The sequence below is a fragment of the Brachyhypopomus gauderio genome, chromosome 18 (assembly GCF_052324685.1).
Source record: "Brachyhypopomus gauderio isolate BG-103 chromosome 18, BGAUD_0.2, whole genome shotgun sequence".
Lineage (NCBI taxonomy): Eukaryota > Metazoa > Chordata > Actinopteri > Gymnotiformes > Hypopomidae > Brachyhypopomus > Brachyhypopomus gauderio.
In genome coordinates this window covers 3,084,144-3,138,659 of record NC_135228.1, presented here as the reverse complement: position 1 = coordinate 3,138,659, position 54,516 = coordinate 3,084,144, and the positions used below count along the sequence as shown (strand labels likewise).

General features: G+C 43.9%; 1 protein-coding gene across 5 annotated transcripts; it reads right to left on the bottom strand.

Annotated features, from left to right (window-relative positions):
- Positions 1–25,179: 25,179 nt before the first annotated feature.
- On the bottom strand, positions 25,180–50,492 carry LOC143481748 (NACHT, LRR and PYD domains-containing protein 3-like). 5 transcript variants are annotated; one of them, XM_076979882.1, is made up of 11 exons: positions 50,275–50,491; positions 41,645–41,724; positions 41,256–41,437; positions 40,920–41,036; positions 36,953–38,770; positions 35,510–35,686; positions 34,287–34,463; positions 33,653–33,829; positions 32,090–32,266; positions 26,973–27,149; positions 25,183–26,157 (listed from the first exon to the last, which is right to left on the bottom strand). In XM_076979882.1, exons 3-11 carry the CDS (start codon positions 41,303–41,305, stop codon positions 26,151–26,153), a joined length of 2,877 nt encoding a protein of 958 aa, XP_076835997.1. In that variant the 5' UTR covers positions 41,306–41,437; positions 41,645–41,724; positions 50,275–50,491; the 3' UTR covers positions 25,183–26,150. The 5 variants fall into 5 exon arrangements, with proteins under 5 accessions (XP_076835998.1, XP_076835999.1, XP_076835997.1 ...); XM_076979883.1 differs by lacking the exon at positions 26,973–27,149 and having other exon boundaries at positions 25,180–26,157; XM_076979880.1 differs by lacking the exons at positions 25,183–26,157; positions 26,973–27,149 and adding an exon at positions 29,690–31,539 and having other exon boundaries at positions 50,275–50,492.
- Positions 50,493–54,516: the final 4,024 nt, after the last annotated feature.

The window sequence follows — 54,516 nt, the reverse complement described above, 5'->3', positions numbered from 1 at the left end:
GTGTTTCACTAAATGAGTGTAAGGCAGAGAATGTGCATAAGGTTTAGCTCACCAGGTCAATAGATAGGCTACATGGGTTAGTTGTTTCAAAAATTGTACTATAAGGACCACTTTTTGTGTCTTAGTAGCTGCAAAAAGCTGTAATGGATGAGATCAGAGCCACTCTGGTTGACCATGTGGTCCAGCATGCACTGGATTTCTGGAGTTAAAAGGTCCAACATTATCTGAGCTGCTACATACTGTTCATACAAAACCAAAACCCCTTGTATTTTACTTTATGGTGTAAATGTACTGAATACGCAGAAATAACCTCAATATTTGTGAATATTCATGTATATATACAAACTAAACACTCAAACACATGGTAGTAGTGTTTTCCTTTTGTCATTTCAGTGTGTAGTCACATATATGAAAGACTAATCATCATTTTAAGAGTTTTGGTTGAAGTGTGTGCTTTTTCCAAAAGTGTGAGATATTTTGCCTGTTGTATGTGTAGCATTGGCTGCTGTGTGTTAAGTTTGGACAAACGTTTCAGAAATTGGGTCTTAGCATCTGCAAAAAACTGTAAACAGTTATTGATAGCTGTTCTAACCAATAGGTTTTAACTATTGAACTATTGAATATTTTGAACATTGCATGCTACCGAATGAGGGAGGTTTGGGTCACCTTCGGGTAAAGGAACCAGACAAGGGAGGAAAGGAGAAAACCAATATGTTCCAGACGGGTAAAATGTTTCCCCAGGGAAGAAGGAGACTTAGGCTATGTGGTGCTTTAGTCAAATGTACTGATGATTGGCATATGACTTATCTGTCTGAGCTTGTGTCTCTGAATGGTGTTTATTTGTGTACATGACTAGTCCTTCAAACATATATAAGGACTGGCAAAATGTTCAATAAAGTAGAGTGCTTCGGTGAAGTAACAAATTTGAGTCCGTGTGTTGCTTTCACTGACACTCTGCAAGCACTTGTAACTATTCTTACTTGACGACTGTCTCTGTCTCACCCCTGTCTGCATTGTTTTGTCTAATCTCTCATCTACTGATAACGAACCCTTGGAACTATTCACTCAAAATCTTCTGACGTGGTTGCCTAAGATCTGGATCAGGTGGGTGTCAGGGTGTCAGGTCTGAGCATTCCTAGATGAACATTCTTCTGGAAAGTGGATTGGTTGTCGTGGGCCAGTTAAATGACCCCCAAGGTCTTTCGATCTGACCCCCTTAGACTGTTATCTTTGGGGTCATCTGAAGGCAACTGTCTATGCTGTGAAGATACGAGATTTGCAGCACCTGAAACTATGGATACTGGAAGCCTGTGCTAACATTTCTTCTGTGGTGTTGCTATCAGTGTGTGAAGAGTGGGAGAATAGGGTTGCCTTGACATTCCAACACAATGGGCAGCACTTTGAACACATTTTATAAGTGGTCAGAAACTTGTAAATACCTTATGAAAGAATAAAGTTAAAACCAAGCACACACATCTTGAAAAGTTTCCCCCCTTGAATATATTAATGGGACACAAACAGGAAGTTAATATAACCAACCATTCCCATTTTATTACATACATATAAATGGCCATCCTTGTATTTACAGATACCCAGGATGAGACATCAGATATCCTGTGTCAAACTATTAGGGATTGTCTCACACACACACACACACACACACACACACACACACACACACACACACACACACACACACTCACACACGTAATTACTTCCCTCCTCTCTTTGACGTACACTTTCACTGTATTGATACACAAACACTCATTTTACTGCATAAACATATTGCATATGGTCGCAGGCATGTGTGCACGTCTGTGTATCTGTACTAAATTGAGGAGTTTTTCTCCTTCTCTCTACAGTCACTTTGAATCGCCAGTGTATATGAAAGGTGCGTTATAAATAAACTTGCAATAAACTGCCTTGCATTACAGTCTATAGCAGGGGTGCTCATTACGTCGATCGACCGGTCGATCGCGAAGGAAGTGTCGGTCGATCGCGAAGGAATGTGCGTAGATCGCGTCACATAAAATAGTAGTAGATGAATCGCACATCTGCACTGACGGTTGTATTTTGATTGACATTCACGGTAGCCAATCTGCAATCCACTCAACAAATTACGTTTGCCCGCCACCCCGGTAGATCTTTCTGACTTGGTCATCTTATAAGTAGCTCGCAAGCTGAAAACTGTGGGCACCCCTGGTCTATAGTATTCTCTGTAAATTGAAAGCTTTGCCTTTGGGCTCAGCTCTCTCATCACTACGTTCTGGTACAGCGTCTGCAGTTCAGACGCATTCAGATCCGACTGTCCTGGGAACGCCTCAGTATCTCCCCAGAAGAGCTAGAAGAGGTGGCTGGGGAGAGGGAAACCTGGTCCTCCTAGACTACTGCCCCATGAGACCTGGAAAAACAGATGTTAATGGATGAATAGATTAATTGTCAGTAACTCAATTGAGTTTCTCCAGTGTACAGTGTGGATCCTCCAGTCGAGCAGAGAACTGCTTCACTCCTGAGTCTCGTGGTTTATTTTAGTACAGATTCAGCTCTCTCAGGTGTGATGAGGGGTTTGACCTCAGAGCTGAACACAGAGCAGCACAGCCTTCCTCTAGAATACTGCAGACCCACAGCCTGCAAAGGGAAGGATCAAAACTCCTCACAGAGTAAACACGTGTCCTCACACATGCAAGCACACAAACAACTGTCTCTCCCATCCACAAACACAACAAGGCCAACACATGAAGTGTGTGGCACTACTCTTCACTAAACAGCCCAACATGTTGTGTGTCGGTTAGACAGAAAGAGAGCAAGTGTAAAATAATGATAATGACAAACTTGAATGATCCCACGAGTGGGAAATTCAGTTTCCCCAGGACCCCGGTGTAAAGCACCGAGAACCTAGAGTGGCCACACTTCAAGGCGCCGCCGTACAGATTACGGAGAAACAGAGAGATAAACATCAGGAGGAGACAAAAAAAAAATATGACTACAGATTATTCTCACAAACAGGACAACAGTCTGTGTGCATGCAAAAAATCCCCATAGCACATACAGCATTGATAACACAGACAGTAAGCAGTGAGAGGCGTGATTCATTCAGAGAGGGAGGGGGGAGCCAGAGGCCTGGCACACAGTTTTTGTGTCAAAGTTTGCAGTGGAAGGCGAGAGCCATCTCTGACAGTCTCTGTGTGGGGGTAGGAGCAGGTAACCAAGACAATGTAGAGTGTGTGTGTTTGTGTGTGTGTTTGTGTTAGTGATGGAGAGAGAAAGAGAGATAGCATGTGTGACTGGAAAAGACAGACACATGTGAGTGTAGGTATAACCGATTAATACTTTGGGTGTGTGTGTGTGTGTGTATGTCAGCAGACAGGAGAAAAACTGAGAGGAGAAAAACCAAGATTCTGACAGTTCCAATCTTCAGGTCTAGACACGACTCACCTATTTAGTCAAGCCATCAGTTAATATTCTACATGTGAAGGTGTGGAGCCCCTGTCAGGGGCCCCAGTCATTGAGTCTTCTGCTAATCTGAGATGTTGATGCTGTCATCCAGCCATGTCATGCATTCGCTCTAGTTGTGATAATGACTTGGGTGTAAAGCATCAGTGAGCCCTTTAGTTATGCTGCTATAGATAAGACTGCCGGAGCCACATGATAATCACTGGCATGTGTGATATAAATATAGTTGTTTAAATTGATGTTCACATACTTAACCTGTATTTTATTTCCTGGTTACCTGCTTCTACCAAGGACAATTCCATTCAAATACCTAGGGAATGGTCTGGCTTGCCAGTGGATGTGCTGATGCCGTGGTTGGATGTTCCTTTGCCGCAAGGGGACGCGTTGATGCCGACTCCTACCAAAGGTTCACCATCTGCATTAAAGAGACTGTGGCTACTTGGACTGGAATTAGAACTATGACTATAGAAATACATTTGGACTATAAATATGGACTTCTGCTAGTGGGCCACCCAATGGAGGATGGGTTCCCCTTTGAGTCTTTAGGGACCCATGGAATTGTAAAGCTGCTTTGTGACAACATGTGTTGTAAAAAACGCTATAAAAATAATTTTTACTTTCACTTTGTACTGCCCCTATGGTTGTCTGTACCGCCCCTATGGTTGTCTGCACTGCTCCTATGGTTGTCTGTGATGAAGAATTCCTGATATGCCCAAGACAACTGAGTGTATAAAATGCACCTATGGTTACAGTTAAAATTTCCACAACACATCAATAACAGCACATTAATCCAGAGGAGGTGTAAAGGAAGATGAGTGTTACAGAGGGGGAGTAAAGGGAGATGAGTGTTAGAGAGGGGTGTCAAAAGTCAAAGTTACATTTATTTATATAGTGCTTTTTTTACAAAACACGTTGTCCCAAAGCAGCTTTACAATCGTATGGGTCCAGATCACTAGTGAGTAAGCCAGAGGCGACAGTGGCAAGGAAAAACTCCCTATGATGGTGGGGAATAGGAAGAAACCTTGGGAGGACCAAGACTCAAAAGGGAACCCATCCTCCATTGGGCGGCCCACTAGCAGAAGTCCATATTTATAGTTCAAATAGTTATAGTTCTAATTCCAGGCTGAGTAGTCACAGTCCCTTCGGTGCAGATAGTGAGCCTCAGGTAGGAGTTGCCATCAACACGTCCTCCTGTGGCATCGGAAGATCCACTGCCAAGCCAGACCATCTGCTAGGTGCTTGTATGGAATTGTCTTTGGTAGAAGCATGTAACTTATGTAGGGTTTCACCTACTAGTCCTTTAAATTAGATATAATTTGTTAATCAGTCTCATTCATTTAGAATCAGTCTCATATTCTAATACCAGAACCACAACATTTATTTATCAACTAAGGGTAATTAATGGTTTGGTATCTGAAGGATTTAATTGTGAATTTGGCAACAACCACTTTTGCCCCCTTTGCCAAAAAAGAAAGACCCTCGAGCACATACTCAGTTGCTACCCAAAAGCTCTGGGGGAAGGTGCTCAAGACCATCACAGAGAGCATCTGTGGTGCTATCAGCATCTGCCGGAGGTCCAAGCATGTGAAGAATACCATCAACTTCAGGCCCACAGCAAAACCAGGGCAAGAATTCAAATGATCCTAGGAATCCTTGAGGCCAGGTTCCAGTGCCTGAAGGGGCTCAGAGTAACCCCTGATAGGGCGTGTCACATAATAATGGCATATGTGGTATTACACAACATTGCAACCATCCAGGAAGAGCGACAGCCTACCATCTTTGACATGCCCACAGATGAGGAACCTTACAGTACATGCATGTGGGTGACAACAGAGATGGTGGAGTTGTCAGAGACTCCATCTGCAATCACTGCTTTCCACATTAAATCATGCACCACCACCACCCACCCCACCATCCACCCTGTAACCTTTTAATATACATTACAGTCAAATTCACTGTTATGTTTCATTATTTCATTTTTCCTGTAAATAAATATATTTTAGAATATATTTTAAGAATAAGATATAGTTATGTACAGCCATACCACTTTGTACAATATTCTTATACTTCATTTTATCTGATGCCATGTGTGTTTCACACCACTCAGATTAGACCTGGAATTAGTAAGTGTTCAATTAAAAAAATATTTAAAAACTCAATACAGTATTATAAAGGTGGAGTAAATAATAATATAATCGCACCCTTCTGCTAAATATAAAAATATCATTTTCACTCACGCATTAACTCTGTTGGCAATTTTTTGACATGCTGACTACCTTTTTCTAGCAGCTACCGCAGTATTACATTTACGTTTAATAATATCTAAATATTCTGCATACGCAGTCATTAATACTTCAAGCTACAGTGGTGTGAAATACAATGCTCGGCTGATTTTTGCGTTTAAGTCCATGATAAATCCTATTTATCTGCGTTCCATTAAGAATGCCTTTCATAGTTATGCGTGAACGCGCTTCTGTCTGGGTCAACCTACTCAGAGTTGAGCGACCCTGATTAATTTAACTCCGATCAGCTGTTTTGGAACCGAAAACTCTGAGTATGTCAGATCGGGGTAAGACAACTCAGAGTTCAGGGTTAAGTTTAGAGTTTGTTAACCCCGCTTTCTGGAATACCCCCCTGATCGGCAGTTGGTTGTGAGGTGTGAATCGCTCCTTGTTTACCTGTGTAAACTATATAATGCACGACACACGATTGAGCCGAAACTCAGCCCGATCGCAAAAATAGTCGCACGAGTAAAAAGTCGGCTGAAAATGGGCCAAAAATCGCACTGTGTACGCCCAGCTTAACCGCTGGTCATAATTATTTGAACTGTAGACTTAACTAAGCTTTCTGTTAAGACAGTCTGGATGTTTCTGTGTTCAACTTTGTTTAGATAATACGCTTCAAGATTTGTACATATCATTAATTATTAATTATGCCAGCGCCATTACACTTTGTTCTGACCACACTAGAACAGACGGACGGACGGACACACACACACACACACACACACACACACACACACTTTATTGATCCCAGAGGGAAGTTCTTGACATCCAGTAGCGGATAGAGAAAGTACACAGAGTTATAAAGGAAGGTACGGTAGAAATATACAATAAGATATAAAGTATAAAAATAAAGTTAAATGATAAAAAGTATAGACTTTTAGTGTGTCTATTAGGCCTGTGTTGAAAAAATCGATTTTCCGATTCAGAATCGATTCGCATATGATGATCTGATAATCGATTCGTACGTCCAAAGAACGATTTTTTAGTGAACTTTTACCCCCGCCTCGTCACTGAATTCACGCAGGCGTGCCCGGTCTAACTAACTGTAAAACAACATGGCGTCGGACAGTGACGGTAACGACAATAGTCAAATCGCCAATCTAAAAGTTAGTCCATGTTAGTCCATGTCACTGACAGTTTACCCAGTGTTTTTACAGTTTAAAAAAGTTTTTAAATGTTCTTGTAACGTTGGGCGCAAGGCGATGGACGAGACAGAATCCTTTGCACTTTCCAAATCGTTACGTTTATTACATTTACCGAAGCGCAGACAGCGCACATAAAACACGTTTACATAGAACATGTGTGACTCAATCAACGACGAGCACAGGACGCTGCGCGAACACACATTAAATAGACAAACCACACAAACCCCACGTGATGACGAGACGAGCCACAGGTGAGATGGATTATCACAAGACGCACCCGCACCCACGGAGATACACAGACGATTAGACGCAGAGGAACACACGCCCAAAAGGAGGGGTCGGGGATCGTAACGTGACAGTTCTGTTCTTATATTCGCACTTTAAATAAAAATACACGTTTACATTTTATACTTTCAGTTTATTAAGTGTAAGCACTTTAAAAAAATGCATTTGGTAGCAACAGCTTTTGGGTGAATTCTTAATTATTTCAATCATAATAATAATGCACTGGTTAGTGTCCCAATAGGAGTCCACTGTTGCAGATATAGACACCTCAAAGATGTCCTCTGTTTATTGTCCTGGATTACCTTTCTTGAAGGTAGATTTATGATTACCCTTTTCACCAGTCTTCCAGCCATCAGTAACTACCAACTACCAGTAACTATTTGCTGATTAATATCGATATAATACTAGTTTTAACATGTTGCTTCTGTACAGTCAGGAAACAGCTCAAATACATCTTTAATAACACTAAACCCCGAATTGGATCGAATCGAATCGAATCGATTAAATCGGATTAAATCAAAATAAATAGATTCTTAATCTTCAGAATCGGATTGATTCTTGGAATTTGAATCAATACCCAGCCCTAGTGTCTATGTAAGGAGGGAGTGCAGTTAGCTACTGAGTAGGACAACAGTGTAAACCGGTTGCTGTGCAAATTGCGATGACTTATGTCAGCCATACATACACTTTAAAAAAGTATGAAGGTATATAAGAAAAAATAAATAAAAGAAAAAATTAGCAGTGCAATTTTGCCAGATGTAAACATTGTACTTTAAGAGGATGTTTACGTAATGTAAATGAATATTGCAGAATAGTGCAGGATATGGTAAAATAGTAAAAAATTAAAACAAGTAAAAATAATAAGAATAAAAGTAGGGTAACCAGGATGTTTCAGCAGAGATGGGGGTATGCCCATTAGAGTGACCGGAGTAAAAGTGTCACAGAGTTCTGCTGTGCTGAGAGGAGACTTATGGCCTGGGGACAAAAGACTTCCTGAGTCTGTCGGTGGAGCAGGACTGGGACAGCAGTCTGCTGCTGAATGAGCTCCTCTGCTGGGTGGCAGTGTAGAGGATGGTGAACATTGTCCATGATGTTCAGCAGCTTGTTGAGGGCTCTCCTCAGTGGTGTTAGGAGCTCCAGCTCTAATCCCAGCACAGAACCAGCTTTCCTCACCAGCCTGTCGATACGTCCAGCATCCCTCTTGCTGATGCTGCCTCCCCAACACACTACAGCATAGAAGAGGACGTTGGCTGCCACAGACTGGTAGAACATCAGCAGGAGCTTCTGGCAGATACAGAAGAAATGAGGTGTCAAGAGAGTCCTTGATAAGGCAAGATCACTCAGAGCTCTTTCGCAAGTCTTCCGTTGCAACACAAAGGCTGTTGGATGAGTGTTATTCTTGTAAATGACTGTCTCATGCACTGGTCATGCACGTTCAACATAATTTTGCGACTCCTCAAAGTGAAAAACACAAACATGGGATGGGACTGCTTACTCCCTAGTGAGTAGAAAAGGTTAAAATCATTGCATGAACTACTGCTGCCTTTTGCAGAACATACTCAAACCCTTCAGAGTGACACCATGTCCATGTCCCTGGTGGTCCCTGCACTTTTTGATCTGCTCAACCACCTTTCCAACTTTGAAGAGAACACTAGTATTGTTAACCTTTTAAATCCTGTAAAGCGCTTTGTGACAACATGTGTTGTGAAAAGCGCTATACAAATAAACTTTGATTTGATTTGACTAGTCATCAAGACCTTGCCACTCTTACAAAGAAAATGAAAGGAAGTATGAACCAGCGTTTTGCTTGGATATTGGATCCAACTGCTGAAAAGTTCTCACCACTTGTAGCAGCTGCCTGCTTTGTTAACTGTACTGTGAAACCTTTGTTGATGTGGCTGATGAAAATATACAAGAACTACTGAAACAAGCAGAGGAGTATGTGATTCAGTTCACACACTCACAACATGAGGATCAGTTCAAAGATGATGCAGAGGAGAACTGCAGAGGAAGCAGAAGAAACACCATCCACATCAAAGCAGCCAGTCTTCAGGTTTTTTTCAAAATGGCAAAGTCCTTAAAGAGGATCTCCACAAGCAGCATGAAGCAGCAGATCTGAAAGTATAAGGAAGAGTTTTCACAACCCATCACTTGTGACACACAAATAGAATTTTGGTTGGAAAAAAGTGACAAATTTTATTACAGCCTAAAACCTTTTGTATAAGACCTATTGGTTATGCCAGCTTCTCAAGCTTTTGCAGAGAGGGTATTCAGTGTTACAGGAGACCTCATCAGAGGCCAGGGCAATAGAGCAAGGGTAACATTAGCTGAAGTGCTTTCATTAAAATAAAATGAACCAAATAAATATTTTTTCACGGTTCACATTGATAGCAAAAATAAGCAACTACTTGCAAGATACTATTTTGGGTTTTACTGCCATAGCTGAGAGAGCAGACAGCTCCATGCAATAATGGTTCTGCTGTTGTTGCTCGTCTGCGGGCGATTTCTGTTGAGGCCGCGTTTGGGATTCTTGTTTTGCCTACGTTTCTCCTTGGAGGTATGTTAATTTGCTTTCCCTTGGCGTTGAAGTGCAAGTTAGTTGTCACTTGCTAATGTTAGCTTTTTGTACTGTGTTCTAGTGATGGGAAGATGATACCTCAGGAAGTGTATTGACACACTACACAAACTGTGTTGACACTGTGTTGGTCACTCAATAGTGACCCCTGCAGTAGTTATAATATCATTGCAGGTAAACAAAATGAGAATAAGTTGGAAAAGCATCCTGAAAACACAACTTGTGAAATATTTAATCGATTTTTGTTTACTTAAAATATAATCTCACTATTTTATAACTTCATTTGCTCAATTTGTTTGCTGAGTTCAGAAGAGTCCAAAATTTGCTTAAAACCTTGTGTAAATGTTAAACTAACTGTAAAATATAGGAAATTCATCTAATAAAATTCAGCTAAAATGTGGAACTTATGTATGGATTTTCATTAATGAAAGTGTAATATAAATAAAAAAACAATGACAAGAAAATGCATCCTAGACAGTGGAAAACTTCCTGGTTTGATCCATTATCCATGAGGGCAAAAATACAAAATTCAAAAGCAACAGCAACAAACCCACGACATGGCGATACAGTTTGTTTCTTTATAAACACAATTTGGCGCGGCACATCCAAACGATACATTTCCTGTATCGGTCACATGATTTATGTTTAAAGCAATACACGCACCAATACACAGTGCTGCCAACTTAGCGACTTTGTCACTATATTTAGCGACTTTTTAGACCCTCTAGAGACTTTTTGTAGTAAAAAGCGACTAGTGACAAATCTACTAACTACATTTTGGCTACCCCTGATCTTCGACGAAAGTCGCGTCTATGTCATATAAACCTGTTGAAACCCTACGTTGATCGCCACCAGCCAGATAGTTTGACCCAACCTGAGGCCTCTGTGATATCTACTATGCCTATCGCTTGTGGCTGCCAATGTACCTCCAAGTGAGTATATACCTGAGCAAGATGACTTGCGAATAGGTCGTAATTGTGTGCTCTGTGCTCGCCTCCCAAATTCCTTAGCCTTACAAACCCTGCCACAGAAAGTAGCACACCTTCCTACAGAAGCTCATACTGATGTGATCTTGCTGATCCACACCTATTCTAGTTTGTTCTCTGATGTTCCCACTCTGTGGTGTTTTAGTAGTAGGTAATTTTTAGTCATGAGCAATCAGACAGGACAACGCTGAACTCAACCGTACTCTTTATTCTCCAACCGTCCACTCCAACCGTCAACTGTCATTCCATTTTCTAGAGACGCGAGCGCCCTCTGCTGGTAAGTACGTCATAAGTCTCAAGACACAACATTTTCCCCTTTTCTTTAAGAAATGTCTTCCCTTAAGAGTTAAATGAATTTAACTGATTAAATTAAGAAAAAAACATTGTATCCTTAAACATCTTAATTTGTAAACATTGTAAACACTGCAAGGTAATATACATGTCTGACCCTAGGTAAGTATCATTACAGTTAACACTAGCAAGACTGAAATTTCAGGATCTCCAGGACATCACCCCTCCTTCTTGCTAGCAATTAGCCATCCTTTTATTATGCAAATGCGGAGCACTGAGGCAGCAGGTCAAACACTAATATGGCTAAAAGTACGAGGAGTTTCGCAGGCAAACCGCGCAGACCCTCGCTCTCCTTTCCACAGAAAACCAGCTTATCTGTATATCACAGCTTCAAGAAGCAATTCGAAAGTTACAACCCGTGAAACTATCTTTTTTTTATAGCGCGAAGGTAATTATTCCTATGATGAATAGGAATTAATCTTTTGGTTTGAATCTCGCTAAACATTCTAACTGAAATAAATCTTCGCGATAAAGAATAAACGTTGTATTTGTAGTAGGCGTACGTGCTGTGCGATTTTCACAAGGCAAACCAGACACTGACTAGCCAATTTTATGTGTTTCATACGCATTGTATGCTTACTTCATCGCACTAAAGAATAAACTACAATAATGTGCTCGTTGTAGGCATACGTGTTGTGCGATTTTCACAAGGCAAACCAGACACTGACTAGCCCATTTTATGTGTTTCAAAAACATTTCATGCTTACTTCTTCGCACTAAAGAATAAACGTTGTATTTGTAGTAGGCATACGTGTTGTGTGATTTTCACAAGGCAAACCAGACAATGACTAGCCCATTTTATATGTGTTTCATACGTATTTTACGCTTCCTTTGAAGCGCCGACCCCGCGCTGAACATTCTAACTGAAATAAATCTTCGCGCTAAAGAATAAACGTTGTACTTGTAGTAGGCGTATGTGCTAGAAGTTATTTGTTTTATACTATCCAAGTATTATCTAAAATTAAGTAAAAATCGAAATCAATCAGTACAAATTATATATATTCTATCCGTATCTAGATATTTAGACAGAATCAAACATTGTATGCATGTTATTTCTGCAATTCGTCCGTTACGAAACAGCACTAATTTACAGGTAGAGAATATATATAATTTGCACTGCTACATAGACAGGAAATGCCACAAAATAATCTCTGAAATATCATAAAAATTATATATATTCTATCTGTATATAGATATCTAGAGAAAGTCAAATATAGGCATTGTAGCCTACATGTTATTTATGTTGTTCTGCTTTTATGAAACAGCACTACTTATATAAAAATTCTAGCCATATCAATTTTGTTTTTCCACCTAATTCCAGATAATTACAGAACAATTAAATTAAATTTTAACTCAGAGACTGACTGATTATCCATTCATCTATACATCTATTCATCCATCAGATATAAAGAAATGGAAATGCGCAAGTATCGGTTAGTGATTAGCGGGTATCGATACGCATGTCATTAGCGCCTTTGCATCAGCCGCCGTGAAGGTTCACAATTTACACTTGTTGAAGATGGGTGGGGTGTGGTCTTCTCCAAGCTGGGATAAAAACGGACACACAAACACAGGTGAGTCATTTCATATATTTTTCTTGTTCTGCGAGGAAGACACGGACACTACGATGGCACACAAGAGGATTTACACTCCTTTGCAAGCTTTGGCTCTTCTGAACGCAATGGATGACTATGATTCCGACGGAGGAGAGGAACTTTGTTTTAGTGCTGAAGACTCCGATCTGGCACTTTCAACTGGCGCAGATACGAGTGGACAATCGGATGAAGAAAACCGTAGCCCTCCACGAAAGAAGCGTTCTGTTGCTAAGGATGTCAGTAAGCCTGCAACGAACATAAACGCAAAAGATGGAACCGCTTGGGAAAAGACTGATGTTGTAAGAAGTCTTGGACACGGCAGCACCACTTTTACGTTCAGTGAGACCGCAGGACCTACAGAGCATGCCAAGGTAATGTAAAAAACTCTTTTCGTAGATGTATACAAGAAAAGTACAGAGGTGAATTTTGCCAGCTATATTTCCTCTTTTGTATAGATGAAACTGTAGTGCATGTTGTAGTGTAGTGCATAGGAAAAAACATTGAATTGAATTTGGCCAGCTATATTTCCTCTTTGTTATATTTTATAAATATATTTATATTATATTTCCTCTTTTTTTTTACATATAAGTAATGTTATCACGGATGTACATAGGAAAAAGCATTGAACTGAATTTGGCCAGCTATATTTCCTCTTTGTTATATTTTATAAATATATTTATATTATATTTCCTCTTCTTTTTTTACATATAAGTAATGTTATCACGGATGGCCAACTATATTTCCTCTTTTGTAGATGTAAAGATGAAAAAAAATAATTATTTTATATTTCCTATTTTTTTACATACAAGTGATATGATTTTTATTTTACTTCTACAGCGCAGAATCACAAGCAGGTTGCAGAGCTTTCTGTGTTTGATCGACATAGAGATGCTGAGGACAATCACACACTGCACGGTCCATGAAGCCCACAGAGCGGATCAGAGCTGGAACCTGTCTGTCAGCGAGTTGATGGCTTTCATCGCAGTGCTTTTTCTGCGGGCAATACTCTGCCCGGTTGGAGCGGTGGCCGATTGTTGGTCTAAGAAATACGCTGTGCCTGCAATCAAGGACACGATGTCGCGTGACCGCTACAAAGAAATCATGCGGTACTTGCGCTTCGATGACAAGGACACCCGTGCGGAACGTGTAAAGAGCGACAGATTTGCTGCAATCTCGGACATCTGGCAATGTTTTGTACGTAACTGCACTCTGTGTTACACGCCAGGACAACACATCACCGTTGATGAGCAGCTCTTTCCAACCAAGGTCCGCTGTCCTTTCCTGCAATACATCGCTACAAAACCTGACAAGTTTGGCATAAAGTTTTGGATTGCTGCTGATTTGAAGACCAAGTATATGTGCAATGCTCTTCCATATTTGGGAAAGGACCCCAGTCGTCCCAAGGGAGAAAGACTGTCAGAGAATGTCGTCATGAAACTCATGGAACCATATCTGGACAAGGGCAGAACCGTCACCACTGACAACTACTTCACATCCCTGTCTCTGGCCAACAGACTGCTTGCATGCAACACAGCTCTGCTTGGGACAATCAACAAGATCAGAAGAGAAATTCCTCCTCCAGCAAAAAACACCAAGGGACGTGAGGAATTCTCCACACATGTGTACACATCAGGAAGTGCCATACTGACAGCGTATGCTCCAAAAAAAAAACAAGGCAGTCTGCATTCTCAGCACAATGCACAAACAAGTCACGATCTCTGAAGGCCGCAAAAGGAAACCAAACACGATCACGGACTACAACAGCATGAAGGTATGCGTATATGATGATAAATAATGTCACATTATTGAATTTTTATGTCATATATGTCAGACAAAATGATTATAATGTTTATAATGTAACATAACCTTTTTATGTTTCTTCTTTGCAGTGCGGTGTGGATATCATGGACCAGAAGGTGCGTGGGTATACGGTCCGCGCAGGAACACGCAGGTGGCCTGTTGCAGTGTTCTACAACATGCTGGACTTGGCAGCGATGAATGCACATGTTTTGTATACGACATGCACGAGGTCCACGGAGAGCAGAAGAGACTTTTTACATGCTCTTGCTGAGGAACTTCGGCGTCGATTCTTACAGGAAAAGACAATGGCGAAAAAGCAACGACCTCCACCTGCTCCTGGAAAGACGACGCAGTGCCAGGTGCAGATACACTGCAACAGGAATCACAGCTCGGAGCGGTGTGCTGTGTGCGCCAAGTACACCTGTCGAAAATGTAGAAAGGATGGGCCATGGATATGTAGCAACTGTTAGCTTGCGGGATGCTCAAAGCGCACTTGGCTGTATTTCAAATAAGATTTCTATTTTTCTAATAAAAATATTGTTGTTCTGCATCACACATTTGTTTTACCCTGTCATTGCTAAGGCAAGAATATCTTTATTGTTGTTATTACTGGGTGGGGTGTGTGTGTGTGTGTGTGTGTATAAAACATTTACAACGGTTCTATTACCGGCATTATTTCTGTAAATCGCGTATATACTCAAATTCTAACACAATGTGCAAGTATGTTACATTACAAAAAATATAGGTACACAGATTGACTGGTATCTTACAAGTTTGTAGTGGATTCAAAATGTATATATGTTTACTCTGCAGCACGATTCTGTGAATTTGCCATCGCACTACACGTACCGCCAACGCATTGTTTATTCTTTAGTGTAAGCATAAAAAACATATGAAACACATACAAAATCACATAACACGTATGCTTACTACAAATGGATTGTTTATTCTTCTTGAAGCTGTGATATACAGATGAACTGGCCAGGCTGAATTTCCTTGGAAATGGAGCGGTGGTCGGCGCTTTTGCCTTGTGAAAATCGCACAACACGTATGCCTACTACATGCACATTATTGTAGTTTATTCTTTAGTGCGATGAAGTAAGCATAAAATGCGAATGAAACATATAAAACTGGCTAGTCTGTGTCTGGTGTGCTTTGAGAAAATTGCACAGCACGTATGCCTAATACAAAAACAACGCGAGGATTTATTTCACTTAGAATGTTTAGCGCGATTCAAACCAAAGGATTCATTCCTATTCAGCATATGAATAATTATCTTCGCGCTATAAAGAAATATAGATTGTAACGTTTGAATTGCTTCTTGAAGCTGTGATATACAGATGAACTGCCCAGGCTGAATTTCCTTGGAAAGGAGAGCGGTGGTCGGCGCTTGACACTCATAAAATGGGCTAGTCATTGTCTGGTTTGCCTTGTGAAAATCGCACAACACGTATGCCTACAACGAGCACATTATTGTAGTTTATTCTTTAGTGCGATGAAGTAAGCATAAAATGCGAATGAAACATATAAAACTGGCTAGTCTGTGTCTGGTTTGCCTTGAGAAAATTGCACAGCACGTACGCCTAATACAAAAACAACGCGAGGATTTATTTCACTTAGAATGTTTAGCGCGATTCAAACCAAAGGATTCATTCCTATTCAGCATATGAATAATTATCTTCGCGCTATAAAGAAAGATAGATTGTAACTTTTGAATTGCTTCTTGGAGCTGTGATATACAGATGCACTGGCCGGGCTGAATTTCCTTGCAAAGGAGAGCGGGGGTCGGCGCTTCAAACACGCACATATCTTTAGCAAGACAAAGGGCACTAATCTCTTCACAGCGGGGAAGTGGGCTACTCGGCGGCTGATTTTCCTTGCGACTTTTTTCGTAGCGTTGGCCTTCCCAGTGTTAAGACATTGCATGAATCAAGTAAGTATTATTACACAGTATTTTACTCCTTCACCTCACAAAGTCTGAAAGCCAGGCTGGTAGGTTACGAACCCTGAGGCTCCGCCTCGGACCTGGGTTTTGTGCTTGCACCTGTGTGCACTCAGGAAAGGTGAGATTGTCCATACAGTCCATGTTATTGCTCTCTCTGGTGCACGCCAGAGCTTGCTTTGGGAAGTGAGCCAGCTTTGACGCATTCCATTTCCGGCCGTCACTCAGAAGGTAAGTACTAGGTCCAACCCTCCGAATGACTGTACGAGGCTCTGTGAACTTAGATGAGCCTTTGTATACGTGCTCAGGTCTCCTGACACGTACTGTATCGTTCACCTGGAAGTTTGGCACTTTAGCTCCTCTTTTGTTGTCAGTGTATGTTTTGCTTTTAAGCTGTTTTCTTTTCACAGTCTCTTTGACTTGTGTGTGTTGTGCGGTGTTGTGTGACACAGGGAGAGTGTTGAGTTTGGTGCGCATTTTCCTGTGGCGCAGCAACTCGAATGGTGTAGCTCCAGTAGTGGCGTGTGGAGTGGCTCTGTATATCTGCAGGAAGTCTGTCACAGCTTGTTTTCAGGGCTTGAATAATTTGTCTGCGGTTTGTAAACATTACTTCAGCACTCGATTGAATCTTTCAATGGCTCCATTTGCTCTTGGGTAGTAGACACTGGAGCGCAGATGTTTGATGTCTCTCTCTTTCAGGAAGTTGGCAAACTCATGGGAAGTGAACTGGCATCCATTGTCAGAAACCAGGCAGGTAGGGTTCCCTTCACGACTGAAGACTGTTGCCAGGAAGCGTGTAATCACCTCTCTTGTGACTGAGGAGGTGAATGCTACTTCTGGCCACTTACTGTAGTAGTCAGTGAGGGTGATGGCGTAACAACGGTCCCATGTGGCACGTTCAAAGGGACCTGTGATGTCAATGGCCACCTTTTCCCATGGTCCGTCAGGTAATTCCACTGGAGTAAGCGGTGTAGGCGCAGTTTTCACTGTCTTGTCATTGTACTGGCAGGGAACACAGGAAGCAATTTTGGACTCCACGAATTTGTCCATCTGTGGTCACCAATATAATTCACGCAATCTTTGCTTGGTGCGCACCACTCCCTGGTGCCCCTCGTGTGCCAAGTCGACCACTTTGGACCGAAGTGATGTTGGCACGATCAGGTGATGAGTGCCTCGCATGATGAGTGAATCTTCCACGGCCAGCTCGTCTCTTGTGTTGAAGTATGCAGTCAGTTCAGGCGTCACGTTCTTTCTGCATTTCGGCCAGCCTTACTGTATCTGCTGTCGTAGGAGAGTCAGCTCCGGGCAGGTTTCACATGCAGCTGTGAACTCGGGCAGAGACATGGCAGGTAAGCAGTCCCGAAAGACAGTAGCCACGACATCTGGTTCCAGGTCGGCATCTTCAGTGACAGGCAACGGTAGGCGGGACAAGCAATCGGCAGTCACATTCTGTGTCCCAGGGCGGCAAGCAATGTCATATGAAAAGCAAAGCAGACGTGCCGACCACCGTGCCACACGCAGTCCAGCACGGCCTGTGCCCTTGGAAGTCAGCAAGGTTGTCAGGGCTTGGTGGTCTGTGCGGAGTGTGAAGTGATGTCCCCACAGGTATGTTCTCCACCTTTCTACTGCCCAAACACATGCCAGAGCCTCTCGTTCTACAGTGGAGTACTTTCTTTCAGCAGGTGAGAGTGTGCGAGATGCAAATGCTACTACTCTCTCTGTGTTGTCTGCATGTAACTGGGTAAGTACACCCCCCAGCCCATAATCAGAAGCATCAGTGGTAACGAATGTATGGAGTGAAGGGTCATAGAGGGCAAGTGCAGGGCTCTCAACTATCAGTCTCTTAATCTCAGTGAAACTGTGTTCGGCCTCAGCAGTCCAGTTAAACTGCTGTTCTGTAGACTCCCTAAGTGTGACCCGCAGTGGTTCAATTATAGTACAAAAATCAGGGATGAATTTGCTGTACCATGATGCTAGGCCTAAGAAAGATCGTAAGGAGGGTATGTCATGTGGAGCAGGTGCATTGGGTATGGCTTTGATCTGATCTTGGTCTGGCTGCAGACCATCTTTGGAGATGGTGTGACCTAAGAAGCGTAAGGAAGTTTGGTTGAACTTACATTTCTGCATGTTCAGATTCAGTCCAGCTTTATTAAGGGCATAGAGTACCCTGCGCAGATTGTTGTCGTGCTGCTGTTGAGCGGCCCCATAACAGATCAAATCATCCAGGTAGGCCTGCACACCTGGAAGGCCAGCAAGTATGATTGACATCATTTTCTGAAAACACAATGGAGCAGAAGCAAGGCCGAAAAGGGACATGGCAAAAACGAAAAAGTCCCTCGTGTGTGATAAAGGCAGTGATGTCACGGCTGTCTGGATGCAGCATCATCTGGTGGTAAGCAGAGGCCAGGTCAATGGTAGAGAACACCGTGGCTCCTCTCAGTTCAGAGAACAGCTCATCCATGTGGGGCAGCGGGTAGCAGTTAGTGATGATGGCTTTGTTCGGCTCTCTGAGGTCCATGCACATCCGCAGCTTTCCTCCATCCTTTTTCTTGGTCACAACGATTAGAGAGACCCAGGAAGATGCATCGATGCGTTCGATAACGCCCTTTTCCTGTAAATTTTTCAGCTCATCAGACACAGCCTGTCTGACAGAGAATGGAAGCCATGGGAGTCGTTGTTGCACTGGCACAGCCCCTGGTTTGAGTTGGATTTTGTGCACAAACGCCTTTGCGCAACCTATCTCCTGTACGTGCATTGCAGGTCAAGCAGGTGTATGTGTATCAGCACAAGAGCTTCCAGGGTGAGTTGAGACAACCTTGGTGCCCGCAATGCGTAGGTGGAGTGCGGCCACTAGATCAAGTCCCAGCAGAGCAGTGCCTGTTTTTACTACAATGAATGTGCCTGAGGTAGAACGGCCATCATGTGTAACTGTGGCTTCCATGCAGCCTGTCACAGGGATCCTTTCCTTCGAATATGTGAACAGGTTCACTGTAGACTCCTGTAGTTTGTAGGTGGGGAAATGGGTCAGGTATAAGCACTCAGGAATTATTGAAACTGAAGAGCCCGTATCTACAATCAGCTCTATGTCGTGAGAGTGTCCCTCAGTGTCAACCTGGACCGTGCACAGAATCTTGTCTTGGGCAGCAGCGGTATATGTCATGTAGAGCACCGTAATTTCGTTCATAACCACCTCGCGTACATGGCGTTGAGCAGATCGGCACACTTTAGAAAAATGTCCCACTTTCCCACATGAGTTACATGTGGATTTGGCAGCAGGGCATGAACGGTTGTTTGCAAGATGGCTAGTAGACCCACAGCGATAGCAGGAGCGGCCATCCGCCCTCGGCTGGGCAGCAGCAGCTGCAGGAGTGTTTGCGCCATTACTGTTAGTTCTGAGCCCTTTGTTGTTTTGGCAATTATTTTTCAGCTGCCTGTGTATAGCTCTAACTGACGCAGAGGTATTAGCGTTAGCATGTAGCATATACATGGGCCGTTATATATATATATATATATATATATATATATATATATATATATATATATATATATATATATATATATATATAATCTTGGGCCGTTACTATTCAACCTATATATGCTTCCGTTACCACACATCATTAATAAACATGGTATTAGTTATCATCAATATGCAGATGACACTCAACTTTATATTTCGCTAGAACCTAAAGCCCTAAAATCAATTTGCTCACTGTTTGACTGCATAGATGATATACAGACATGGATGTCTGACAATTTTCTGCAGTTAAATAAACAGAAGACAGAGGTTCTTGTTCTTGGCAGTGATTCACAAAGGAATGATGTCCAGACTTATTTAAATCAAATGAATCTGAAAGCCAGACAATGTGTTAAGAACCTGGGCGTCACCTTTGATAATGAGCTCAGCTTCAAATCACACATCATGACTACATGCAAGACAGCTTACTTTCATCTTCGGAACATCGCTAAGGTCCGAGATATGCTCTCTCCTGCTGACAGTGAAAAACTTGTCCATGCATTTATCACATCAAGGCTAGATTATTGTAACGCTGTTCTATCTGCTCTTCCAAAGAGCTCTATTTCGCACCTACAGCGAGTTCAGAACGCGGCTGCAAGGGTTCTGACCCGCAGGAGAAAGAGAGATCATATTACACCTGCACTCCACTCACTGCACTGGTTACCTGTCAGCTTTAGAATAGATTTTAAGGTTCTAGTCATGGTTTTTAAATGTCTTCATGGTCTTGCCCCTCTTTACCTAAGTGAAATGATGGTTAGATATGTTCCAGTCAGGTCCCTCAGGTCTTCAAACAGTAATCTACTGGTGATTCCTAAAAGCCGATTAAAGATTGGCGAGGGTGCTTTTAGCCACTATGGCCCAAAGCTCTGGAATTCTCTTCCTGAAGAGCTCAGAGGCATTTCATCCTTGCATAGTTTTAAGAGCAGTCTCAAAACATTCCTGTTTAGATCCGCTTTTAGTTAAGAAACTCTATCTTAATAGTTTTATCTTATTTACTTTACTTTTTATTATCTTACTTACTTCACTTTTTACTTTTTATGTTATTTTAATATTTTTATCTTTAATTTCTTTTAACATTTTCTTTTTGTCTTTTTTTGTCTTTGTCTTATCTCCTTTTAATGTTTCTTTTATTTATACTGTAAAGCACTTTGAGTTACATGTATGTATGAAAGGTGCTATACAAATAAAGATTATTATTATTATTATTATTATATAGCCTGTAGCACCGCCGTCCGACAGCACACCAGCATTCCGTAGTCCACTTTCGACTTGTAAAGCTAAGGTGAGAGCTTTCTCAAAAGTGAGGTCAGATTCAAGCAAAAGTCTATCTCTGATGCGGGCGTTGGCAACTCGCTCGATAAACTGGTCACGAAGCATTTGGTCTACCATTGTGCAGAACTCACACTGAGAAGCTAACTCTCGTAGTGCGGCCACATACTGGTTAATCGACTCATCAGGTCGCTGTGCTCTCTGGCGGAATTTATGACGTTCCGCGATCACATTTACTTTAGGCACAAAGTGTTGTTTCAAAGCATCAACTGCGGATTCATAAGTAGTACCTGTAGTCGGCAATGAATAGAAGATACGTTGTCCCTCTGTCCCTAGTGCGTGGAGAAGAACGGCGCACTTTTGCGCATCTGGCCAGTCGTCCCCCGTAGCGCCGATGACTAGCATGTAGTTGTCGAACATTTTCATCCATATTTGTAAGGGAATTGCAGGCTCACCAGGGCAAGGCAGGAACGGAGCAGGTAAGGGTACATTAACTGACATCCTCGTCGCCAAAAAATGTGGTGTTTTAGTAGTAGGTAATTTTTTGTCACGAGCAATCAGACAGGACAACGCTGAACTCAACCGTACTCTTTATTCTCCAACTGTCCACTCCAACCGTCAACTGTCATTCCAATTTCTAGAGGCGCGAGCGCCCTCTACTGGTACGTACGTCATAAGTCTCAAGACACAACACACTCGCACGCCTGTGCTGCAACACGACATACTCATAGATTCTCCTGCCCCTATTAGGCAGCACCCATATGGAGTAAATCCACAGAAGTGCTCCCTGTTGAGAAAAGAGACTGACTATCTTTTAGAACATGGATTGGCTGTACCTAGTATTAGTCCGTGGTGTTATCCATGTCTGTTGGTGCCCAAGCCCGATGGTACTTTTCGGTCATGCACAGATTATCGTAAGGTTAATGTAGTCACCGTCCCAGACTCTTATTCAATGCCCACGATGGAGGACTGTATAGACCGCATAGGTTCTGATGGATTTGTCTCTAAACTTGATTTATTGAAGGGGTATTGGCAAGTCCCGTTTTCAACTCGCGCTTCAGAAATCTCTGCCTTTGCTACACCTGACCAATTTCTACAGTACAGTGGTACCTTGACATACGAGCTGCTCCACATACAAGTATTACGAGTTATGAGCCACGACGCGAGAGAAATTTCTGTTCGACATCCGAGCTCAAATTCGGGATACGAGCCGAGCTACCGCTAGTTGGCGCATCGGTCGTGTCAGTGTTTAGAGCAAGTGTATATTTTAATCTGAACTTTTTGTGTGCATCATGGGTCCCAAATAAGTATCCGCAAGTGGAAATGCCGTTAAGAAGAAGAAGAGGATGATATCCATAGAAACGAAGCAGGAGATAATTAATTTACACGATAAAGGAACTCGTGTCATTGAACTTGCAAGGATGTTCGACCGCAGTACGTCCACCAATTGTTAAAGCAGCGAAAGGTGCGACGATATTTTCCCAACTTAGGACGTCTGTTCATGAAGAGCAGGGTTGCCAACTCTCATGCAATGAACGTGAGACACACGCATTTGACACGCCATTCATCCGATTTCTCACGCTGAAAAAATCTAGTTTATTTATCTATGATCTACATCTATGATTCAATGAGTTACTAGTTTGCTCTGGCACCAACAGCTGGTGATTGATCGATCGCGATATAATAGTTAATTGTCCATTTTATACTTCCCCGGTCAACATTTGACACAAACTGCATTGAGTGCAGACATCAAGGCAGCGGACGAGTTTATTACACATTTCCTGGTTGAAAAAGAAGGCTACGTCTCGCAGCAAATATTTAACTGCGATGAGACCGGCCTGTTCTGGCAAAAAAAATCATTATTTACTTTATTGTTTATTTATACGTGTTGTATGTACATTGATTTAAAACATGTCTTTTCATAATTTAAGCTAACTTTGGGACTTTTTTGAGGGCTGGAACCAATTAGAATTATTTACATTCATTCATATGGGGAAAATTCGTTCGAGATATGAGTTGTTCTACTTACGAGCTCAGGTCTGGAACGAATTAAACTTGTATGCCGAGGTACCACTGTATACAGTTATGCCTTTTGGTCTTAGAAATGCCCCGTCCATGTTTCAACGCTTAATGGTTCCTAGGAATGGCTGGCTAATTCTGCTGTTTCTGTCCAGGCTTTTCTGATGTTGTGGCACCCATGTCAAATTTGTTGTGCAAAAATGTTCCTTTTGTCTGGTCCCTTGCCTGTCAGACATCCTTTGAGGCTGTGAAGTCCTTACTGATAAGTGCACCTGTGCTTGCCGAACCAGATTACGACCGACCAATTAAATTGGAGGTTGATGCTAGTGGTACTGGCATTGGTGCTGTGTTGGTGCAAGAGGACATGTTTGGAGTGGATCATCCTACATGTTACTTTTCTCATAAGTTCAACAAACACCAACTAGTGTATAGTACCATTGAGAGAGAAGCCCTAGCCCTTCTCTTAGCCCTTCAGCATTTTGGGGTTTATCTCGGTGGCAGTGCTCACCCACTCATCAGTGTTTACCGACCATAATTCATTGGTTTTTCTGCAGCGCATGGCCAATGCAAACCAAAGGCTAAAGCGTTGGTCTCTCATTATCCAAGGTTTTAATATCCGGATTGTGCACAAAAGACAATGTGGTGGCTGATGCCCTGTCCAGGTGCTGAGTGTGTGTTTGTTATTATTTGAAGTTCACACATGGGGGGGTGATGATATGACCCAGTCTTTTTATGTGTTCGAGGGAAGCCACAATGCTTTAGTGAGGCAGTCCAGTCCATGTTCCGCTCCAGGAATCCCTGATGTCCCTGGGAACATCAAGTGATGACTCCGCCCTCTGCCTCCTGGTATAAAAGGAGGAAATGGGAGGATCCCCGGTTGTAATCCAGCTTTGCCAACCTTGTGTTAGAGTTTGTGGAATTTATGATATTGATATACTGTGTATGACCTTGTGGATTTGGATTTGGATTTGCATGCCCCTTGAATATGATTGTATAGAGTTTTATATATAGGTATATATATATAAGTATATTGGTGGTTTGTGTGTGCACACGGTGAGTAGGAAGTGGCTGCCATTTTGTTTGGGTTGTGGGTTTGTATTTGTTTTGTATATAGGGAGTCAGAGTAGTGTTGTCTTTTAATTCACCTTGTTAGTATAGTTATGTCTGTTTATTTTTAGTATGGATTTGTTAGTTATTTTGGCCTGGGTCACGTTTGTACCGATGTGCACTTTGTATTGTAAATATATTCTGTTTGTGTATATTTGTAAATACACCATACTTTATATTTATTTGAACCACTGTGTCATCCATATTCCACCCCTTCACACCCCTGTTACGGCCTAGAGCCCCCATACTCAAACATCTATTTCTGGCCCCCCATAAATGGCCCCTTGAGTCATTGAAAAAAAAATGTGGCCCCTCATCATTTCTATTTCAGTACCCCTGGCCTAGAGCCTAGATAGGTCATAATTGTACGTGTTAATATCATGCAGAAATGTGTGTGTGCTAGAATTAATTTAATTTGATTGCTAAGTAATTAAGATGTTCATACCATGCTTGTGTGTGTGTGTGTGTGTGTGCAGCAGGGGGGTGTGGGGTGCAGAGAGAGTTATTGACTGTATGCGAGTGTCATGCAGTACAACCAGGAGGACCACAACACCCAGAACCCCATGCAACATCTGCCTCGGCCCTCCTCCTCTCCACACACACACACACATACACACATACACACACACAAATCAAAGTACATCAATAACTCCCTCCAGTTTCTTCAGTGTACATTGTGGATCCTCCAGTAGAGCGGAGAGCTGCTTCACTCCTGAGTCTCCTGGTTTATTGTGGTTCAGATTCAGCTCTCTCAGGTGTGATGAGGGGTTTGACCTCAGTAGCCTAGGTGAACACACCTCGTCTTCGTATTCTCGACTCCCTCGCAACCGTTACACTGACTACAGCTTAGGCAATGCAACATCTTTATTTAACACATTTCATACACAGTGGAAATTCATAGTGTTTTATACAAAAAATAAAACAAATCTATCATCTTGTGAAAGTTGTAGCGATGTACTTAACTACAGAATAAAAGCATTAAAATACATTTTATTACATAAAAATACATATTTAAATAACAAAATGCAATAACACAATCAATAGTTTAAATGAAGATATGATATAGGTATATGTGAGATTTCCAGTAAGTAATCTGAAGTATTACATCCACTGATTCTCCTGTTCAAAGATGGGGAGTTTTGCGAAGTGTATTTTTATGGGATCAAATAGCGCTACATCACAGACTTCCTTAACATACTGGAAGTTTAAAGTCTATAAGTAACATTAACAAAACACATTATTTAAAGTCACTTAGTGTACAACATGCACACAATTTACACATTTTCTACGGAGAAACAAGAAATCCATTAGAATGAAAGTAAACATTCCCAGATGTTTCCTGAATAATAGTAATTCAAATGAGGGGCCCATAGTATTGTGTTCAGTGCAGAAAATGCAAATGAATGATTGGGTCTTAATACTGTACACTGTGAAAAACGAATTTACCTGTTTTAATGTAACATCTGAGTGAACCTGTCAAACCAGAAATTTGCCATTACAAGTGCCTATAATAATCAAAAGACAGGGTCCAAGGTCATTGTACATTGATCGAAGTGAAGTCAATACGAAACCTAACAACAACCGTAAGTAAAATTTCTTAGTCACAGATTGAAAGCAATTCAACTTATTAAAGATGGTATCCCCATCACATTGTTGAGCTTTATATACGCTAATTTAGGGAAACTATGAAACTGTATATTTAATTCTGTAATAAACCTTTGTTTTACATTCATAGATTTAATGTAGAATCATGTGTGTGTGTGTGTGTGTGTGTGTGTCTTTGGTTGTCCTCTTCTGTGTGAGACTCAGCAGTGTGTTGTCAGGTCAGATACTGTAGGAATACGACAAAGTGATCAGACATGAACACACTAGGTCATCAAATTGTACACACCCAAGTTAAAGACGTCCACACACACACACACACACACACACACACTAGAGATTAAAATGACAAACCTCAGGTATCTGAACAAATAGCAAAAATTCCAAACAAATCAAACTGAATTAAATATGCTGTTTGCACGTGAGACACATGTGAGTAACATTCAGAAATGTTTGTGTGAAAGAAATAAAAATACGGTGTGTGTCTATGTGTCTATGTGGGGGGGGGTTGTGAGAGTGCGCATGAGAGATTGTGCGCATGAGAGATTGTGAGAGACTGTGTGCTAGAATTAATTTAATTTGATTGCCAAGTAATTAAGATGTTCATATCATGCTTTTGTGTGTGTGTGTGTGTGTGTGTGTGTGTGTGTGTGTGTAGAACCCCATGCAACATCTGCCTCGGTCCTCCCCCCTCATTATTAGACACACACCTGTTTTCACCAATATATACTACATGCCTTTTAGTCATTGTGAAGTAATGCTGAATCCTTTTGTAGTAAGCATACTGAGCGTTTATTCTCAATGATCTGTTTTCATGGTTCAACCTGGTTTCTGTTTCTTACCTCTTTGGATTTGTCCCTTCGTACCTGCAATATGGATGAATACTGACCTGGACTTATGTTTTTGGATTACGTATTGGTATAGGTTGATATGGATTATTAAATACTTTTTTGCTCCCATCTGCAAAATACTATGTTCCAAGCCTCACAGCGTGTGTGTGTGTGTGTGTGTGTGTGTAAGTCACTCAGTCAGTCAGTAACTCACTGTAGTTTCTCCAGTTCACAGTGTGGATCTTCCAGTAGAGCAGAGAGCTGCTTCACTCCTGAGTCTCCTGGTTCATTGTCAGTCAGATTTAGCTCTCTCAGATGTGATGAGGGGTTTGACCTCAGAGCTGAACACAGAGCAGCACAGCCTTCCTCTGTAATACTGCAGTTAGACAGACTGTAGAGGGAAAGATAAAAACCTGTCACCCTTACAGTTCAGTGTACACACACACACACACACACACACACACACACACACACACACACACACACATACACACACACACACAGGGTAGGAATGAGAGAAATATTGTGTGAGTGAGTGAAATGGCTTCAGAAAGGCTGATAATGTTTGTGTGTGAGAATTTGATTGAAATAATGAACTATGTTTACATATGTAGTCAGAGAGAGATGTTTTTCAGTTTAATTCTCAAATTGTGGTGTTTGTATCTAAATTATATATCTAGTCAACTGTCCATTGTTTCACGCTACAGCCCTGGACCCCTCCCCTTGGGGGTGTGTTTCCGTAGTCCACGTCCATATATGTACAGTACATGTGTGTGTGTGTGTGTGTGTGTTCACCCGTGTCATTAGTATAGCGTGTTTCACGCGGTGCTTGTCAGTTGAAATGTATAAAGAGTGTGTGTGTGTGTGTGTATCGTCTTGTGCTCATCTTTGTTTGAGTCTCACACGTAGGTTGCGTTAATGTTTCATATGCGCTGTTTGCGCTTCACACAATAAACCATTTAAAAGTGTTTATTTTCGTTCTGTGCTGCCTCGTTCATTGACGCGCACTCAGCGTCACAGAATGACGAGCCGCCCAAAGAAATGCCAGGCTACGCGTCACGCGCAAAGAAGGGGAAGAGGGCCAGTAGGCACCATCATGCCTCTTCCCCTGTATGCCGCTGCGATTGCCCCCTACTGCTGGGGCAATAGCGAGTAGTGTGCCCAGTAGCGCCGCAAGCAGCGAAGGATCAGCGGCAAGGGCTTGGGGAAGACCGCCCACTGCAGCGCCTGCAGCCCAGGGAGGGTTTTCTCCCCTGACAGCCCTCCTGCAAGCGCGAAGCCTGTTACCGTTTCAGTGTTTGCCTGTGTCTGTTTTGTGTCTGTCCCTAATCCCCTTTTCCCTTTCGTTCCCATGTTGATAAATGTGCCCGTCTGCATTTTCGCAAATGTACCGTTGTGTGTGTCTAACGTCTTTTCCCCTGTCTTCCCAGGGAGGGTGTTCTAGGCTGTTCATGGCAGATTCTCCACCGGGGGCGATCCCTCCCGGACGCGTCACCGGTGGCTCCGGACCCGTCCATTGGTGTGGGTCCGGGGCGTTATAGCTTTGCTGGCACCCCGGGACAGGTAGTGCCCTTGGTGAGGGGCTTTGTCACACTACAGCCCCGGACCCCTCCCCTTGGAGGTGTGTTTCCGTAGTCCACATCCGTATATATATATATATATATATATATATATATATATATATATATATATATATATATATATATATATATTAGGGGTGGGACGCGATCAAAAATATTAATCGAATTAATCGGAAGCTATGTAATTAATTAATCAAAATTAATCGCATTTTAATCGCATTTCAGTATTTAACATGAGAAATATTAATTTAAGGTTGAATGATGAATGAATCAATGAACATAATCATAAACTTCAACATCTTGTTTATTTTTCCACCAGTCTACTACACAGACCAATAGATGAGTGCAGAAAACAGTTCAGTTCAACACTGGAAATTCTGACCAAAAATGTTTAATTTTGGGAGTTTTGCTCCGGATATTGGAAGAATTGAAGTAAATCAGAAGATGTTTTTTAATACCATTTTAGATGGTATATTTTTCTATAATTTCCCAGGCCTCTGCCACAGGGATCTCCATAGTGCCTAGAAGTGGTCTTCTGCATGCTCAAAGCAAATGACTGGATCTTCATCATCTATAGATTCATCATCTATATGAGCTGTCACACCAAGATCATTCTTGTTGCTAACAGAGGTCCAGTGATCCCCAGTCAGAGCCACATTTGTGGCGCTCTTCACAATAACCTGTTTTACTTCCCTTTCCTCATCATACAGCTGCTGGATTTTCTTCGACATTGTCTTTCTGGACGGTAGTTCATAACTTGCATCAGTTGACGCAATTTGCAGCGCTTCTTGTAAGCCTTTATCCTCGACCAGAGAGAGCGGACAACACTGCAAATAATGTGACGCGTCATGTATAAACGCGTGCGGAGTCGCGCGCTACGGTCACTCGCGAAAGTTTAATCCAGTCTTAATGGTTCAATGAAGGTCATTTAAAATCCAGGGGTGAGTTTCCCAAAACGTTCTTAGCAGATAAGTTATCATTACTGACCTGCGCGTTAGCCCCAACATGTTTTGCGTTGAGGTGGTAACGAAGGGTGAAAGTGCTCCTGTGATAAGCGAACTCCTTCCTACATAAAGTGCAAATAACACTATTTTTGTTTGTACTTCCATCTGGAAGTTTCTTATATTTAAATTTCCCATCCACCAGCGTAGCCTCTTCAGTCATCTCCATCATGCTCATTTTATTGTGCGTCCATATAATCTGTACGTCTAGAACTCGTGCACTGAGAAACATTCCACGGTGCAAAAGTGTCTCATGCGTTAAAATGCATTAATATTTTTAGTGCGTTAATTTTCCTGTAATTAATTAATCGAAATTAACGCGTTAAAGTCCCACCACTAATATATATATATATACACACATGTGGGGGTGTGGTTCACACATTGTTTTCTTTTCTTATTCTATACATTCATCACAATTACCTTCATTACACATTGATTACACATAAAATTAATGTATTTACCACAAATTACCTGCCACTTATTGTGTTTACTTAAAGTGTGAAATGAACCCATCAGACAAAGTATTATTTAAAGTTAGAAGTCTGTAGTTTTAAGTAGTAGGTAAACAATTTAATGTAATGACAGGAACATGTCAACACAGATGCTCACAGACCTTTAATAAAAAGGATTTCTCAGAGCAAAAATCAACTGTTAGACAGGCCAGGAATCAAAACCAAGATGGCAGAAAAGGTACATAGACTGAATCCAAATTCGATATCAGAAACAGTCCAGGTCAAAAGCACAAGTTAACAGGCAGAATCAGGGAAAGGGTCAAATACAAGAGAGCAAACAAAAACACAAACCGGATCAAACCATCAAGTAGATGGCAGAAAAAAACGCTCAGTATGCTTCCAAACCATGAAGTAGACTGCAGAATAAATGCTCAGTGTGCTTTCAAACAGAGATGTTAGCAATATTTTTACAACAAGAGTATGAATGAGTTATTGCTTTATTTGGGTAGCGCAAGGAATCCTGGGAACTGTAGTCTCTGGAGTCAGGCAGCATGACATTTTTCACTTTAGATATTCAACATGTTTAATATTTTACTGTTTCTAAACTGCATTCAAGGACCACGACGTATGAAAATGTTCAAGGAATGTATGTGGGCAACACGGTGGCTTGGTGGTTAGCACGTTTGCCTCTCAGCACTGGGGTCTTGGGTTCAAGTCCCTATCTGAGTGGAGTTTCCATGTTCTCCCCGTGTCTGCGTGGGTTTCCTCCGGGGTCTCCGGTTTCCTCCCACAGTCCAAAAACATGGAGGTTAGGTAAATTGGAATTCCCTGATTTCCTGACAAATTCTCCCTGAGTGTGTGTCTGTCTCTCTTCATGTTCAATAAAAACAGTTGTCTGAGTGTGTGTGCATGAATGTGTGTGTGCTTGTATGCCCAGTGGTGGATGGTGCTCTGCCACTAGGGTCTGTCCTCTCCCCCCTCCCTGCACCCCATTCAGTCCCCCAGGGGGCTGTGGATCCCGAGTACGCTGTGCGCAATTGGCTGCCGCTTCTCACCGGTGTGTGACTGGCTGTGTAAGAGTTGTACCTGTATTAAAATTGTAAAAGCGACCTTGGGTTCTAGAAAGGCGCTATACAAGTTGAAAGATTCATTCATTCATTCATTCATGATTACATTCTGTAATGTGTTGGTGAAAAACCTCATTAGAATACTTTACAGCAGGGGTGGCCAACCCATCAGAGACCAAGAGCCACTTTTTTACTGTGTTACAGCTAAGAGCCACATTATACACATGGGCATGCTTGAACATCACCATCCCTTCCTCTCTCTTCTGCCTACTCTCCCTACTCTGTTAAAAACGTTCATTTTCATATTTTTGTTTTGCTGTGCATTTTTTCCCCTGCCATTTTTATAGCAAACTTGACACAAATTGTTAATTGAAATGATCTTGTCCTGACTGGGAAGCTTGGCGGTGTTTTTTCTCACACACATGTGCGTTTGAGCGAACAGCACATAAAAAAACAAAACAAAACAGACGCCGGTTTTAAAAGTGTTAGCGGCTCACTAGGCTTCTAAACAAACTGTGCACCACAAAGATGTAGCAGTGTGTCGCCCTCAGAGCTGATGAGGTAACCGGGCCACAGCACAGACCGTTAGTGCAGGTGAGAGTGGACCGGCTGGGGAGACCCATGAAACCAGGCAAAGAGCCGCAGGTTGGCCACTCCTGCTTTACAGGATTTCCACCATGACTAAAATAATGGATAAACATTAATTTTGCAACATTTACACAGGAGCAAGGCACAAGTGTGTCAATCAAAACTAGCAATGTTATTAATAAGAGCGGAAATCATTAGTAAGTTGTAAAAAAAAAAGAATGATGAAGCCCAAGACAGCAGGACAACAGTTGGCTGAGAGCTACAATGCAAAGCTCTGGATAACAGCATCTGTTGGTTTTAATCAGGGTGAGCGTAAAGTTAAAACAAATAACATGATTAATAAGTGGATGATTGGGTGTGGAGGAGTGAGTTAAGTGATTGGTTGGACAGGGTTGTGTACATGTGCCTTCCAGGCTGGATATTGGCTAAACCTATCTTGACTCAGAATGAAGGTGAGATTCCATGTGCAGGTATAAAAGAGCTAACAAAGACAACACTAAAACAGCCGTCTAACACCAGGCAAACAAACCAGAACAGGCATCAGAATAATACACAACAGGAATGGCTCCATATGAGAGAGAGAGAGAGAGAGAGAGAGACTGTGTGCATGAGTGTATAAAGAGCCAGTAAGTCAGTAACTCACTCCAGTTTCTCCAGTGTACAGTGTGGATCCTCCAGTAGAGCAGAGAGCTGCTTCACTCCTGAGTCTCCTGGTTTATTGTAATCCAAATTCAGTTCTCTCAGGTGTGATGAGGGGTTTGACTTCAACGCTGAAGCCAGAGCAGCACAGCCTTCCTCTGTAATACCGCAGTCAAATAAACTGCAAAGAGAAGCATGAAAAACATTTTTACACTTACAAATAACACACAGCACCCAAAATGTCTCTCAAACACATGCACACGCACAGATGGTTCCCACATCTCTCATCACACACACACACACACGCACGCATGCACACACACACACACACACACACACACACTGCACACACACATCTCTCAGTTTGTTTGTGTGTGTTAGTGAGGAACAGATTATATAGAGAAAAAGTGTGTCTCTGTGTGTGTGTGCATGCTTGGGAGTGCACATCCATCACAGCAGGTGTGTGGGTGTGTGTGTTGGAGGTTAAGATGGTGAGGGTGAGTGTCATGGTCTGCCCCTGGTTCCTCCCTTGGGTTTGTCAGTGTCTGTGTCCTTATATATTTGTGGGTGGTGCTGTGTACGTGTTCATCTGTGTCATTCATCTCACCTGTCTTGTCACTTGTTAATGTGAGACTATTTAGTATATGTCGATGTTGTGTTCATTGCTTGTCTTTGTCTAAACTTAGTCCTTGTCATGTGTTTTTGCTGTCATCTGTCTGAAAAAATCTATAGCTAAATCGACACTTCCAACTCAGCACAAGATGATCCCCAGGATACTGAAAGGTAAGCAAGACAAGCATTGCCTCGTACTGCCCACCACTTCTGCTGAACTGAATGCCTTGGGAAGAGAAGAGCGGGTTGCTTTCCCCGAGTTCATTAAGTATTTAGGAGACTGCGTTCATGCAGAGGAAGAAGAAGGGATGACTAGCCTCTATAGGGATGTCTCTGACCAGCTGCCGAGAGAGGAGGCTAGCCAGGGGGGATCTTCTACACTGTCCATCAGCTCCTCCTGGGACACACCAGCACCAGCCCTGGAGGATCAGCCCCCTGAACAGGGCCGGCACAGCTCCTCGGACTCCTCTGAGACACAAAGAGTAGCACCTGCGGGGTTGTGGTCCCATATGGGTATGGGACTTCCTGGTGGGTGCCGCGCAAACTTTGTTTGGGTCTGTGACCATCTCTGTGTGTATCCCTGTGTCTGGGTTTTTGTCCAGTCTCCTATTTCCATTTCTATCCATGCCCCTTCTCTTAGGGAGGGTGTTTTAGGTGTTTTAGGCTGGCCTGTTGGCAGACCCTCCTCAGGAGTGACCACTCCTGGAGTTGCTCCGGTTACCACAGCTTCCGTCTCTGGCCCTGCCCCTCGATGAGCGGTCTAGGGTCGGTCTGCTGGAGTAAGGTGCTCCAATAGAAAGTGTCCCTTGTTGGGGGTTCAGTCACAATCCACCCCAGATTCCTCCTTTGGGTTTTACATTTCTGAGTGTCTATCTGTGTACGTGTTCATCTGTGTCAGTCAACTGTGTTCACTGCGTCTGCATGCATTTAAAGTGACAGTAAGTCAGTAACTCACTGTAGTCTCTCCAGTGTACAGTGTGGATCCTCCAGTAGAGCAGAGAGCTGCTTCACTCCTGAGTCTCCTGGTTTATTGCGGTTGAGTTTCATCTCTCTGAGGTGTGATGAGGGGTTTGACCTCAGAGCTGAACACAGAGCAGCACAGCCTTCCTCTGTAATACTGCAGTCAGACAGGCTGTAGAGAGAAATAGAAAAATCCATCAAATGTACAGCTCAACTTACACATACTGATACACACATACTCCTACACCTACACACACACATTGCAACACTCCTAATTAAAGACACCTACACATGAAATGTGTTGTTATAGCAAGGGTTCTCAACTTTTTCTCATAGTCATTAAGTTTTAAAAAAAGTTGTAGGTTGCCGTACACCATGCACTTTATGTAATACAACTTGTTTGGTGGTCTTATGAAGGACCGTTTAAAAGCTATTGAAATTATTACAAAAAAAAAGTGTGTAGTGCTCCGGGGCCTTCACGACCGCCACTTGCGTCTGTGTTAAGGTCATTAGAGAAAATATGTGAGGAAATGAGAAAATATGTGAGGAAATATGAGAAAATATGTGAGGAAAAAGTAATACTGACTCTGTGTGAAAAGAGACAATAAGACAATAAGTCAGTAACTCACTGTAGTTTCTCCAGTGTACAATGTGGATCCTCCAGTAGAGCAGAGAGCTGCTTCACTCCTGAGTCTCCTGGTTTATTGTCATCCAATTTCAGCTCTCTCAGGTGTGATGAGGGGTTTGATCTCAGAGCTGAAGCCAGAGCAGAACATCCATCCTCTGTAATACTGCAGTTATACAGCCTGCAGAGAGAAGAAGAAAAAGATCTCATACTTACAGAAGAAAAAACCCTTATACTGACATATCAACATACTGTACACACGCCAGAGATGGGAGAGATGAGTCGAAGGTGCACATAAGTCGCCTAAAAGACTTCATCAGACTTGAAACTCGTCCCTAATGACTCTCCACACGGACTCATCCAAAATAATAAGAGTCAGTTTAATATTCAGGCAATGTGAGAGTTATAGAAAAAACACCTTCTTTCTGTGTTTATTTTGTTATTATTCCTAACTTTTGTTTTGTTGATTTGGGATGCTGCCCCTTTTCTCCTGATGTATCATCACTTATCGCGAGTGGGAAATCGGAGAGAAGTGTCAAATGTAAACAAACGAGGGTACCTTGGCTTTGGCTGGAGTACCGTACGTGGATCCTTTGGCTATAGGGAGTTTCAAATCATTGGACATAACCGAAGGACAGCTAATATATAAAATCATTATTTTCCATCTCCTGTGCCTAAGCTTATCCTGGTATTGACTTGAGACTTGGCTTGGACTTCAGCCACATGACTTGTGACTTCTCATTGACTCCAGCCTAAAGACTCCTGATCTTGCTTAGACTTGTGTTTTGGACCTTTTGAACATCTCCGATAAACGCACGCACGCAAACACACACACACACACACACACACACACACACACACACGCAGTGGCAGAGCCAATGGGGGGGGGGGGGGGGGGGCAATTGCCACCCCCAACAGAGCCCTTGCCACCCCTAGTGCCACCCCACTGCAAATGGTAATTTTAAGAGAAAATATGTGTTTCCTTTCATTTATCATTTGTATATGGACCCCTCTGATAAAACCTTGGTCACCCTTTGGCCACCCCTTGAAAAAAAGTCTAGCTTCGCCACTGCAGACATGAGCACAGTTTCTCTCCCACACAGACATACACACAAAAAATATTGACTGTTTGAGGGTGAAAGAAAGAGTAATAAATGAATGTGGTTTTGAGATAGAGAGGCAGACAAATAGCACAGTGTGTGTGTGTATAAAGAGTCAGTAACTCACTGTAGTATTTCCAGTGTACAGAGTGGATCCTCCAGTAGAGCAGAGAGCTGCTTCACTCCTGAGTCTCCTGGTTCATTGTTGTTCATATTCAGCTCTCTCAGGTGTGATGAGGGATTTGACCTCAGTGCTGAACACAGAGCAGCACAGCTTTCCTCTGTAATACTGCAGTTAGACAGACTGCAAAGAGAAAGAGATAATCTCCTCACTTACAGCCAGTGTTGCCACAGTTACTTTGAAACAGAAATCCGACTACTGACTACTTCTTTAAAAAGTAACTCAGTAAAGTTACTGACTACTTGCTTTTAAAAGTTAGATTACTTTTAGTTACTTTCAGCAGAGGCTGATCCCCCGCCCCTATAACATGAAAATGACTACCAGTTCTGCCAATACTCACTTTATTGACATGTATTTTACCCGGAACATCAAAAATGACACTGGCATTTGTAAACTTTTTCTTGAAATAGGCTTACATGTTTTTTAAATAAATAAATAAGACAGTCTTTCTGTTCAACTCCGCCCACTTACAGGGTTGCCAACTCTCACGCATTGAGACACACGCATTTGACTGTCTTCACACGCTTACACGCTACACTTCCGATATCTCACGCCAAAAAAAAATCTAGTTTATTTACCTCTGATCCACATCTATGATTCAATGAGTTACTAGTTCGATCTGGCGCCAACCACCGGCGATCGATCGATCGCGATATAATACTGAATTTAGTCCATTTTACACCCCGCCCGGTAACAATTTACGTTCGCCGCCAAGCCCCGGTTTTTTATTTCAGGTTTGACGTTGTGTTTTTGAAAGTAGACAGCACTCTGTCGCCAGGACAGAGTGTACAACGGACCTTAATGTTGTCTTCCTTAGCCGAAATAAAATCAAAATAATGCCTGCATTTCCAGCTGCTAAAGGCGAACCTCTCCTTCCATCTGACTTTGGCGCCGCAGAGCAGAGATGACGTAACCGCGTAAGAAACATGTAGCCAAAAAATAAGAATGAATAAATATAACCTACGTTCCCCCGAAATGCAGAAATAGTAACGCACGATGTTTTAGATAAGTAACTTTAATCCGACTACTAGTTTTTAAATAGTAGTTGCGTTAGACTACTCGTTACTGAAAAAAGTAGTCCGACTACAGTAACGCGTTACTGGCATCACTGCTTACAGCTCAGTACTCTAGTGAGATATAACCATTTTTTGTGTGCATGGGAAAAATAGATAAGTACATACTCATCTCTAATACCAAAGTTAAACTAGTCTTTCCATCCACAGTTCAGGTTGGTGAGATATCACACATATACACATGTTCTCTCTGTTCACATGCATGATTCTCAGAAGAGGGACTTGGATTAGTCGTCTAATTTTTCACTTTAGTGGAGAAAATAACCAGATATGTGTAGATGTATGAATTAATGTGTTTACGAATGAAAATACTCACTCAACTTTTCTGGATGCTGTGACCACTGGCAGCAGTCTCAGTAGACATTCTTCTGATAGTTCATATTTACTCAGATCAAACTCATCCAGCTCCTCTTCTGAGTTCAGCAATACAAACACCAGAGCTGACCACTGAGCAGGAGAGAGACTGGCTCCACGGAGACAAAGGTAACTTCCACTGCTCAGGTATGTTTGGACTTCCTGCACCAGAGAATGATCATTCAGTTCATTCAGACAGTGGAACAGATTGATGGATTTCTCTGGAGAGGGATTCTCCCTGATCTTCTCCTTGATGTATTTCACTGTTTCTTCTTTGCTGTGAGAGCTGCTTCCTGTCTGTGTCAGGAGGCCTCGTAAGAGAGTCTGATTGGACTGTAGTGAGAGACCCAGAAGGAAGCGGAGGAAAAGGTCCAGGTGTCCATTCTTACTCTGTAAGGCCTTGTCCACTGTGTTTTTAAGGAAGTCAGATATTGTTGATCTTTTGGACTGTGGGACTGCAGTGGTTTGATGTTCCAGCATGTTTGTGTTGTTGGAGATGAAGGAGAGAAATGCATATAAAGCAGCCAGAAACTCCTGAACACTCAGATGTACAAAGCTGAACACCTTCCCAAGGTGCCCCAGTCCAGGCTCCTCTCTTAAGATTTGGGTACACACACCTGAGTACACTGACACTTCTTTGACATCAATGCCACACTCTCTCAGGTCTTCCTCATAGAAGATCAAGTTGCCCTTTTCCAGCTGTTGGAAAGCCAGTTTTCCCAGTGCTAGAACACTCTTTGTAGTCTGGTGAGAATCTGTGTCAGTTTTTCCATGGTACTTTCTGTCCTTGTGTTTGATCTGAAATATCAGGAAGTGTGTGAACATCTGAGTCAGAGTTTTGGGGATCTCTCCACTCTCTGCTTCAACCAACATTTTCTCTAGAACAGTGGCTGCAATCCAACAGAAGACTGGAATGTGACACATGATGTAGAGGCTTCTTGATGACTTCATGTGTGAGATGATTCTATTGGCCAGGATCTGATCACTGATTCTCTTCCTGAAGTACTCCTCTTTCTGAGGGTCATGGAACCCTCGTACCTCTGTTACCAGGTCAACATACTCAGCAGGGATCTGATTGGCTGATGCTGGTCGAGAGGTTATCCAGAGGAGAGCAGAGGGAAGCAGATTCCCCTTTATGAGGTTTGTCAGTAGCACATCCACTGAGATTGACTCTTTTACATCCCACAAACTCTCATTGTTCTGGAAGTCTAGAGGAAGTCGACATTCATCCAGACCATCAAAGATGAAAATGACTTTAGAAGCATCACAGTCTATTAACTGTAACTGTTTTGTTTCTGGGAAAAAGTGATGAAGCAGCTCCATCAGACTGAACTTTTTCTCCTTCATCAAATTCAGCTCCCTAAAAGGAATTTGAAATGTGAAGAGGACGTCCTGATTGGCTCTTCCTTCAGCCCAGTCCAGAATGAACTTCTGCACAGAGATTGTTTTCCCAATTCCAGCAATTCCTTTAGTCAGCACTGTTCTGATGGGTTTGTCTTTAAAGAGGTCATTACATTTGATGGGTGTCTCCTGTGTTGCTGGTCTCCTGGATGCTGTCTCAATCTGTCTTATCTCATGTTCATTGTTGACCTCTCCACTCCCTCCTTCTGTGATGTAGAGCTCTGTGAAAATCTCTTTTAAAAGGGTTGAGTCTCTATGATGTAAGATTTCTTCATTAATTTTTTTTAATCTCACCATCAGTTCTTGTTTGAGCCTTTGTTGATATACAGATAAGACCTCCACATGGTTTTTGTTGGTGAGCACTAATTTCTTTTGTACCCTGTGGACAAACACAACACATGGTAGTGAATATGTAGTACCTTCTGTAACGGCGGGTTTACCAACTAGTACACACCGCTGTCACCTTACAGCCCCTGACCCCTCCCCTTTGGGCGTGTGGTTATGTTGGGTGTGGATGTGTCTGAGTGTGTCTATTGGTCTTACCTGTGGCTCGTCTCGTGATCACTCTGGGCTTGTGTGGTCTATATAATGTGCGTTTGCGCAGTGTCCCGTGCTCGTCTTTGTCAGAGTCTTAAACGTATTTGGTCTGTGAATGTTATACGCACGCCATTTGCACTATTCTGTTAATCTCACGTCCAGCTCCACCCTCCTCCCTGGTCGCGCCTAGATTCCTCGTTTCTGTTGTTTCCCTCTTTCGGTCACGCCCCCGTCGTCAATGCTCACACCTGTTTCTTGTTCCACTCCCCTGTTTTAGTGTATATTAGCCCTTCTATTTCACTACTCGTTGTCGGTCATTGTTTGTTCTGTCGCCCTTTCGCCTTGCCCCGCGCTTCCCTTTATCTTCTCGCTGTATGGTTCTGGTTTGCCGTATAGTTGTGTTTGCCCTTACAGGAAGGTGTAGTGTTTAGTTGCCCTGCGTTTTCTGGCTTGTGTTGCAGTCTGGTTCAGGTTTGTCTTCAACTTATGTTCTACGTCTGCCTTGTTTTTAAATGTTTAGTTTGTTCTCGTCTGCTTCTACACCCTACGTGTTTTGTAGTGTTTATTCCCATTTCGCTGTCTCTCTGTTTGGATTACATGTTTACACGCCACTACTGGTTAGTTTCGCTGTTGGTTTTCCTGTGTTTGTATTCTTTGGTTGGTTAATGTTTCATTGCTTATGTATGTGCGTGCTTCGTTGACCCTCGTATGTATTGCTGTTAGTGTATAGCCCCCTGTCTGAGTCCTCCTTCCATTGTTCTCTTCTCCTTATGCCAAGTTGTTCTGCTTCTGTTCTGTGTACTGTTGCGTATCTTTGTAATATATATTCAAAACCTGCTATTGCATCACCCCTTTCCCTGATAAATCGTTACAGTTAATGAATGTTACGTCAATGTGTCCAATAGTGGAATCCGTGCCTCGTTCTTCTCTGCACCCAGCGTCACAACCGCATTAAAACCAAGGAAGTAATAGACCCAAGTGCTGACAAACGCAAGTAGTAAAAATGTGAGCATGCGTCTACACACACACCCACACACACAGAAGCAAAACAAAACACAAAAGACGTGGAAGAAACTCAATGCGTAGAGATAAACTCAACCGAAAAAACACGGGAGGATAAATAACAGAAAATGATATGGAATGCTCGACACGTAAAAAGGCAATACTCAACCATAGAGACACGGGAGAAAAATAACAAAGGAAACAGAAATGATGCAGAAAACACTCAACTCGTGAAAACAAATCTAAGGACGCCAGGGAAAGTAACTGGCTGCATGCATTCACCGCAATAAACAAAAAACCCTGCCCAAAATAAACGTGAAATGGATAGGAAGAGAAATAGCTGGGGGAAAACTTGAGAGGCCAGTAAGTGATGCAGGAGATAGATACTCAAATAAGTAGTAGAAAAAGAATAGACAAGAGAAAGTGAGTGAATGCATAAGGTGGCGAGACACATTTCGTACCGATCGCAACAAGAGAAAGCAGAGAAAGGGCTGACAACGTGAAGTCGAGCCAAAACGATTCAGCAGTGATCCGTTTCCACAAGCTTCCTTAAGAAGCCATAGCAACAGTTGAAACGGATCACTGCTGATTGTGCCTATTGAGTCTAGGACTGACTCGTGTGCCTCTAGTGGTGGTAGGAGGAGTGGCATCCGAGCCAGCCGTGATACCCTCATACGTGTTCAATATCATTAAACACATCATAAATAATGTACAATGCAGTCTGGATAAACAGATGTAATCTCCTAATCAAGTGTTCCTCACTCTCAGTATTGGATGAACTGATTTAATCCCATAATCCAGTCTTTCTTACACTCAGTGCTGGATGTAGAAGTTTAGTGTTTTTCTGCTCCAATACACCTGGTGCTGCTCATGAAGGGGCTCATGATGAGCTGAGTGAGTTTGATCAGGTGGGACTGGGAGTGAGGAACACTGTCCTAAATGAGGAGTCCATCTTTACCTCATCACTACAACCAGGAGACCATCCTTACCTCTCATCACTACACCACTCTCCACCTCTGAAGGTAAGTGGAGGGGTCATTGACCAGTCACTCTTCATGGACACACAGCTGGGTTCAGGTGAGTCTGACTTCTCTCTCTTTAACAAACTAACACACACACACATCAATGTGGAAAAGATGTTGTTACCACTACAATTCTGGACTTTAAGTGTAGGAGTCATACAGAAGTCTAATCTCTCTCTCTCTGTAATAAACTAACACAGACCATTGGGGAAAACATATTGTTAACTTCATAAAATACTGGGGACCATATGTGTATTGTCTTGTGTATATAGAAGTATTACAACTTGAAATGAAGGGTCTTACTCAGTGGTGCAGGTGTCCAACTGCACTCCTGGAGAACTAGAGTTCACCATGGTCTGGTGGTTTAAACTTGCTCTAACACACCTACTAAACCTGGCAATGATGAATTGAGTCAGGTGTGTTTGGGGATGAAAATCACAGAACTGTGCTGGACCCCAGTCCTCCAGGAGCAGAACAGAACTCCCCTATCCAACAACATCAGATCAGTCCTCATTAAACCACCTGAACATATGACTCTGATGTGTTTAAAGCAAAACCTACTGAAATGTGACTGATGTGTTCAATGCAAAACGGAGCATCAATGCTTTCACACAGAGTCCCACTGTTCCTCACCTCTCTCCTTTCTCTGTGTGTGTCATTCTCATCTCTATCTTTCTGTGTGTGTCACTCACCTCTCTCCTAACTGTGTTTGCTGTTCCCCAGAGACACCCATTCTTTAGTCATATCTCCTCTTCCAGATTACAGCTGACACCTGCAAACACACACGTGCAGACACACAATACAGAACACACATACAATTACAAAATGGGTCACATGCCAACACAAAATGTCAGGGCTGGCTCGGATTCCACACCATCTACCTCCACTAGGGGCACCCGAGTCAGCCCTAGACTACATCCACGCAATCAGCAATGATCCGTCTCACCTGTTGCCATGGCTTTTTAAGGAAGCTTTTGGAGACGGATCATTGCTGATTCGTTTTGGTTATGCCGGTACGTTCTCAGCCCTTTCTCTTGTCTCGTTCTCAGCCCTTTCTCTTGTCTCATTCTCAAGTTAAAGGTGTCTCGCCACCTTATTCTTTCTCTCTCCCTCTCTCTTGTTCTTTCACTTATTCGAGTCTCTGTCTCCTGCGCTGCTTTCTAGCCAATCTCAAGTTTTCCTCCATCTGTTTCTCTTCCTATCCGTTATTCATTTATTTTGGGAAGGTTTTGTTTTGTTGCGGCATTTTTGCCAGTAGCCAGATTCTTCTCCTGGTGTCCTTATTTCGGTTTTACGCGACGAGTTTTTTCCGCGTCCTTTTAGTTGCCTTTATTATTTTTTCCACCCTCTCGCTACGAGTGAGTTTTGCTTTTCATGCGTCAGTCTTCCGCGTTGTTTTTGTTTCCTTTTTCTACCGAGTATCTACGGTTTAGTTTCATTTTGCGCGTTGTTTTTCCGCGTCGTTTTGTGTTGGTGTTTTTGCCACACTGTGTGTGTATGCATTAACTCCACATTTACTACTCTCGCATATTATTGTGCCAGACCGAGCCGGCACTTGGGTCCGCCTCTCAAGTATATTCACGCGGTGGTTACGTCACCATACCCGCCGCGTTACAGAACGAATCAGCCATAAACATGGACCCAGCCGCGACTCGCGAGGCAGCTGAGCTCAGGGCTGCTCTCACTGCTCAGGGGCAGCTACTTAGTGGTCACGACCAGGCGCTCCAACAGATAACGGAGCAGCTCGGCAACCTCACAACTGCCATACAGGCTATGATCAGTGATACCCATGTCTCTGTTGGAACACCTGCTGCCGTGGCTCGTCTTGAACCTGCTCTCCCTCCTCCTGCTCGTTATTCAGGAGACCCTGAAGGGTGTAGGGGTTTCTTGTTACAGTGCGCACTGGTGTTTGAACAGCAACCATCACGTTTCCCAACCGAACGATCTAAAGTAGCCTACGTAGTGGCCTTGTTGCATGACAAAGCTTTAGCATGGGCTACTCCTCTGTGGGAATCACGGGCTGACGTGTGCTCCACATATTCACTGTTTTCTGCTGCCATGAAGCATGCGTTTTACCACCCGTCGTCAGGTGGGGTGGTGGGTCCGCACCTGTTGCGCCTTCGCCAGGGTAGAATGTCCGTAGCAGAGTACTCACTAGACTTCAGAACGCTCGCTTCAGAGAGTGGGTGGGGGTCTGATGCGCTCATGGCCATATACCAAGAAGGCCTTTCAGAAGGGCTCAAGGATGAGTTAGCGCTCCGTGATCCACCATCCGACCTAGATGCTCTAATTGCGTTCACAGTGCGTCTTGATAACCGCCGTCGTGAGCGAAAGCAGGCCAGAGGGCTGCATCGATGCAACAGTACACCTACCATAGGGAGTAAACTCACTGCCGAACCACGAGAAGCCACCGATGACCCACAACCCATGCACCTAGGTCACACCCGCCTGTCACGTCAGGAGAGACAGTCTCGTCTCCGAGGAGGCAGATGCCTCTACTGTGGGGGTGAAGGGCATCAGCGTACCCGATGCCCTGAATTACAGGGAAAAAGGACCAGCCCGCCAGTAAGTAAGGAGGCTCTGGCCGGCCCAGTTTCAAGTCCTCCCAATAATGGACTCTACGTCCACGTGTCATTAACCTGGCGCGGTTCTGATGAAAAACGCCTGTTGGCTTTTATTGATTCTGGTGCCACCGCCAATTTTATCGACGCCTCACTAGTGAAGGAGCTAGACATACCCCTGGTCAATCTGGAAAAACCCCTCACTGTGGCTGCAGTGGACGGACGCATTATAGCCTCAGGAGAAGTAGCTAGGCAAACCATACCCATCAACATGGACATAGGGGGTCACAAAGAACAGATCACGCTTTATGTCATCTGTGCCCCTCACATGCGACTCATACTGGGGTTCCCTTGGCTACAACGCCACAATCCTGAGGTAGACTGGCTTTCCCGTACTGTGCGGGGTTGGGGCCCTGTGTGCAGGGAGACCTGTCTCCAGAGACGCTTTGAGTCCCCTACCAAACGCTCCCTTGACCCGGTGGATCTGACCAAGGTTCCCTCTGAGTACCACGACCTCGGAGAGGTGTTTAATAAAGAAAAGGCTAGCTTCCTTCCTCCTCACAGATCATACGACATAGCCATCGACCTGCTTCCCGGTTCCAGCCCTCCCAGGGGCCGTCTCTTTTCTTTAGCCGCCCCAGAACGTAAGGCCATGGAGGAGTATATCCGTGAGGCCCTGGCCGCAGGGTTCATCAGACCCTCCACGTCTCCTGTCGGAGCCGGCTTCTTTTTTGTGGGCAAGAAAGATGGAGGGTTAAGGCCCTGTATTGATTACCGAGGGCTCAATAAAGTAACTGTTAAGGATCGTCATCCTCTACCCCTCATGGCCTCTGCTTTTGAGGCACTCCAACAGGCCACTATCTTCACCAAGCTTGACCTCCGGAGTGCCTACAACCTGGTTAGAGTCCGTGAGGGTGATGAGTGGAAGACCGCCTTCATCACACCTTCGGGTCACTATGAGTACCTGGTTATGCCATTCGGCCTCATGAATGCCCCGGCAGTGTTCCAACGTTTTATTAATGAGGTTTTGAGAGAAACGTTAGACAGGTATGCTTTTGTTTACTTGGACGACATCCTCATTTATAGCCGTACCGTAGCAGAACACCTTACACATGTAAGACGGGTACTCCAGCTCCTATTGGAAAACCACCTCTACATAAAGCTGGAGAAGTCCCTCTTCCACGTCCAGGAAGTAGGATTTTTGGGGTATCGTATAGCTCAGAATACCTTGGCCATGGATCCCTCTAAGATCCGGGCCGTGGCTCAATGGCCGACTCCTACCTCACTTCGTTTAGTTCAACGCTTCCTGGGGTTTGCTAATTTTTACCGGCGCTTCATTAAGGGGTTCAGCACCCTGGCAGCCCCCCTTATTGCTCTCACTAGGAAAATTCCCGGTCCTTTTGTCTGGTCTCCTGAGGCCCAGCAAGCCTTTGACAAACTCAAAAAACAGTTCACCTCTGAACCCGTTTTGTGCATGCCTGACCCTGACCTCCCATTCATCGTCGAGGTCGATGCCTCCGATTACGGAGTGGGCGCCGTGCTCTCTCAGAGAACAGGCACTCCTCAGAAACTCCATCCTTGTGCCTACTTCTCTCACCGCATGACACCCGCCGAGCGTAATTACGACGTGGGGGACAAAGAGCTGCTGGCTGTCAAGCTGGCACTAGAGGAATGGAGGCACTGGCTGGAGGGGGCTAAACATCCGTTCCTCGTGTGGACGGACCACAAGAACTTAGCCTACCTCCAGCAGGCTAAACGACTTAACCCCAGGCAGGCTAGATGGTCCTTATTCTTTGGGCGGTTTGATTTTCCACTTTCGTACAGACCTGGCACCAAGAATGTAAAGCCAGATGCCCTCTCCCGTCAGTGGGAACCACCTGCCGACATCTCAGAACCCGGTACGGTAATACTGGCTTCCAAGATTGTAGCACCCATACAATGGGGTATCGAAACTGAGGTTAAGCAAGCTCTTACGGGCAATCCTGGGCCTAGCGGGACTCCCCCTGGTCGCTTATATGTTCATCCTAATTTAAGGAAAAAAGTTATGAGTTGGGGGCATGACTCACCTTTCGCAGCCCATCCCGGAGTCCGTCGTACTCTTGAGCTCCTGAAAAGGAGATTTTGGTGGCCTGGGATGGACCAGGAGGTGGGCAGGTTTGTTGCTGCTTGTGAGACATGTGCAAAAAACAAAGCCTCCCATTCTAAACCCGCTGGGTTGTTGCGTCCACTTCCTATCCCGTCCAGACCATGGACGCACGTTGCCCTGGACTTTGTGACGGGCTTACCTCCCTCTCGTGGCAACACCACTATATTGGTTATTGTTGACCGGTTCTCTAGGACCGCCAGGTTTTTGGCCTTGCCTAAGCTCCCCTCGGCCCGTGATACTGCCTCCCTGTTTCTCCGTCACATTGTCCGGTACCACGGCTTCCCCTCCGACGTGGTGTCTGACAGGGGACCGCAATTTACCAGCCGCTTTTGGGGGGCCTTCCTGGGTCTCCTGGGAGCCAAGGCCAGTCTATCCTCAGGCTTTCATCCCCAGACCAACGGTCAAACCGAGCGAACTAACCAGGACTTGGAGCAGACGCTTCGGTGTCTGGCCTCCACCAATCCCTCCTCCTGGGCTGACCAACTCCTCTGGGCTGAGTACGCCCACAATACCTTGTGGCACTCCGCTCTAGGGATGTCACCCTTTGAGTGCCTTTATGGCTATGCCCCTCCTATGTTTGCAGACCAGGAAGAGGAGGTGGCAGTTCCAGGAGCTCGTGCCTTGGTGCGGCGGTGCCGGTTGGCATGGCGTAAGGCCCGTAAGGCCCTTTTGTCTGCCTCGGCCGGTTACCGTCGCAGTGCTGACAAGCACCGTCTTCCGGCCTTGTCTTTCCGCCCCGGGCAACGAGTCTGGCTTTCCGCCAAGGATCTGCCGGTCCGTGGCGGGACCAAGAAGTTGGCCCCTCGGTACTTGGGTCCCTTCAAGGTGGATAGGCGGATCAACCCCGTTTCCTACCGGCTGCTGCTTCCTCCTTCCATGCGTGTCCATCCGGTGTTCCACGTCTCGCGTCTCCGCCCGGTTTTGTGTCACATGCCCCGTGCTCCGGCCCCGCCGCCTCCCCGCATGGTTGACGGTGGTCCGGTGTACACGGTTACCCGGTTATTGGACCACCGCCGTGTTCGTGGTCGGGACCAATACCTCGTTGACTGGGCGGGTTACGGTCCCGAGGAACGTTCCTGGGTCCCCGCCTCTCGCATTGTCGACCGTTCTCTTATACGCGACTTCCGTCGTGACAGGGCAGTCGCTCTGGGCCCGCGGGGTCTCGGGCCTAGAGGGGGGGGCTCTGTCAGGGCTGGCTCGGATTCCACACCATCTACCTCCACTAGGGGCACCCGAGTCAGCCCTAGACTACATCCACGCAATCAGCAATGATCCGTCTCACCTGTTGCCATGGCTTTTTAAGGAAGCTTTTGGAGACGGATCATTGCTGATTCGTTTTGGTTATGCCGGTACGTTCTCAGCCCTTTCTCTTGTCTCGTTCTCAGCCCTTTCTCTTGTCTCATTCTCAACTTAAAGGTGTCTCGCCACCTTATTCTTTCTCTCTCCCTCTCTCTTGTTCTTTCACTTATTCGAGTCCCTGTCTCCTGCGCTGCTTTCTAGCCAATCTCAAGTTTTCCTCCATCTGTTTCTCTTCCTATCCGTTATTCATTTATTTTGGGAAGGTTTTGTTTTGTTGCGGCATTTTTGCCAGTAGCCAGATTCTTCTCCTGGTGTCCTTATTTCGGTTTTACGCGACGAGTTTTTTCCGCGTCCTTTTAGTTGCCTTTATTATTTTTTCCACCCTCTCGCTACGAGTGAGTTTTGCTTTTCATGCGTCAGTCTTCCGTGTTGTTTTTGTTTCCTTTTTCTACCGAGTATCTACGGTTTAGTTTCATTTTGCGCATTGTTTTTCCGCGTCGTTTTGTGTTGGTGTTTTTGCCACACTGTGTGTGTATGCATTAACTCCACATTTACTACTCTCGCATATTATTGTGCCAGACCGAGCCGGCACTTGGGTCCGCCTCTCAAGTATATTCACGCGGTGGTTACGTCACCATACCCGCCGCGTTACACAAAATCCTTCTCACAGACAGATTCACAGCAGCCTACTCAAAATACAGAGAAATACTGTAACATATCATGTCACACATACAGAGAAATACTGCAATTTTCTTACACAACATTCTGTGAATCACTCTCTCAGGGGAAAATGTACCAGGACAATCATTTGTTAATGTAATGTATACACCAGTAAACTAAACTGTGATTTATGTTCCTGTCAACACAAAATGAATCCACTGAGACTTTCACTTTCACTTTAAACCAGTTTGAACATGTTTAGTGACCAGAGGAGGAATCAGAGACTCTGTTCATTTGTATTTAACCTGTGTTTAGCAGTTGGAGAACCCGACGTACGTGTTTGGTGTGTTCCAGCTGTGAGCGGCTATAAATCATTATATTGTCAAAGTAGACGTATACGTAGCGGTCTAAGGCCTCTCTCAGGACCTCATTGATGAACCTCTGAAAGACCGCGGGTGCGTTCATGAGCCCGAACGGCATGACCAGGTATTCGTAATGACCTGACAGGGAGATGAACGCGATCTTCCATTCGTCCCCCTCTCTTACCCTAACCAGAGTGTACGCGCTCCGCAGGTCCAGCTTGGTGAAGACTACGGCCTGTTGTAGGGATTCGAACGCGGTCGCCATAAGGGGCAGCGGGTGACGGTCTTTCACCGTGATCCTATTGAGGCCCCGGTAGTCAATGCACGGCCTCAACCCACCGTCTTTCTTTCCGACAAAGAAGAAGCCGGCCCCAGCTGGGGAGGTGGAAGGCCAGATGAGACCAGCAGCCAGGGACTACTGAATGTTACTGCTCCATGGCCTTGCGTTCGGACATAGCGAGGGAAAAGAGCCTACCCCGGGGAGGGCAGGTACCTGGTAGCAGGTCGATAGTGATGTCATATGGCCTGTGAGGTGGCAGGAAACCTGCCTGGCGTTTACTGAAGACGTCTTTCAGGTCGTGGTACTCGGAAGGAACCCGGCTCAGGTCAATGACTTCGGGTGACCTGTCGGGAGTGCCGGTCCTAGGAGCCAGGAGACAGGAGTCTTTGCACATGGGGCCCCATTGGCTGACCGTCAGGTTGAGCCAATCGACCTCAGGGTTGTGGCGTTGTAGCCAGGGAAGGCCAAGGATCAACGATGTTTTGGGGGCCCTAATTGACGTAGAGGGCTATGTGTTCAGTGTGCCCCCCTATAGTCATCGTCAATGGTATGGTTTGATCAGCGACCCCTCCTGAGGATAGGGACCTGCCGTCCACAGCAGCCACAGCGAGAGGCGTGCTCAGCGGTACCATAGGCACCCCGAGGGTTCTGACCAGAGCAGCGTCAATGAAATTCCCAGCTGCCCCTGAGTCAACAAACGTGAGCTGTCTGTGTTCGGTTATTCCCCGGCATGACAGGGTTGCATGAAGGGTCAAACCGTTCGAGTGGGGAGAACACAAAGGGCCCACCGGAGGCCTCCCATCTACCGGCGGACCTGCCCTTTTCCCTGTAGGTAAGGGCATGCAGTGCGCTTATGACCCACCTTCCCGCAATACGGACACCGGCCCCTAACAGGTGTGACTGCCTTTCTTGTGGGTCTAATTGGGTCTGACCTATTTGCATAGGTTGTTCTTTTTCCTCCCTGGTCTCGCTGCCGATGGTGAAACAGCCTGCTGTGACTATGTGCGTGACAACGGGATCAATGCTGCTGTGTACACTCATGTAGCCTGTTGTCCAATCTGACCGTGAGGTCAATACACACGTCTAGACTGACTGTGAGTTCGCGAACGGCTAACTCGTCCTTGAGGTTGTCATTAAGACCTTGCTGATAGACAGCCATCAGGGCTGCGGGTCCACATTTACTTTCCGCAGCCAGCGTTCTAAACTCCAGGGAGTAGTCAGCCACACTCTTGTTGTATGTAGCTATCATTTGTTTGTTCCAGCCTGTCTTTCCTTAGCTACTGTTACCCCAGCCTTATTCTTGATCTTCTTCTTGTTCACGGTCTGAATCTTGTAATGACTTTTGGATCATTTTGATTCTTTAAAGTGCACATCATGAGACTAAACTCCACCAGCGTCTGTAGAAGTGTTCACACCCTCTTACTTACTGTATAGACAGTAAGAGAAGTTAAAAGTTCTTTTAGAGTTAGAATAAATTTTTTGCATCTAGTTTTACTGACTTCAAAATGTATTTCTAGCTCTAAAAAAGTGCTGAGATCCTGACATCATATCTGACTACAGTCATAGTTACAAACATGTTTTTGTTTTCACTACTCTTCCAACTTCAGGGTATTAAAGTGTTGTGTGCTGTTCAGGATAATAAGGTAACTTATCTCATAGACAATGGTGACTACTTATAAACTACCAACAGTATAGACCTACTCATTCACTTCCAACAATACAGGCTAAATTACAGGGTTAACAGGCGAGTGACAGGTTTCATCTGGTGGACATAAACATCAATATAAATTGTTATAACACTAATCTCACTGTGTATTACATGGTGTTTTGGTGTATTTTATCTGTCTGACATTGCGATATATATTATTGATTATTTTCAGTATTTTTACTTGAGAAAGTTACTTTATTTGAGAAATGTTTCTTCATTTTAGAGCAGTGATTCTTTAGCCTGGAATATATGTAAGCAATTCAGTAATAATGCTGTAATACTGTGATAGAAACTGTAATAACTTACTCAGTAGGTGATCCCTGACTTTACACAGAATCTTCTAGGAGTATAAAGTCAATGAAGTCAACTCATCATTTTTCTTCTGACATCATGTGGTATGACTAATATCTGCTCATTGATCAAAGTTCATTTCTACTGTCTGCAGTGTGTCTGAGGTTCTGTCTGTGTTGGACCCTCTGTGTGACGCTCACACAGGAAGCTCATCTTCATTTGTTTGACCATTTATCAGACATGACTGGTTTACTACTGAATGTCTACATACTCTCTCATGGGCTTTTTTATTTCCCCTTTCAACTCGTGCCAAAAAAAGGAACTGAGTCTCATGTTTCTTAATGTCACATGTTATATGACCAACATGAATATATTTGTATATGCTGTCAGGGAGCTGCAATTCAACCCAAATATATAAAAAAACCCTGTTGAACAGTTGTACCTGTGACTACCGAGCTGAGACCTTCCTGCTCTTCTTCATCCTTCTCCTCTTCCTCTCCCAGTACTTCATTCACCTTTTTCCATTGTACTCCAACTGGCTTTATTAGTTTGTGTTATTTAACTTAGTGTCTAGTTGTGTGTTTACATGCCAAAGAAACATGTCTTTTTGTTTTTTTTTTGATTATCCTTTATTCTTTATCCTTTTCTTTATTAGAATAATTCAAAATTTGGTGTCTTCGAACTGGTCTTGAAGAGCAGTAGGGGATTATTTTCTTTGTCTTAGAGAAACGTGTTACTATTTCTGCTTAGCTGACTTGTTATTATCCATTAGCCAGACCTGGGGGAACATCCTGTGATTGGAACACGTCCCTCTTCTCTCTCTCTCTTGAGAAAAAAACCTTTTGTGCGACAGAGGTAATGAATATTAATTAAGTAAAGTTCCAATAGTCCGCAATTGTACTATGATCATGCCTGCCTCCAATAAATATCGTCTCACTGAAGACATTTACATTTATATATATAAAGCAATTATATTTACATCCCGCTCTGTAAATACAGGGCGGGGCGGGGCATCAGCGGCAGCTTTGGGCATACGCAGTTCATTTGCAGTGTGGACGTGGAGCGGTGAGGGTCTGCTCTGAGTGAGAGACTGCACTGAGTGTTGTGGAGCGGGGCTCACGGCTCACGACAGCACCAGTATAATCATTACAGTGATTATAACTTAGTTCACTGACCACTCTAGTTTTGTCCTAATACTGCTGTAATACTGCGAAGTCGTGGTCAGAGGTGAACTTCGGTATAGCCAGTGTATAAATAATTAACACCCTTGAGCCAGTGTGGCTTTGGACATAGATAATGCCATTTGCTGTGATGGATAATTAAAGTCTAGCTCTTATTTATGCATAGAAACGTAAATTGACAATATCATCTGTAGCGTCTTCATGCGGATAAAAGAGGGGAGTCGGAATTCGCCACAACACTATCTGAAATACAAAACTGTCGCACGTGAAATGCTACAGACACCATTTAGAAACTGATCAGTTCAGTTAAATGTATTCAGTTCAGTAGATATATGTGGCTTTTAGCCCGCTGCAGCTTATAAAACATTTTCCATTTTTTTTTTAACATTATAGGTGCAACTTATATTGAGGTGCGCTGTATAGTCGAGAAAATACGGTACTTCCTGACAACAAACATGGCTCCCTTCTTTGGCAAAAGTTCCTTTGGGGCATCAACTTTTACTTCAGTGTTTGGTAGAATTTGTGGTTCAGGACATCCCTCATTTTCGGCATCGCTAGATTTGCGCTCTGTTGCATGTGTGCTTAGCGGTGCACCAATAAAAAGCGTCCCTTGAGAAACAGTTAACGACCGCGCTGCGTTCCGGACACGTGAAGGCTATTTAAACCGGTGTGGCCGGTTTATGAAAAATTCTTATGATAACAAAAATAAACACCGGTTTTCGGTGCGAACCGGTATACCACCCAGAACTAGCTCACACGTGGGCCACAGGGACAGAAGGAGTCCATAACTGGGCCGCGGGGACAGGAATAACAGGTGACCCCTTCCAGGTCGTGGAGGAGGGAACAGTAGGTGACCCCTGAACGGCAGCTGTGGTGGCGCCGGCAAGCGCTGCCGCCAAGGAGGTCTTGGGGAGCATCGACGCCGAGGAGGCCTTGGGGAGCACCACCGACGAGGAGGCGCTAGAGAGCGCAGCAGCCGAGGTGCTAGAGACTGTTGAGGCAGAGGAGGCGCTATTGTCAGGGCTGGGACCAGGACCATCCCTCCTGTCACCACCAGAGGGAACCCATGAGCAAATACTCGTGGTAGTGTCAGGGCTGGGTCCAGGACCAGCCCTCCTGTCGCCACTGGAGGGAACCCACGAGTTAATACTCATGGGAGACGCAATCAGCGGTGAGGACCTGCAGCTGTGCCTTCCCCTATTTAATGGGCACGGTTGCAGTGCCTCACTGCTGAGTTGTTTGTTGCCTCTCGCTCTTGCAGCCAGCCTATTACCCGGTTATTGAGCAGCAGCAGCAGCAGCAGCAGCAGCAGCAGCAGCAGCAGCAGTCGTTGTTGTCGTCGTCTCTCTCTCTCTCTCCACTGTTTTTCGAGGTCTCTTCTCCTGCGCCCTTACTGGCCTTTCTCAAGTTTTCCCCAAGCTGTTTCTTCTCTATATATTTTTTTAGTTTTTTTGTGCTTTTTGTTTTCAGCCATCTCCCTTCCCTGGCTTGTATTTATTTTGTTTGTTTGTCCTCCCTTTTATCACGACACGTCGAGTGGTTTCCTCCGTGTGCTTTTTGTTCTCATTTTCTGAGTTTTCACTCAGTTTTCTTTTCCCGCTTAGTGGCGGAGGTCTCAGTTTGTCGTGTTTTCTTTTGGGCTTTGGCCCTGGGTTCATCTCCTACAAAAAACCCAGCGAGTCCCCTGTTCCCTGGGGGTTCGCGTTACAGCTATAGAGCATCGAAGCTGTGGAGGAGCTGGGAAGTGTTGCAGCTACAGTGGAGCTGTGGAAGGGCTAGCCACCACTAATCATCCCCACATGGCCTGTTGGGCCCTGAGGGTTTGATGTGTTAAACAGCACCCCCAAAAAAATGTTTTGGAGAGCACAGCAGTAAGGTACTCCCTGCCTAGAGGGTAGAAGGACTATGAGGCAACCCCTGAAAACCTGATGTGCATCAGGTTGCAGAATCCCTCTATGGTGTATGCTTCATTCATGCGGGTGGTTATAGTATTATGTTCGCCCACTTGAGTGCTTTGTCCTTAAGCAAGGACCTCATAAACAAAACCAGTACATTTTCTGGAGGCGTGGGGCAGGTAAGCAACCGAATATATGCGTTACATTGCAAAACAAATCTATCTGCCAGTATCTTCTCTCTGCTGTTTTCCTCCGGACAGTTTGCAAGTGAGGCCAGAGCGACGGGATTGCCCATAGGGTCCTTAACACTAGAACAGCGGCTGTTTTGATCTACCACTTACAGCGGGTTGTGTCAATTTACGCTCCACTGATGCTACATGTCACACTGCAGCAGCGCAAATTGTTTACAGATATATTATGCCCATATTTTTAGCTCGGTGTGCTAGCATTGTTTGTTTACAGGGCTAACATCCAGCAGCGTGAGAAGCATGGAGTCTGGACTAGGGCCAGTCAAGGATGCCCTAGGCCTCTTACTCTGGTGCAGTTTATCCGTGCTCACTAGCCTACTTGCTATCGTGCTGCAGCTGCAGACGTTGTGACTAGTAGTAACAGACATGAAGAAAGCAATTACAGTTGCGTAAGCCCAACGTCTTCAATCTGCATGCTATAATCTTCAACTGAGTCAATTGACGGATCTCGCTGTTCTAGGTATATACTTCTGTATCATGCACAGAACAATTGTAAATCAGCTTTTGTCTTCGCTTTTCGACTAAACATGCTAAATAAATAAAAATCTTTTTTTTCAGATTTTCCTACAAACGTGTATTAAGTTGTCATGATGAAAAGTTGTTGTTCGTCAATTGATGTATCCTGCTGTTCTATTATTAACAAGGAATGATTAGAGATTGTTTAATCATTTTTGTCACTAGAGACACTCAGAGGAAGCTTATCTTCATTTGTTTGACTATTTAACAGACACGGTTTGGTTTAGATATATAGTAGCACTGTTTCCTCAAAGTCATGTGATCATCATGCGATCAAAGCTCTCATGTGACAATGTAAAACAAATAATTTTGGACAAATCATGGGCAATTTTGTTTCCCCTTTCAACCCATGACATAAAAGGAACAGAGTCTCATGTTTCTTAAAGTCACATGGTAAATGACCAACATGATTACGTA

Bases quoted from the DNA above. Each gene is read 5' to 3' on its own strand.
- LOC143481748 (XM_076979880.1), bottom strand. From the start codon at position 41,305: ATGGTGAACTCTAGTTCTCCAGGAGTGCAGTTGGACACCTGCACCACT. The intron at 33,830-34,286 runs GTGAGTTACTGA...TTCTCTCTACAG, and splicing joins TGTACACTGGAGAAACTACA to CCTGTCTGACTGCAGTATTA. The intron at 31,540-32,089 runs GTGAGTTACTGA...CCATTATTTTAG, and splicing joins TGTACACTGGAGAAACTGGA to TCATGGTGGAAATCCTGTAA.